The sequence below is a fragment of the Gouania willdenowi genome, chromosome 10 (assembly GCF_900634775.1).
Source record: "Gouania willdenowi chromosome 10, fGouWil2.1, whole genome shotgun sequence".
NCBI lineage: Eukaryota > Metazoa > Chordata > Actinopteri > Blenniiformes > Gobiesocidae > Gouania > Gouania willdenowi.
The window spans coordinates 1,360,732-1,432,820 of NC_041053.1; the positions used below are offsets into that span (position 1 = coordinate 1,360,732).

The following is a 72,089-nucleotide window of genomic DNA, read 5'->3' on the forward strand; positions in this document are numbered from 1 at the left end:
TTAGTTTATGTGAACGCCCTTATAGTCTCTAGGCAACATGTACTAATACAACACACACACAACACAAGTAATGACCTGAAATACACACTAGCATCATAAAACATAATCATACATTTATGTTGTGTTTGCTTTTTAAATATTTATAGAAATGTATCATTTTCAGTGTAAAAGTATAAAACAACAAATAATTTCACACATCTTACATATTGTAACGTATGTTTTAATTAGAGATGGGACTTGATTAAAAGAATGTATTTACCTGTAATTAATTCCAGACTTTGTAATTAATTAATCTAAATTAATGTTTGACACAAGGAGCAACGTTTTCTAGTTTAAATGTATTTTGGTTTAATCATTGAAAACAACAGTGTTTATTATTTCCATCACTGAGTGCAAACATAATGTGTAATATGAATAAATATTATGATTGCATTGTTCACAAAGCATTAACTTACATTTTTAAATTACAGTATATTCATGTTTTTTTAGGATTTATAGTAAACTTTTTAAAACAAATGTGTTTTTGTATTAAAATAAAAACATCGCTTAGTCCAGAACATTCCAGAGAAATATAAACTGAACAGTATAAAATATTTATAATATCTGTGGATATCATGAAATAAACAGAACAACTGATGAAGATGATGAATTTATTCTGAAATAGTTTTTCTACATAACAGTTGATAAGTTGGGTCAGACGATGCTATCTGTAGCAGCGCTTCTAGCCCCGCCCACATCCTCTACCACAGAGTGGTCGACTGTCACTACAATCATTTATCACTGACTTTGTTCATTTGTCACTCATGGATTTATTATTGGTTCTGAACCCTGTCTGAGTGTCAGTGTGGATTGGAGACACTGTCTGCTCCACTAGGACCATTGTCCCTGCTAGCTGCTACATATTAGCATTAAGGTGATAGCTGCTACATATTAGCATTGAGGTGCTAGCTGCTACATGTTAGCATTGAGGTGCTTGCTGCTACATGTTAGCATTGAGGTGTTAGCTGCTACATCTTAGCATTGAGGTGTTAGCTGCTACATGTTAGCATTGAGGTGCTAGCTGCTACATGTTAGCATTGAGGTAATAGCTGCTGCATGTTAGCAATGAGGTGCTAGCTGCTACATGTTAGCATTGATGTGCTAGCTGCTGCATGTTAGCATTGAGATGCTAGCTGGTACATATTAGCATTGAGGTAATAGCTGTTACATGTTAGCATTGATGTGCTAGCTGTTACAAGTTAGCATTGAGGTGCTATTTGTTATATGTTAGCATTGAGGTGCTAGCTGCTACATGTTAGCATTGAGGTGTTAGCTGCTACATGTTAGCATTGAGTTAATAGCTGCTGCAACATAGCATTGAGGTGCTAGCTGTTACATGTTAGCATTGATGTGCTAGCTGTGATATGTTAATATTGAGATGATAGCTGCTACATGCTAGCATTGAGATGTTGAAGTGTTGAATCTTAGCATTGAGGTGCTAGCTGCTACATCTAAGCATTGAGGTGATAGCTGCTACATCTTAGCATTGAGGTATTAGCTGCTACATATTTAGCATGGAGGTGTTACCTGCTACATTTTTAGCATTGAGATGCTTGCTGGTACATGTTAGCACTGAGGTGCTAGCTGCTACATGTTTAGCATTGTGGTGCTAGCTGCTACATGTTTAGCATTGAAGTGCCAGCTGCTACATGTTAAGCATTTAGGAGCTAGTTGTTATTAACATTGAGGTGCGAGCTGCTACATGTTTAACATTGTAGTGCTAGCTGCTACATATTATGCATTGTGGTGTTAGCTGTTACATGGTTAGCAGTGAGGTGCTAGCTGCAACATGTTAAACATTTTGGTGCGAGCTGCTCCGTTTTAACATTGTGGTGCTATATGCTACATGTTTAGTATTGAGATGTTAGCTGCTCCATGTTAAACATTTTGGTGCTAGCTGCTACATGTTAAGTATTGCGGTGCTATAACTGCTACATATTTAGCAGTGAGGTGCTAGCTGTTCCATTTTAAGCATTGTGGTGCTAGCTGCTACATGTTTAACATTGAGGTGTTAGCTGCTATATGTTTAGCTTTGTGGTGCTAGCTGCTACATATTTAGCATTGAGGTGCTAGCTGCTCCATTTTAAGCATTGTGGTGCTAGCTGCTACATGTTTAGGAAATAATAAACACTGACGGGTTGAGTCATGAAACAAAATTAATTTAAATTGACAAACATTGCTTCTTGTGTCATATATTGAGGCCATTATTAATATAGATTAATTAATTACAGTCTTTAATTAATTAGATTTTTTTTTTAATCGAGTCCCACCACTACTTTTAATGTATTGGTAATTTTTGGTTTTGTCTTTTCTATATATTTTATGTCTTAAATATGGCTACAAGTCTGAAATAAAGTCCACTTATCTATAGGATCTGATTCAGAAATCATTTATTTTATTTTGATAAGGCAGTGCCTTGTTGTGTGGTCATATTTTACATTTTAAAGGTGACTCAGCGAAACTGATTCATAAAATCTATTTTTGTCCATCTTTTGCTTATTTTCACATCACTTTGATATTTCTGGTTGTATCCCACACCTTTACTTCTCCAACTAAATTAGTAATGAGAATACAAAGTTAGATATAAGTTGATTGATGTGTACACATCCGTTTCCACTCATTACCTGTGTGTCCTTCACACCTGTCGGAATGTGAATGTGTGTAAATGATCTTCTGCTCTTTATTTGATCTACTTTGTAACTTTTTAACTTAATGAAGCTAGCGCTAGCATGGTAGCGTGAGAAAGGTTGCAGCTATTTAGCAGAGGATCAATACCACATTCGGCAGGTCATAGAGTTTCACCTCATCTTTACTGTTTTTAACCAGATTAGCATCAAAGATATTGTTATTGTTTATAACTGCAGATGGGTTGGATACGTGTAAGTAGTGAAATGGATGGATTGACCTTTAAGTGTGTTTACTGGTTAAGAATGGTTATATGTTAAATCTGTTTAAACATTATAGATTCATCTATCAGTGGTGTTTCAGGATTCATATTAAACAATATAAAACAACTGCAAAATAAAACTCAAAAGTTCACAAAATCAAATCCAGTAAAAAAAGTTTCAAAAACTCAAAGGGGTGAAATGACATTTGTCTATCTTGGTTGCCGTAGCAACATACATGCTGCAGTGTTAACAGATGGATGCTCTGTCAACTCATAAGTAGGTTGTGTGTAACAATGAAACGGTGATCAAACACCACGGTCAGTGTTTGTAAACGTACCAACGTGTCCGTGGAACGTCCATATTCCAACACATGTGACACTAAAGCTTGTTCTAAGCAGAGGTTGAGACGGAGCATGGAGTGAAAACATTGATGTGTTCACTCTCAGGTGCTGCTCAAAGCTACACAACAGTTAGAGCCACGCCATTGAGACCATGATTGGGAAATGAAAAGCTACGTCAAACACAACACCAGCCATATTTGAATCACACACAGGCCCAAACATTGTTGCAGTACTGAAGGAGGAGCTAATGAATGGAAAGACCCTCAGACTAAACATTTACACACTTTATGTTACACAAATAATAAACACTGTTACATTTGTTTTCATTCTTTAATAGTGAAGCTAAACACTCCCAATAGTCAAATTATTTTTCATCAAACATTTGTTACATATTTGTTATTCTTTATTGGACTTTTTTGTTCATCTTTAGTGTCGTATCATATCATGACTTGACTATTACAGCCTTAGTCATCACTATATATTCCTAACATGATCATTACTTCTCGTGCTCACACATTGGTCCTGATTTAACGTTTCTCTTTGTTTTCAGGACCGTCCAGGGTCAGTCCTGAAATATCACTCTAAACTTACTACAGGACCATCCTTTGATGTCAATGCAGAGTCTATTTGTGGCCATACCAGCCTGTCATTGCCCGATCCCGTTAGATCTTGGAAGCTAAGCAGGTCTGTAGGTTAGTAGTTGGATGGGAGACCACTGAGAATTCCAGGTGCCACAGTGGGGTGGCAGTCGCTGCAGTGGTATCTGTCATTGTGTCCTTGGGCAAGGCACTTCACCTACAGTATGAACGTAGTGTGTGAGTGAGTGTTGGTCGGAGGGTCCGATGGCGCACTATGGCAGCCTCGCTTCCGTCAGTCTGCCCCAGGGCAGCTGTGGCTACAACAGTAGTTTGCCACCACTAAGTGTGGAGTGAAAGAATAATGCCTTAATTCTGTAAAGCGTCTTTGAGTGTCTATGATAAAGTGCTATATAAAATTGATGCATTATTATTATTGAAAGAGTTTTTTTTTTATTGGAGCATTAGAACAGTAACAGACACAGCTAGTGTTTGATTTGGGAATAGTAGCTGTTACTGTGGATATGTTGATGGTTTTTCTCTGAGTTAAGTCGTCATAGATGGATAAAGAGTTTGAAACATAAAGTAAAGGTGAGATCATGATGACTGTAATGAGATAGATGAAAGATTCAACAGTTAAAATAAATAAGAAGATTAAATCAGCAGTAAAATCATGATAAATCTCCCTCTCAGTCATACGCAGTAGAGAAAAAGAGCCTTTAACTTGGATTTAAAGATGTTTTAAAAATCTGACTTTAGCTTTGCTGCTGTTTGTTCCACTTTGTTTTAAAATAGGGCTCGAGACTGTGACCAATCTGGTCACATATGTGTGAGTGTGTGTGTATGGTTACGTTATTTTATACAGAGTGACTGAGCGCTTCATCACGTCCCAGAGTCTCTCTCTCTCTCTGCGCTGCAGGTGAGCAGATGGTGTACGCTAACACATCTTTGCTGCAGGTAATGCAACAGTGAATGTACAGAGTATAAACATCAATGTGCTCCTTTGGAGTGTGTGTGATCTATGAACACAGCCAGACATAACACTCACCAGAATCATCATGGAGGGACCAGAACTGATGGACTATGATACCAGGACAGATATTCAGCTGTGGTTCTCCCAGAGCAGGGGTCTGCAATCTGTGGTTCTGGGGCCTAATGTGGTCCTTTGACTCTTATACAATGGCTCCCTATAGCTTTAAAAAACTATTGAAATAGAGTTATTTTTTACAGAAGCTATTAATGATTAAAGACAATCAAGACATAACAATTTGTTAACCTAAAAATAAATCACATTGTACAATGACTCAGCACATTCCTGCTTCACCTCCTACAACATCTACAGACCATCAACTTTCCTGCACCCGTGACTAACCTTAAGTTTTAAATCCCTGGTAAAATACAGACATGCAAACACCAAAGGTGTTAAAAAGGTGACAAAAAAATGCCCATCGTACGGGATCCTCTCCCAGATTTTAACACAAATTAAGCAATCTTTAACTCTGAAGAGTACACTAAGGCAAAATACACTATTTTCTTCCTACAAAAAACAAAACAAAACATGTATTCACACCATTTAAGTTGTGGATTGTGAAAAAAAAATTTAAATATATATCTTTAGCCCGCGGGACTTTATAACGGTAGGGGATCTCAAACTGTCGCACTCATACCAGAATTCCCCCTCTACCTTGTCACCGAAGCTGGCTGCCTGTCCTCTATTATTGTTATCTAATAAAGAAAAGGACTAAGTGTACTTCCTCCTATTGGAAGTCAATCCTATTTTTGGTCTCTGAGAAGTCTCGCCTTAGTTTGTGGGATTGATATTAAGACCTATCTAATATAGGTCAAAGCTGGAAACAACTCTTTTTCACAACAGCATGAGTTAGCTCACCCTGGGCACCCCTATGAAGAGGATACCAAGGGCAGGCTCACTTACCAGAGGCCTAGACGTGTGTCCTCCAACCAGGTGTTGTTTCAGATGTGGGTTTTTTCAGGCGGTTGATATAATCAAGTAGGCTTCTTAATAGTTAATGAATTTTTATTAAAGGTTTACAAAAAAAAAGTCAATCAAAAAAGTTTCATAGTATCATAGTCTTAAACTATCAGCCGATAGAGAAAGAAGGGGGTTTCATGAACAACTAGAATGTCCGTGTAAGAGAAGCCCCAGAACACAATATATCAGTGGTATATATAGCCTGAAGCATGGCATGATATGTCATAATACATGATCTGACCACCTAAGCGAATAGAAATGATGATCACGCAGATGTCGTGGCCCAGCTGGCATAACAGGTGCTTTCCAAAGGGTGGTTTCCAAGCGGGGTGTTGCATTTGTGGTTAACACTTGATACATAACAAGGCGTTGTCTTCCTGTTAAGTAAAGTGTGACTTCTAACACCTTAAAGTAATACATCTAACACCTTCTGTTGATAAAAGGTGCTATATTGTGGTTATCACTTAATATTTACTTTGCAGCTGTGTCTTTACAAAAAAGCTGATAACAGGTGTGACATGCCAGAACAGGCAAATAGCTGTAATGATTAAATAAGCATTTCTTTGCAGAATAATGAATGAATGATTAATACACATCATACAACAATATATAAATGAAGAATTGTGATAAAGTAAAAGAATAAAACATGTGTACAGTTATTTGTTACTTCACACCAGTGCTGCTGAGCTACTGGTTTTAAAGTCATTTAAACAGTTTCCATCATGTGTCTAGTTTCTGAACAAACTTCTCAGAGCAGCTTTCTTTGTTGATCCATGAGATTTTTACCAGACACTTTTTCTTTCTCCACTGCTTTTACTTTGTTCTCAGCCTCACTTTCATCATAGGTTCTTTTTCTTACTATGAGTTTTATATTGATAAGAGCTTTGAGATGACCTTGTTGTATTCTGAGCTACTGTATATAAATAAAGTTGAATTGAAATAACTGGCAAACATTAACAGAGCTTACAGAGGCCACTATTACCGTATTTTTCGGACCATAAGGCGCACCGGATTATAAGGCGCACTATCAATGAATGGGTCTGACTGGGCCTATTTTCATACATAAGGCGCACTGGACTATAAGGCGCACCGGTTTGTTAATATTATTATTATTAAGACGCATTAAGCAAAACAAAATAGTCTGATAAGTCAAAATGTATTCAACTCATTAACAATAACTCAAAATTGTTCAGGTTTAAAACATAAAATATAGAACATGACTCACTTTTTCAGTTCAGTATGTTGAAGCACAGTACAGGTACATATCACTCCACGAGGCTCCTGACTACGGTAGCCCTGAAGAGCCAAAAATCCATCAAGCAGTGCAGCTTCATAGTTTACCAAAGTTGTACTAAAACATTTTGACATATTCATTTCATACATAAGGCGCACTGTCGATTTTTGTGAAAATTAAAGGATTTAAGTGCGCCTTATAGTCCGAAAAATACGGTAAATCAATTTTTATCTATTTTTTTCCAGAAAATATTGGTTTTCAACTCCTATGAATCAGAATCAGAATCATCTTTATTCGCCAAGTGTATGTTGTACACACGAGGAATTTGACTTGGTCAACTGTGCTCTCTCCAATAGTGAAAACATTCAATAATAAACAATCAACTAGAAAAGATGATAAGTATAAACATAAGTATAAATATAAACAGTAGTTAGACTAGAATGTGCAAACTCGATAAAATAACAAGATAATAATAATAATAATAATAATAATAATAATAATAATAATAATAATAATAATAATAATAATAATAATAATAATAATAAAAATAATAATAATAATAGTATAAAAAATAAATAAATAAAAAATAAAAATAAAAAATAAGATAAAAAGGAGGAAAAAATAGAAAAGAAAGATAATAATAAAATATAATAATAATAAAAGGAAAATAGTGCAGTAGAGCATTGATACGTAGTGCAGGAGAACATTTAAATTAAAGGTATGTACATGAACATTCTCAGTGTCAAATTGATCCAGGGTTGTTATTTTTGGTTCCAGGGTTTTTTCACAGAACCAGGTCTGACACTCTTTGACTGTTTAGTGTTGATCACAGTGACAGCCTGGGGGAAGAAACTGTTTTTATGGCGGGAAGTTTTGGCGTACAGTGATCTGTAGCGTCTGCCTGAAGGGAGGAGTTTAAACAGATTGTGTGCAGGGTGAGAGGGGTCTGTAGTGATGTTACCTGCCCGTTTTCTGACCCTGGACAGGTATAAGTCTTGGATGGAGGGCAGATCGACACCAATGATCTTTTCTACAGTCCTGATTATCCTTTGTAGTCTGTGTCTGTCTAGTTTGGTTGTAGATCCAAACCAGACAGTGATGGAGGTGCACAGAACAGACTAAATGATGGAGGTGTAGAACATGGTCAGCAGCTCCTGGGGCAGGTTGAACTTCCTCAGCTGATGCAGGAAGTACATCCTCTGCTGTGCCTTTTTCCTGGTTGAGTCTATGTGGGAGGTCCACTTCAGGTCCTGTGAGATTGTGGATCCCAAGAACCTGAAGGAAACCACGGTAGCCAATTCCCTATTTAAAATGGTAAGGGGGGTGAGTGGGGGGGGATTTCTCCTGAAGTCCACTGTCATTGCCACGGTCTTGAACGGGTTCAGTTCCAGATGGTTCTGACTGCACCAAAGAGCCAGCTGTTCCACCTCCCGTCTGAAGGCAGACTCGTCCCCGTCCCGGATGAGACCGATGACGGTGTTGTCATCTGCAAACTTCAGGAGTTTCACAGAGGGGTCCCCTGAGGTGCAGTCATTGGTGTAGAGGGAGAATAGCAGTGGGGAGAGAACACACCCCTGGGGGGCGCCAGTGCTGAGTGACCGGGTGCCAGATGTGATGCTTCCCAGCCTTACTTGCTGCTTCCTGTCAGTCAGGAAGTTGGTGATCCACTGACAGGTGGAGGCCGGCACTGTGAGCTGGGTGAGTTTCTGGTGAAGGATGTCCGGGATGATGGTGTTGAACGCAGAGCTGAAATCCACAAACAGGATCCTAGCGTAGGTCCCTGGGGAGTCGAGGTGATGCAGGATGTAGTTCAGTCCCATGTTGACTCCATCCTCGACAGACCTGTTTGCCCGATAGGCAAACTGCAGAGGGTCCAGCAGGGGTCCTGTGATCTTCTTCAGGTGGCTCAGAACCAGCCTCTCAAAGGACTTCATGACTACAGACATCAGAGCAATGGGTCGATAGTCATTGAGTCCTGTGATGGCAGGTTTCTTGGGGACTGGGATGATGCTGGAACTTTTGAAGCAGGAAGGTACTTCACACAGCTCCAGTGATGTGTTGAAGATCCGTGTGAAGATGGGGGCCAGCTGCTCAGCACAGGCTTTCAGGCAGGAAGGAGACACTCCGTCTGGTCCTGGAGCCTTTTTGATCTTTTGTTTTTTGAAAATCTGGCACACATCTCTTTCATTGATCTTCAGGGCAGGTGGGGGGACAGAGGGTGAGGTAGGGGGGGGAGTAGGGGGAGCAGGAAGGGCAGAGTCCAGGTGATGGGCTGATGCTAATGAGCTGGGGGGGTGGGTGTGAAAACCTGCAGTAGAAGCTGTTCAGGTCTCTAGCTAGTCTTTTGTTACCAGTAGGGTGGGGGGAGGGTTTCCTGTAGTTGGTAACTTCATGCAGGCTTTTCAACACTGCAGAAGGATCTTTGTTTGAGAAGCTTTGTTTTAGCTTCTCAGTGTAGCACCTCTTGGCTACTTTGATCTCCCTGGATAGTGTGTACTTGGCCTGCCTGAACAGGTCCCTGTCCCCACTCCTGTAGGCTTCCTCCTTAGCCTGACGTAGCATCCTAAGTTGAGGTGTGAACCAGGGTTTGTTGTTGTTGTATGTGCAGAAAGTCTTGGTCTGCACACACATGTCCTCACAGAAGCTGATGCAAGATGTCACAGTGTCAGTCAGTTCATCTAGGTTGTCTGATGCAGCTTCAAAAACACTCTTATCAGTGCAGTCAAAGCAGTCCTGTAACTCCTGCTTTGACTCCTCTGTCCATTTCTTTACAGTCCTTACTACAGGTTTAGCAGATTTAAACTTCTGCCTGTAGGTCGGGATGAGGTGAATCAGACAGTGATCGGAGAGCCCCAAAGCTGCACGGGGAACAGAGTGATATGAATCCCTTATTGCAGTGTAGCAGTGATCCAGTGTGTTAGCACCCCTGGTGGGACACTTTATGTGCTGTCTGTATTTTGGGAGTTCGTGGGTTAGATTTGCTCTGTTAAAATCCCAGAGAATGATTAGCAAAGAGTCGGGATGTTTTTTCTCCACATCTGCTATCTGGTCAGCCAGGTGCTGTAACGCCTCTGTTACGCAAGCCTGAGGTGAGATGTAAACACCGACCATAACAAACGAGGAGAACTCCCGTGGAGAATAGAACGGTTTACAGTTTATAAAAAAACTCTCCAGATTAGGGCTACACGTCTGTTTCAACACTGTGACATCTGTACACCAACCTTGGTTAATGTAAAAGCATATTCCGCCTCCCCTTGTCTTCCCACAGAGCTCTTTTACGCGGTCCGCTCTGAGGAGCTGAAAGTCCGGTAGATGTAAAGAGCTGTCCAGGATGAGTTCACTGAACCAGGTTTCAGTAAAACACAGGGCGGCGGATCTGCAAAAGTCCGAGTTTCTGGTGTTTAGAAGCAGCAGTTCATCCATTTTATTTGCCAGTGAGCGGACATTCGCCAGGTGAATGGATGGAAGCGCAGTGCGTAATCCCCGCTGCCTCAGTTTAACAAGCGCGCCTGCTCGTTTACCCCGTCTGCGTCTGCGGCGTCTTCTGCAAATTCCATAGAGAGCTGCTGCTCCACCGGTGAGAATCTCCGCATAACTTTCTGGTTCAATGAGAACCGGTGAAAAAAGATCAGCAGAGGACTGTCCTACTTGTAATAGTTCTTCTCTGGTGAAAGAGACCAGAGAAGGGGAGCAATAAACTACAAAAATAAAGAAAAACACAACAACTACGAGAGAGCGCAGTACCGAGGCGACCATCCGCGGCGCCATCTTGGTGCATGAGTAAACAAAAAGCATAATAAATAAAGAAAATCATAATTAAACAAAAACAAATGTCAAAATAAAAGTGTAAATTAAAACCATGTGTAAGCTCTAATTGAAAGGTAGCTATAGATTGTACTGACATGGATTATTCTTACTGCTCCTTTTTAATTATTAATAATCATATGTCATATAAAGATGGATGAATGAGAACAGCATTATTGTCACCATATTTCCCCTCAGGGATCAATGGTTTACTGAATCTGATCAGGTTTAATAAGTTTAGATCAACTTAATTTAAATGAACTTAATTTAAATGATCCTGATGATATTATTCCAGATGTTTAGACAAATATAGACACAAACTGGTCCGTATTTGAACCATCAACTAAAACTAGTTTAACAGCTCTGATATACATCATGTATGAATACAGAAGCTATAGAATGTATATCCTGTATAGAAAGTGAACAAAGGGAAACTTCTTCCTGCTTCCTTTCCAACTGATCATTGTATTGATCTTTTCTTTCAGACCACACCTTCAAAGATCAACAACTTCCTGAACTGTTGGTGTCCATTTTCCAGCTGACAGCAGGTTTATGTTGGAATCCTGTGCAGCCTGATCTCTGGGTTCTTCAGTCCAACACTGGAACCAGAAGGTGTCGTCACCATCCGTGTGTCACTGGGATCTGAAGATGATTCCTGCTCCATGTCTCCATCCACACAGATGTGAGTGGAGAACAGATGAAGTTCAGAAGGTCTTCCCACACTCATCACATCTGAAAACATTCTTCTCATGAACTCGTTGGTGGCGATTAAGGTCATATTTACTCTTGTAAGATTTTCCACATGTGTCACATTTATGAGGTCTTTCTGATGAGTGGCTGATTTGGTGACATTTTAACTGTTGATATGTTGTAAAAACTTTGTCACACTGGTCACAGGGACACACTTCATGTCCAGTGTGAGATCTCAGGTGGATGATGAGATTATGTTTCTGTTTATATATTTTCCCACAGTGGTCACAGCGATACAACTCTGATCTGGAGTGAGTCAGCATGTGAGTCGTTAAATGTGATCTTAGTGTAAAAGTCTTTCCACACTGTTCACATCTGTGAGCTTATTTATTTATTTATTTATTCAGTTCATTTCCGACATGGTCGCATTCACAGAAATTCATTTGACATTCAGAGCAAAATCACATCCTTTTTCATGCCGGAAAGGGCGACGGAAAAAAGCATTATGCTTATCCAGATCCGTCCCCTAATTTGAACACAGATAATTTTACATCCAACCTCGTTTCTTCCCTTTTTTTTTTTTTTTTTTTTGTGATGTGTTCTCGTCTGCAGTCATTGTTCCTGTTGTTACTCCTCCTCACAGTCTTTTTCTTCCGTATTTCCTCGGGCTTTCTTTTCCAGTCGTTGTTTACGTTCCCCCAACTCTCCAAACGTAAAGTTCGTTCAATGAAGAGTTGACTTGAGATCTGTATGTGTGTAAAAATGTACTCCTCGTTTTGTCCTTAAATTGTTTCAGATTATCTGACTGTTGTGTCTCTTCGTCAAGGCTGTTCCAGAGGTTCATGGCTCTATGCACAGTACTATGTTTGCCAACGTTTGATATGACCCTGTTTGGTCTAAACACATTATTATGTCTGAATTCATAGGGATTTTGATTGTATGTGAAACGTTTTTGTATTCGATGTGGTAGTTTTTTTGATGCAGCCCTAAATGCGTGTATTTGTGTGTTGTAGTGTATTATTTCTTGCAGTTTTAGGTATTTTGACTTCTCAAATAATTTGTTTGTGTGTGTTGTATGGTACTTTATGTAAAATTCTTATAGCTTTTTTTTGTTGTTTAAATAGTGGTTCAAGATACGTTTTGTAGTTATTTCCCCATATTTCGGAGCAGTAGTTTAATTGCGATGCTATGAGTGAAGAATAGATTGTTTTAAGTGATTTGGTGTGTAGGATTTGTTGAAGCTTCCATAGGATGTAACTGCTTTTGGCCACTTTGTTTTTAACTATTTGTATATGTTTTTTCCAGGTCAGCTTGTCGTCCATCCACACTCCTAGTACCCTATATTCTTTTACTTGTTCTATTATTTCCATGTTTAGTTTCAGTCTTATATCCACCATTTTATTTCTCTTTTCGAAATTAATGAATTTTGTTTTACTGACGTTTAGGGCTAATTTGTTTACATCTAACCAAGTTTGAATTTTTAATAGTTCCTCATTTGTTGACTCTATTAGAGTGTTAATGTCTTTGCCTGTGCATAGAATGGTTGTGTCATCTTCAAACAACGTTAGTTTGAGGCAATTTGAGACTTTGAAAATGTCGTTTATGTATAGAATGAACAGTTTTGGCCCTAAAATTGAACCCTGTGGAACACCACATTGTATAGTTTGGCATTTTGATATGTGTTCTTCAAAGTCAACATATTGTTTCCTATTTGTCATATAGCCTTTAATCCATTTTAAGGCGTTGTACTTTATTCCGTAATTTTGAAGTTTTTGTTCTAGAATATCATGATTAATTGTGTCAAAGGCTTTTTTTAGGTCCAGAAAAATTCCGAATACAAATAGTTTTTTTTCTAATGCTTCTCTTATATTCTCCGTGATGTCAATTATAGCCATTGCTGTTGAACGTCCTTTTCTAAATCCATATTGTCCTTCATGTAGTATATTATTGTCTTCTATAAATTTGTCGAGTCTGTTCATGAACAGTTTTTCCAGAATTTTTGATAATTGTGGTAATATTGATATAGGTCGATAATTAGTAAAATTCCATTTTTCTCCACCCTTGTAAATCGGTTTGATTTTTGCAATTTTCATCTTTTCTGGGAAAACACCATTCTTGAATGATAGATTACTTATATGTGTTAGTGGCGGGGTTATTTCAGCTGTTATGGTTTTTATTAGACTCATAGTTAGATTATTAACGTCTCTTGTCTGCACATTCTGTCGAAGGTTAACACTACAAGAAGTGCAATCTTTTAACAGCAATGCATATTTTGTTATTGCAATTAAATAAATTTATTTATTTCATTGGATAATTGTGACCATCACCAGCCCTCCCTAGGGAAGGGTAAGAAATACTTTATTAAAGGGAGGATGTAAAAAAAGAGAGGGCAGTGTTACACCAAGGTGAGGGGTTGGAGAGGGGTGGGGAAGTTAACAGGGAAGAGGAATACAAGATAGGAAATGGAATGGGTGGGGAGTAGTCGATAGATTTCAAGTGATGCGATGTGAAATTGTGGTTGTGTATATTGTGCTTATTGTTGAGTTATCAAGCCAGTTTGGTGACCAGTGTGCGGCTTAGGAATAATGGTGGTGGCTGTGAGCAGAGGAAGAAGTGAGTGGAAATTCCATAGAACAGGTATTTGGGAACAACGTGTCTGTGGTTGAGCCCAGTATGAGTGTTATCCCACAGCCCAAGGCCAGTGCATCCATGACAAATGTATTTCCAAGAACCGCCACTGCAAAACCCACGAGCCGCCCCCGGGCCCCGGAAGCAGCCAGGCCAGCAGCAAGAGCGGGCAACCCGGGGGCCCCCGAGGGAAAAAAAAAAAAAAAAAAAAAAAAAAAGATTATTAACGTCTCTGGATTTTTTTGAGGTACAGGTAGTGATTATTCTCTCCACCTCTGCTTCTGTTACTTATTCAAGTACAAGGTACTTATCAATGTCTTTCTTCTCATTGTCATAATGGTTCCATTTAAGTGTTGGGTGTTTATTTATTCCTTTCTCTGTGTTTTTTCCAGAATTTATGAAAAAACTGTTGAGTTCTTGTGCTATTATGTTTTTATTGTATTCTTTTACATTGTTTATTATAAAATGGTCTGCATTTTTTTCTTTGCATTTGCGCATGGTTATATTGTTTATTATTTCCCACAACTTTTTGTTTTTGTTTTTATTCTCTTTTAATTGTTTTTCATAATATTCTCTTTTTTTTTCTCTTAGTAAATTATTAACTTTGTTTCTGTATTTTTTGTAACGTAGTTCTGCTTTTAATGTTTTTTCTGTTATATATTTTTTATATAATATGTTTTTCTTTTTGCATACGTTGGCTATTTTTTTATTAATCCATGGTACATTGTTTATTTTACTTGTGGTTGTTATGTGTTTCAAAGGGCAGCATTTATCGTATATTGTCGTTATTGTGTCTGTAAATGTGTCATATGCTACGTTCACGTCTTCTTCCTTGAAGACACTCTCCCACGTCTCTCTTTTCATCTGTTGTTTAAAGTTTTCTAATTGTTTTTCTCCTTCCAGTCTCCTGTATGTCTGTGTGTTATGATTTTCACGGTTCTTCTTCTCTTTTGCGTTTAGTATCATAAATATTGGTAAATGATCAGAGATGTCATTTATTAATATACCACTCTTTACATCTGTGTTTTGTATGTTTGTGAAGATGTTATCTATCAGTGTTGAGCTGTGTTTATTAATTCTGTTTGGTTGCGTTATGGGAGGTTTTAATCCATTTGTGTACATGTAATTAGTAAAGTCTTCAATGTGTGTATTTTTTAAAGGATTTAAAATGTTTATATTGAAGTCTCCACATATCAGTAATCTCTTATTTTTAATTTCTTCTATCATTTTAGTTAATTTCTCATTAAATATGTCTATTTTACAGTCAGGTGCACAACAACAGATTATTATCTTACGTCCCTCTGGACTTGTAATTTTCACTGTTATACATTCCATTACTTCTTCCACAGTTAAACTCAAAGACTCCATAATCTCCATCTCAATATTTTCTTTTATGAATAGTGCTACACCTCCTCCTGGCTTATATAATCTGTTCTCATAGACAAATTTATATCCTTTTATCATAAAATCCATGCCTTTTTTTTCTGTCATCCAAGTTTCTGATAGTGCTATTATATCAAACCTATACAAAGTAGAGATGTAATCCTTAATGTCTTCAAAATTTGCATACATACTGCGACAATTACAGTGAACAAGTGACAGACCTTTTTCCTTCTTATTTTCCACTTTGAAGTCATTCTCTGTGTAGTAATGGCAGTTCGTGTATTGTTTCCAATGTGAAAAGTTATTTGGGTCCACTTCATCTACTTGATTAATCTCCCGTTGTTGATGTTGATGATGTTGTGGATGATTTTTAGTGGTTCTGTCCATATCCATGATTTTTATCAGTGTTCTTGGCTTTTAGGTACCTCATTCGTATTTTTCCAGGTCTTCCATCCTTTGGAGTAGAACGGGTTTTCCATTTTCTCCTCCTAGGGGTGTAATGTAAATCCTGCAGCCTCTGGTCCAAGTTTTCACAATTTTCCCTCCTTTCTTCAGTTGGCGTGCTTTCCATGCGATACTTGCATTCTGCTTCGTCAGGTTCTCGTTCATAAACACCATCGTTCCCGCCAGTTTTCTTCCTTGTTTCATTATTTCAGCTTTATATTTCACGTTGGTGAATGTAATTTTCACATCTCTGGTGTCTTTGCGTTTTGGCAGCAGCTGGCAGTAGTTGATGTTGTCTGGGTTCACTTCAATACCTTTTGAGTCCAGGTAATCAATCACCTGTTCTTCAATCGATTTTTCGTCTTCGATGGTCGGATCCTCTGCTTTTCTTGTTGCACTGGCGTAGCTCCTTGGCCTTATCTTTAGGCCCGTGATGATGACATCCTTTTCTCTTTCTTTTCTTTCCAAATCTTCAACCCTCGCATCCAGCGTTTTTATCTTTTCAACATTCTTTGCATTTTCTTCTTTCAGTACCTTGACATCATTCTCCAGTATTTTCAATGATTTCTCCAAGGCATTCGTCATGTTCTCCATCTTCATCTCAATCTTCGTAGATATTTCCTCTCCTAAGGACGTGAAATCCTGTCTCATGTCCTTAATCATGTCCTTAATCATTTCTTTAAGCTCTTCTTTGAGGAGCTTAAAGTTCTCTTCCATTTTTGGTGGCATTTTCTGGGCCCAGTTTTCTCTCTCTTCAGATGCAGCTGGTCGCTGCATCTGAAGATGCACGATGAAAGAGGACATGTTGACTGAGGGTTCCAGAATGCCTAAAAGTCTTTCCACATTCATCACACGTGTGAGGTTTCTCTCCAGTGTGAATAAGCTGATGGTGTTTCAGGTGTCGCTTTAAAGCAAAAGCTTTTCCACACTCGTCACATTCAAACTTCTTAACTCCAGTATGAATGATTTTGTGACTTATTAAGGCAGAACTATTAGTAAAAGCCTTCCCACATTGGTCACAGCTGAATGGCTTTGATCCAGAATGGATTCTTTGATGTATAGTGAGGGTTGATTTCCAGATAAAAGCCTTTCGACACTGGCCACAGCTGAATGGCTTTGATCCAGAATGGATTCTTTGATGTCTAGTGAGGGATGATTTACAGGTAAAAGCCTTTCGACACTGGTCACAGCTGAATGGCTTTGATCCAGAATGGATTCTTTGATGTATAGTGAGGGTTGATTTACAGGTAAAAACCTTTCGACACTGGTCACAGCTGAATGGCTTTGATCCAGAATGGATTCTTTGATGTATAGTGAGGGCTGACTTAAAGGTAAAAGCCTTTCCACACTGGTCACAGCTGAATGGCTTTGATCCAGAATGGATTCTTTGATGTACAGTGAGGTTTGCTTTCAAGGTGAAAGCCTTTCCACACTGATCACAGCTGAATGGCTTTGATCCAGAATGGATTCTTTGATGTACAGTGAGGTGTGATTTCCTGGTAAAAGCCTTTCCACACTGGTCACATGTATGTTTAGCTTTAACTGTGGCTGAAGTTTTTCTCTTAGATTTGTTTTTTTGTTGTGGCTGAGCTTTGTTGTCCTGAGAACGTTGAGGTGTCACTTTGTTCTGGCTTCCAGAGTCCTGTAGAACAGTTAGAGATTAAACACAGAGAAGGAACCAAACAAACATTTGTTTCTAAATGTGTTCCTAGAAAGAACAGTGGCTGTTAAAGATGGATCAGACATAGCATTAGGCTTCAGTAGGAGATCAACTTCAATAGAACATCCACATGGACTTCAGGAACCAAAGTTTACCAGCAGAACATTGACCAAAGCATCACTGCCTCCACAGCTCAGTAGCAGGGATGGACATTAGCACTCTGATCAAATGAAGGGATTTGAAGCTTATTTACATCTTATTAAATAATGAGGAGAAAATATGAGGAGAAGCTCAGATTGGTTTGTTGAAAAGGATCAAACAGACAAGTTGTGCTTTAAATGGTAACCTGTCTAACTGATGACCTCCTGATTGTGTTGCTAGTTGCTACTTGTAACTGTAGCTGTTCCTTTGATGTCCAAATAAACACCACAGTGGGAAGTCTTTTCACAATAAGAGTCAGACTAGTGTTCTGTATAAGATAAGCTCAGTTAAAGGCAGTAACAGACGCTAACGCTGCTAAAAAGTCAGATCAATGATGTCACACAGTGAGAACACGTTGATCTGGGGCCTTATTTATAAACACTGCGTACGTACAAAATAAAGCATACGCCACATATAAGCAACATTTGGGACTTATTAAAAAAATACCTGGCGAGATAATGTGCGCACTAGGGCTGAACGATTAATTGCATTTGCAATATTATCGCAATATCATAAAATTAATTTTTTTAATCTCAAAGGCTGTATTTTCTTTCTGGACCTGTTCTGTTCAGAGAGTTTAAGACGTGCAGTCCACATGAAACATGAAGTTAGATATATTGAAGAGGTAAAGTCACAGATTTGTTTGCTTTATTGTTGTAATCTGTGCTTTAAAATTTACATTTTATATTTATTTAAATAGATCTGAAATAGTTTATTATGAAACTGATTTATTGCTCGTGTTCATTGAAAAATACATGACAAGAGGCCCTTGAAAATATAATCGTATTAAATCGCAATAATAATCATTATCAGATTATTTTCCAAAATCGTTCAGCCCTAGTGTGCACCTCCACATCAGCTCTGACTCTGCCGTACGCACAAAATCATGAGAAACGGGAAACTCCGCCCCCAACAGGTAAGGATGAAATTAAAGACAACTCTGTGAAATAGATACTGTATGTGTGAAATAATCCAACATTGCACATTTCACAACACATTTCATATATTAAGGATATATTTACAAAAATAAAGGAAGAAAAAAGTATACTGACGTCCCAGAGAGTGAGTGACATACATGCCTACAAATACAGTTTTACATTAATAATATTAACATTAATCAAAATCACATGATCATTGTGCAACACTGCTGATCAATTGGCTGCAACACCTGTAGCTTTTATTAAAAGGAGCGCACTCACAATGCGTAAAGACGCACATTGGCTTATCAGGCACTGCTGGAGGACAAGGTGCACGTGAAACTCTGGAGGGAGAGGATCTACAGAGACCAGCAAGACCTATAGGCAGGACCCCCCGTGAAGATGAGGTGCTGTGGTGGGAGGGAGGACGAGGTGCTGCGGTGCCCCCGGTCTCTCTCACCCCAGCACCACCAACCAGTAAACACTGTGGGACTAGGCCTGGGCCGATAATCAATAAATCAATTAACCGGAAGGTAAATGAAAATAGACTCACTAAGTTTGCCAGCCTCGGTATATTGCCTTATGCATGCGTATTTGGTGACGCGCCTGTCGGCTGCAGAGGCTAGCGTTAGCAACAAATATTAAACAGCAGATAACTCAGTCAGTTCTAATAATTTCTCAGTGAACCAGCAGCGTAATTACTCTAAAATAGTATTTCACCTCCAGATTTTGGTAAATTAAACCGTTATAGTCCGGTAGATGTGGTAACTCTGGACCTACTACGTAGCTTTGGATTGCTACGCCGGCTACACACAGTGGCCTGTGGAGCAGCAGAGCCACATAACAGTGGTGTGAGCCTGACTTTTTATAGGCACTGTATGGGCGGAGCCTGACCTTTTATAGGCACCGTATGGGCGGAGTCTCACCTTTTTTTTTAGACATCGTATGGGCGGAGCCTGACCTTTTATAGGCACCGCATGGGCGGAGCCTGACTTTTTATCGCCACCGTATTATAGGCAGAGTATGGGCGGAACCTGACCGTATTATAGGCACCGTATGGGCGGAGCCTGACCTTTTATAGACACCTATGTGTGTAAAAGCTGACATTTCCTATCAGGGCTCATCATGTGACGGCTGATCTGTTGTTGTACTTCCTGTCTGTCATTGAGCAGTTGAAGGTCACATGTTCCACCAGAAGTCCAGCTGATGTTCAGCTTTAAAGGTGTCCTTCACTGGTTCAACACTGGTTTTGCTGAAAGACTTTAATTCACTCATTTCTCACCTTTTCTGAGGAGTCCATGTTTGCTGTCACGGCTGAGTGGTTCCACAATCCTCCTTCAGATGCCTCCATTCACCTACAACATCAGCATGGAATCATCTCCACCTGAAGGATGGAAGAGACAGAATGAACATAAAGGATCTAGAAATATTCATCCATCCTTTGCACTGTTATCACTTTGAAATGGACTAAAAGGATCAGTTTGTTCAGAGATCACATGATGTGGAGGAAAATGCTTTGATTTTGTGGCTGAAGAATTTAAATTCCCATGAATTTGTAAATGAAGGTCTTTAGTGGAAACAGTTTGACTTTGAGTTAAATAAATGTTAAATAAATGTTAGCATAAAACTAACGTCACTATTCATCCATCCTAACATGTAAAACACAATATGTTTTATATTTTACGTGTTCACAGACAAAGCTGGTCCCATTAGACTAATGTAAATATTATGATTATTACACCAGAATATGCCATTAGTAATGCTCTCAGTAATTAATGATTAAATCATCATTTGATCTACTTTAATTATAGGAAATTTCAGAGTTATTTATCAACCATAACTTTATATAACTCATTACCAGATATCAACCCCGTGAACTGCCACCTTAATGTGGTGGGGTTGTTTGAGTGCCCGAATGATCCAAGGAGCTATGTTGTCTGGGGCATTATTCCCCTGGTAGGGTCTCCCATGTCAAACAGGTCCTTGGTGATGGGTCAGACTAAGCGCAGTTCAGAAGACCCTTTATGGACAGTATAAAAACAAGGACCGTGACGTCGACTTTGTAGTTGTATCCTCTGATCTCCGCCCGCGTGTCTCGGACACTCTGGTGAAGAGAGGGGCTGTCAACCAACCACCACCTGGTGGTGAGCTGGATCCGCTGGCAAGGGAGGAAGCTGGTCAGACCTGGCAGGCCCAAACGTGTGGTGAGGGTCTGTTGGGGATGTCTGGTGGATCCCTCTGTCAGTGGGGTCTTTAGCTCCCACCTCCGGATGAGCTTCTCCCAGATCCCGAGGGAGGTGGGAGGCATGGAGTCTGAGGGGACCATGTTCTCCTCCTCCATTGTCGATGTGGCCGTTTGCAGCTATGGCAGTAAAGTCTCTGGTGTTTACAATGCAGGGGGGAGCTGCTGACCTCAACTGGGGATGTTGTTGGGCAGTGGAAGGAATACTTCAAGGGTCTCCTCAATCCCACTGCCACGTTTTCCAATGAGGAAGCAGAGTCTGGGGACTCAGAGGCAGACTCGCCCATCACCCGGACTGAAGTCACCTAGGTGGTTGGAAATCTCCTTGGGGGCAGGGCTCCGGGGTGGATGAGATTCGTCCAGAGTACCTTATGTCTCTGGATGTTGTAGGACTGTCTTTATGACACATCTCTGCAACATCGCATGGCAGTTGGGGACAGTGCCTCTGGATTGGCAGACCGGGGTGGTGGTCCCTCTCTTTAAGAAGGGAGATCAGAGGGTGTGCTCCAACTACAGAGGGATCACACTCCTCAGCCTCCCTGGCAAGGTCTACTCCAGGGTGCTGGAGAGGAGGATCCGGCTGAAAGTCGAAGCTCGGATTCAGGAGGAACAATGCGGTTTTCGTCCGGGTCGCGGCACACTGGACTAGCTCTATATCCTTCATCGGGTGCTCGAGGGTTCGTGGGAGTTCGTCCAACCAGTCCACATGTGCTTTGTGGACCTGGAGAAGGCGTTCGACCGTGTCGCACGTGGTGCTTTTATGGACAGAATTTTTAAGTGCAGCCAGGTACCGGAGGGAGTCCGATTTGGGAACCTCAGGATTTCATCTCTGCTGTTTGCAGATGTTATTCTGTTGGCTTCATCAAATCGGGACCTTCAGCGTGTACTGGGGCGGTTTGCAGCAGAGTGTGAAGCGGCCGGGATGAGGATCAGCACCTCCAAATCGGAGGCCATGGTTCTCCACTGGAAAAAGGTCGCTTCCCCTCTCTGGGTCGGTGGAGAGTCCTTGCCTCAAGTGGAGGAGTTCAAGTATCTCGGGGTCTTGTTCACGAGTGATGGTAGGATGGAGCGTGAGACAGACAAATCGGTGCGGCGTCAGCAGTGATGCGGTCGCTGAATCGGACTGTTGTGGTGAAGAGGGAGCTGAGCCGGGGGGCAAAGCTCTCAATTTACTAATCGATCTACGTTCCTACCCTCACCTATGGTCATGAGATTTGGGTAATGACCGAAAGGACAAGATCGCGGATACCTCCTCCAGCCGTCCCCCCAGAACGGCTGGAGGAGGTGTGCGTGGATCGGGAGGTCTGGGCATCTCTGCTGAGACTGCTGCCTCCGCGACCCGGCCCCGGAAAAAAGTGGAAGAAAATGGATGGATGGATTATCAGATATAAAATAAACTACATTCTGCAGCAATAAAAACACTATTGTAATTATTTTTGCTGTTTATTTATTTTTTTTAGAAAATAGTTGCATTATAAATGGAAATAAATACAGTAACACTAATGCAGTGACCATAATGCACAAACATGTTCCATAAAATATCAGCCCATAAGCTCTATTAGTCAGCAGATATTGTAGCTTTTTTTAATGTGTAAACACAGGGCTCGAGACTGCGACCAAATTGGTCGCGTGTCCGTGTATATTTTCAGCTCTCTCTCCCTCTCTTGCAGGTAATGCAACAGTGAATGAACCGAGTATAAACACCAATGTGCTCCTTTGGAGTCCGTGAACAGAGCCAGACATAATGAGTCCTTCACTGAGAGAGCGCTCACATTGAGAGCAGCAGTAAAAATGAAGAACGTGCTGAGCTCAGCATATAGAGCATACACGCTCATCAGAATCATCATGGAGGGACCAGAACTGATGACTATGATACCAGGACAGATGTTCAGCTGTGGTTCTCCCAGAGTAGTGGTCTGGGAGAACCTGCGGCTCTGGAGCCCAGTGATGTTGCTTGGTACGTGTCCTGCGTCCCTTACGCATAAAATTCTGAAAGGATGCAGTAAATCCACTATCCATGCGTCCCCATGAAAAACGACACATTGTAAACAACTTATGATTAAAATCACAGTAACTATTAAAAGAAACCTTGCCGTCAGCGGACTCCTTTACGCATTAACTCAGCGCAGACATGATCGCCTTGTGTACATGCTAGTTTAGCCGCTACAACAACAATCAACCAGTTAACTAGCTGCCTACAATACACCACAAACAAATCTGCATCATTTTATTTTTCTCAACAGACTTTGCACTGTTAGTTAAGTAAAATTTTTGTGCTATGTTTCAATTTAAGTTACAAGTTTACAATTTAACTTTTGACTGTCATGATGATGAGAATGTTTTGTTTGTGTTAAAATCAGCTCTTTTATTCATAATTAGTTTTTGTGCAACAGACACCAATTTTGTTTTCATTTGAGATGCATTTGTTTAATTTCAGATACATTTTGAACATACATGAATATATCTGCTAATTATAACCATATCATACCACCATTAAGAGAGATTCACACTACAATTTAAGAAATAGAAGAATATAAGAAATAGAAAGAAATATTTTTTTTATTGGGGACCCACTGAATTTCTCATGGACCCACTCATATCACCATCTGTGGGTCCCGGGACTCACTACATTGTAAACCTATCAACATCACTGGGGGCCTAATGTGGCTCTTTGACTCTTATGCAATGGCTCCTAATACCTCTTGGGCTGCGGTGAGTGTGTGTGTGCCCCCCCCCCACTCTCTCCCCCCTCACTGTGCGAGGCACCGTGTTAATAATCTACCGGTTGCAATATGTTCAATAAAATATTAATTTACGTTGGGTTTGCTTCGGGCTTGGGCCTACAATTTAAGTTAATGGGTCAGGGTCGGGTCGCTTTATGCCCACGGGCCCGGGTGAGGAGACTGTGCACGCTCACAACTTGGCTGCAGACATAATGAGCTGTGTGTACACTCACATTGAGAGCAGCAGTAAAAAGGAAAAATGTGCTGAGCTCAGCGATAGAGCGTACACACTCATCAGAATCATCATGGAGGGACCAGAACTGATGGACTATGAACGCAGTTAAATGTATGTGTAATAAACGCAACAATAAACAGGTCAGTGTTCCTAATGAAGGAGAACTAGAAAGTTGGACTCTGGATTTGTCATAGACACATTTTTTATCAACAGCCAACAGAGAAGAGATAAAACTGTAAAACCAGTAAAACATGAACTAAATCAAAGTTGCTGCAGTTTACAGTGTAGTTACAGTATGAGAGGAAACAATATAGTGGATGTGAATTTGTTTTTACACATTATGACGTTTTGGTGATGTATTTACTTAAAATATAATCTGAAGTGTTTAATTTTGAAAAGTAACCCTATATTTTATTGCAGAGCACGTGCTTAATTTCCTGTTTAGCTTCATTTGCTCTGTGCTGATTGATGCGTCGTGCTCCGATGTCCACCAGAAATAGAAGCCCTGTGTATATCTGGTGGAGGGAACCGGACTACCACATCTGGGAAGGGGCTGACACGCATCGCACCCGGTGGAAATTAACACAGAATAAAGTGGAAACCTATCAGCTCCGGTGACGCAGAGGTGACGTAACGCAGCTGTAGGAACCCTGGTCGATGATCAAAAGGCGGTAAAAACACTGTCGCACATTTGGAATTTTATTACACTTTTATGACTCAAAAACAGACAATGGAAAAATGGACCAAGGAGCATTTCTTCAAATCCCAGCCCTTCTTCTTACAGACTCTTTGCTGACACCCATCCTCCCCAAAGAACAGACATTCAACAGAGATAACAGGGATGTAACCTGACACCCTACACCAGAGACATCCTTTTCAACATGAAGATTAAAAAGGAAGAAATAAAAATAAACCTATACACCATCTGATGCTTTAAAGGCAGAACTGTGATTTAAACGAATTTCAGACATGGGACCTCGATTTTAACCATTTGTCTACAGGAAAGAGACTCATCGTGTGCCTCCATCTGACATATTTAAGCACTAATGCAATCACATTTCAAGGGTTTATAACTTCATATTCCATGATCATTGATCAAAGTGTATTTGTCCTCCTTTGTTATGCTTAAAGCTAGAAATCATTCAAATCAGTCATTTAAGGGATAATCAATTGAAAGTCATTTTTCAAGGGTTCATGCAATTGGCACACACCCATGCTCCATTTTAGACCTAACATGGTAACACCCTATCTAGTTTTATGACTTTAAGAAGCACATGTGGGACAGCCCCACCATCTTGTCTTCTTTACAGGAAAGTTAAGCCTCCCGCTTCTTTCTGCCAACCAATCAGGTTTCACTCATTCCCACACTGCAGATGTGTTTTGACCAATCAGATAACCTCTTGACATGTTTATAAAAGGCCTTGCTCCCTCTCATCACTCTCTTACGTCTCTTGCTCTTACCTCTCTTGCTCAGTTCCAGCGCTCTCACCTCAGTCTAGTCCTCTTTGCATCTGACTTAACAGTTAGAAGTTTTTCAGTTTAGTGATGCAGAATTTTTGAGATATTGATTGAACTTTTCTCCAGTCAGGAAGTGGCTACTTGCCACTTCCACAATGACTAACTTTAAGTTTTATCTCCATTTTTGAAATTAACCAAGCAGTTTTTCATTTTTGGAGCAAATCAATTTTTATAGCCTCCCATGAGTAAGCTTTAACGAACTCTAGCATCTTTGATTTGAGAACATGTTAAACTACCCATCGACATCCAGGAGTGGTGCCGTGTAGGAGAACCAGAACCCCAGCCAGGCCGATAGTATCCCGCGGGCCCGTACAGTGAATGAGCGGAAAACGTCTTCGGAAAAATGCAGGAAAAGCTTTTTCCCCACACACTGCTGGTTACGCAGAAGGAGCTGTCATCATCACGCCTGTTCGAAGGAGGGTAAAACTGCACGCACACACAATTCTGGCAGAAAGGTGGTTTATAACTTAACAAAATCTCTCAATCGAAAATTCTAGATTCATAGTCCATTATTTTCATTTTGGTGAAGTTTTATTAATTTCATTACTTTAACTTTCCATTTTCCTTCTTCCTCCTCAGAGCGTTAGAAAATACCTATAAATCCCAAATTCACACAAACATCTAAAACACTCAGAATGTGTATATACCATACATCCGTGTTAAAATGTACATTTTGTGTGATACCAATGAGTCAAAATAACTGTGAATAATTGTGAAACTGCCTAATTTATCATCATGTTAATAGCCTGTAAAATAAACATGTACATATTGTAAACGCTGTGTTTTTATTGACATTTAAAATTTTATTAAACCTCTTTTGACGTCAAGAACCCACTACAAAAACAGGGAACTGTAACAATTAATTAAAATAAAGTGATCTAGGACACTTAAAACTCAATTCTAGATGGCACCTCTGGCAACGAACATATTAAAAATTAATAAATAATAATTTTGAATATTAAGCACTCTTTGTTCCCCTACACAGCAGAGCCGCATCCAGTGGAAATTGGGGGTTTTGCAATGGCTCCCTATAGCTTTAAAAACTATTGAAATAAAGTTATTTTTTTACAGAGGTTATTAATGATTAATGACAAATAAAATCATGATATAACAATTTGTGAACCTACAATAAATCACGTTGTACAATGACTCAGCACATTCCTACTTCACCTCCTGCAACATCTACAGACCATCAACTTTCCTCCACCTGTGACTAACCTTAAGTTTTAAATCCCTGGTAAGAAACTAAACCAACAAAAACACTATTTCTGGAAGAAAATAGAGATTTTAATTGTGTGGGAACAGATTCATTTAACCACCAATGTACAGGTTAAATATGTATGTTTTATGTGTGGTAAGAAATGAGTAATTAGCATGTGTTGATCCCATGATCATGTGTTATCACATTCAAGTTACTTTTTGTAGCCTTTCATATACATTAACTAAAAAAAAAACCATCTTTATACAACATTGTGTTCATATAAACTGAGATGTGTAAGAATTTGAAGATAGTTTTATTTCAATTTCATGTCAATTTATTTTATTTTATTTTAAACTGTTAAGTTTCCATTTACAGGATCAATATAAATCCAATCAAACAATATTCTATATATTTTAACTGTATATAATATAATACACTGTATTGTCTTCATAGAGAAGGTATTTATGGCTCCAGGAGGACTTTAATCCAGGTGAGATGAGGTTAAATGGTTCCTTGTAGAGTAAAGGTTACAGACCCCTGACCAGGGGAAGAGGGATAGGAGACCCCACTATCAGAGCTGGACCCTCTGAATTTAATTCATGGGGTGAAACAATGCAGATGATAAAAAAACAGAAGACATGAAACCTGTTGTGATGTGCTGTTATTTAAAAAAAAAAATTGTTACGTCTTCTTTTAAAATGATATAAAATAAATGACCTGTTATTTCAGCCACTGATTGTTGCAGAAAAACTTAATATTGTCACTAAAACCTGAAAACATTTAGCAAATATCTCAAGTCATTGACAATCTTTACTTCATACAGTATGCCAGTTAAGTCAACTATTCATCAGCATGCATGTCTATGCTGTACACCACTCATAAAAAGGTCACTGGTATGAATCTGAATTGCGTCTTCTAAAACAGGCATAGCAAAAATTAGAAAGGAAGTGGCTCTCACACAAAATGGTGTTTGTTGTAAAAAAAACAAAAAAAATAAATAAATAAATAAAACCAGAATCTTCTTGTCTGAACATCAACTAAATCAAATGAAGTCAATCACTATGAAACTTTTAGCACAAAAATGTAACTTAACTAACACAGTGTAAAGTCTGTTGAGAAAAATAAAATGATCAGATATGTTTGTGGTGTATTGTAAGCAGCTAGTTAACTTGCTAGTTGTTGTTGTAACGGCTAAACCAGGATTCTCAACTGGTGGTGGGTCGCGGACCTGTACTGGGTGAGACGTGGAAAGCTGGCCAAAAAAAAAAAAAATAAAAAATACTCAGTATGTCTGCCAAGTTGGACTTGTCTTTTATTTTGAAAGAAACTTTTCTTTTGACAGGCATGCTGTGAAAAGCATGTTGCACAGCAAAATCAGAATCAGAATCAGCTTTATTGGCCAGGTACAGTTTAGAACAATACGAGGAATTTGACTAGGTAGTTGCAGTGAAAGAAGACACATCATCACACCGGAGCAGCCATTTGCGGCGCCCACATATTTAGGTGAAAAAGGGATCAACAACAGGAGAGGAGGGGTGAGGGGAAATCAACTGCCAGTTTGAAACTGATTTCCCTAAAGAGAAAACAGTGTGAAACCAGGAATAAAACCGCCTCCGCAAACATAAATGTAAGCATGACACAGTCAAAACAACTCGAGACAAGGCACGTGGGAAGAGTTGGGTGGGAGGTTGGCTGGGGGAGGGGGTCAGGTGGGAAGAACAGCAGGATTCCAGCCATTTGGGGACATGGGCGTGCTGCCAATGGGCGCTGCAACCACGCCTCCATGCAGCTGCGGACGGGAGGGGGGGAAAGATGCCGACGAGGCATTTGAAGTTGAAGACCTGTAGCTGCGTTACTGACAACCAGATGACGTGTGGAAAAGTTCAGCATCAACAGTTCCAGGTGGGAATGTAGGGAAGGAGCGGGGGGAGGGAGTGGGGGTAAGAGCCGCCGTCTGCAGAAACTTCCTGGTGATAAGAGATGAGACAACCTTGGCTTTAGCCTTGGCTAGCTGGGGAGCTGAAAGGGAGATAAGCAATGTGATTTGATACAGGCTATGTCAATTTTCAATAGCCTTCTGTCCTGGGTTTCTCTGCTGTAATCCAATGAGTGGCCTCGTTTCCACTTCCAAGCCGGGTCTCCAACTTCTCCCAGTTGTTATCCATAACGCGTAGACGATCCAAAAGCAGCTCTTGCTTGCTTTTGATATCGATCAACACATGAGTCTGAGTGTTCAGAGCCCTGCTACATCCTTCAGAAATCACTGGCAGCTTTTCCAAAACAGTCGCCAGCGTAGTACGGACTTTACGATAGATTAGGAAGCCACCAGCTCCGATCAGCAGCATGCCTACTATCATTATTCCAATCATGTAGATGTCCTCCACGTCTTCCACGGAAAGGATGGACAGACACGCAACTCGCCACTTGTTCCAAGGGTCAAGGGTGTATCCAGCCGCAAACGTCCCGCTTGGACATGCGGGGTCACCACCCCTGGTTCTTTTCGTCGAAAAAATCTGATCGATAGCACTGAGAGACCAACTAATTAATTCCATTATTCCGGTTTTGGATGAGTTGCAGAGAGAGACTGTTGTTAGTTTCACAAGACCTGACAAAGCAGCAGCTAGGAGAGAGATAAGACGGAAGGGAGGGAGAAACAGAGAGTGCGACTGTCCTTGTCGAGAGAAGCAAGAAGAAGAAAAAAATATATAGATTTATGATTTAAAAATAATTCTATATGCATGTTTTCAACAGTTATCTTTGAAAAAAAAAAATTTGGTTGGTTGAATGCAAAACAAAAAAAAAGTGGGTCGCAATTTAATGACCGAGGCAAAATGTGGGTCCCAGGGTGAGACGGGTTAAGAACCCCTGGGCTAAACTAGCATGTACACAAGGGGTTCATGTCTGCGCTTAGTTAATGCGTAAAGGAGTCCGCTGATGGCTACTGTGATTTTAAACATAAGTTGTTGTTTACAATGTATCGTACCTAGCAACATCACTGCTTACTGCTAAGAAGTTTGTATCTTTGACTTAGAGCCCTATAAAATCTGTTTTATATTTTTCCAAATTCTGTTTTCCACTTTAATTTTCTTTAATTACGTTTATTAAGAAATATTTATCATTTTTTAAAGAAAAGATTAGTTTTTAAATCCTGTGAGAAAACAAAATAAATACTAATAAAAAAAATTGATAATTAAACAAATAATGATGTCAAAAATTAAGTATGATACAATTAAAAGGTAGATATAAGTTTTAGTGACATGGATTTTTCTGACGGCTCCTTTTTAATTATTTATGTCATATAAAGATGTATGAGAACAGCATTAATGTCACCATATTTCCTCTCAGGGATCAATAATTTACTGAATCTGAGCAGGTTTAATGATTAAGTTTTGATCAACTTAGTTCAAATTAATCTAATTAAAATTATCCTGTCTTCTGTAGATCTGATGAGATGTTAGAATGTAACATTCTAATAATGTTGCTCCAATGGACTTTTATTTTGTAAACCGGAAGTTCCCACTGAAACTGTTGTACTTGAGGTAGCTTGCTGACTGAATGTGTAGCTATAGACACGAACAAAAGGCTGGAATAAAAAGAACTAAAGGAAAACACGGGCTGAGTCATTCCAGGTTAGCCAGACACAACACTTCGAACACTGAGCAGGTGAAGATGATTAAAGCTGATCACGTTCTCACGGATCACCGCTGCGCTACACGAAAAACGGACGGAGCTTTCAGGGGGAGGGCGGTGCACTTAATAAGCGGTCCCATGGTGCTCTTAGATCTCAGTGCAGCCTTCGATACAGTGAATCATCATCTACTGCTGCAGAGACTGGAAAGTGTTTTTAGGATTAAAGAAACAGCGCTGGGTTGGTTTAAATCCTACGTATCAGACAGAACCCACTTTGTTCATGTTAATAATCTCTCCTCAGCGCACGCCAGAGTTAATCATGGAGTTCCACAAGGTTCAGTTTTAGGACCAATACTCTTTACATTATATATGCTTCCACTAGGTAACATTATCAGAGAACATAATATACATTTCCAGTGCTATGCAGATGATACACAACTTTATCTCTCAATGAAATCAGATGAAACTCATCAGTTATTAAAACTGCAGGCTTGTCTTAATGACATCACATCCTGGATGAGTCATAACTTTCTCCTTCTTACCAGGATAAAACCAGTGATTTTATTTGGTCCAAAACACCTCAGAGATAAATTATCAGAGCAAATAGTGTCTCTAGATGACATTACTGTCACTCAGCACCACAGTAAAAAACTTAGGCGTTATCTTTGATACTGACTAATCTTTTAATTCTCATATTAAACAAATCACAAGGACAGCCTTCTTCTACCTCTGTAATATCTCTAAAATCAGGAATATCTTGATGTGCGTGATGCTGAAAAACTAATCCATGCATTTGTTACATCTAGACTAAATTATTGTAACTCTCTACTGTCAGGATGTCCTAGTAACTCACTAAAAAGTCTCCAGTTAATTCAGAATGCTGCAGCTAGAATACTAACAGGTACTAACAGGAAACAGCATATTGTATTTCTACAGTGTTGACTTCTCTTCATTGGCTTCCTGTAAAATGTAGAATCGAGTTTAAAATTCTCCTGTTAGCATACAAAGCTCTACATGATCAAGCTCCCTATTGTCTGGGCAGATCACATTTAAAAATGTTCTGCTGCAGTTTGTTCCACTTCTTTGCAGCATAACAACTAAAAGCAGCATCACCATGGTTACTGTGAACTCTGGGCTCCACTATCTGACCTGTGTCCATAGATCTCAGAGACCTGCTGGGTTCATACCTGACTAACATCTCACTGATGTATTCTGGACCAAACCCATTCACACATTTATAACCAGCAGCAGAACTTTACAGTCTCCTCTGAGGCTGACTGGGAGCCAGTGTAAAGACTTTAAAACTGGACTAATGTGTTCTGACCTCTTTGTTCTGGTTCAGACCTGAGCTGCAGCGTTCTGAACCAGCTGTAGATGTTTGATGAAGACCATTACAATAGTTCAGTCTGCTGGAGATAAAAGCATGGACCAGTTTCTCCTGATCTTTGAGTCATTAAACCTTTCACTCTGGAGATGTTCTTTAGGTGGTAGAAGATGTTTTAGTGATAGATTTGATCTGATGCTGAATGTCAGATCTGAGTCAATCAGAACACCAAGGTTTTTGACTTGGTTATATTTTGTTCAGCGCTTTGAGATGACTTTGTTGTATTTTGCGCTATATAAATAAAGTTGGTCGCACCCTTTTTTTTTTTGAATGGGGGGTGGGGTGTGGGGGGGTACAGCATAGCCACGCATGCTGATGAATAGTTGACTTAACTGGCGTACTGTAGTTTTGTATGAAGTATAGACTGACAATTACTTGAGATATTTGTGTCATTTGAGTCATTTATTTTATATAAATTTAAAATTAGATGTAACTTTTTTTTTTTTTTTAAATAATAGCAAATCATAACAACAGGTTACATGTATTCTGTTTTTTTATTTTTCAGAAATGCTGTACTTGAATTAAGTTAACAGTAACATAACCAACTTATCATCTGTATTGTTTCACCATGAATTAAATTCAGAGGGTCCAGCTCTGATAGTGGGGTCTCCTAACCCTCTTCCCCTGGTCAGGGGTCTGTAACCTTTACTCTACAAGGAACCATTTAACCTCATCTCACCTGGATTAAAGTCCTCCTGGAGCCATAAATACCTTCTCTATGAAGACAATACAGTGTATTACATTATATACAGTTAAAATATATAGAATAATGTTTGATTTGATTTATATTGATCATGTAAATGGAAACTTAAAAATAGTTTAAAATAAAATAAATTGACATCAAGAAATAAAACAGTATCTTTCAACTTCAAATTCTTACACATCTCAGTTTACATGAACACAATGTTATAAAAAGATTTTTATAGTTAATGTATATGAAAGGCTACAAAAAGTAACATGGATTTGATAACACATGATCATGTGATCAACACATGCTAATTACTCATTTCTTGCCACACATAAAACATACATATTTAACCTGTACATTGGTGGTTAAATGAATCTGTTCCCACACAATTAAAATCTCTATTTTCTTCCAGAAATAGTGTTTTTGTTGGTTTAGTTTCTTACCAGGGATTTAAAACTTAAGGTTAGCCACAGGTGGAGGAAAGTTGATGGTCTGTAGATGTTGCAGGAGGTGAAGTAGGAATGTGCTGAGTCATTGGAACGTGATTTACTTTAGGTTAATAAATTGTTATATCATGATATTTGTCATTAATCATTAATAGCCTCTGTAAAAAATAACTTTTCATTTCACATAATTTTTATTCTATTGAACGTATTGCAGCCGGTAGATTATTAGCGAGGGGGGAGAGAGCTTAAAATGTATTTTAATGATGTGACTCGGGCCGTTATCACAGTTTTATTGGCTTTAATGGAGGTCGTAGTAACACGCCAAAAATAAACGAACAAACACACAAAGAACACACCCACACTACCATGGTAACAGAATTGTTCTCTTTACCCCGCTTACGCCTGCCCTTTCCCCAGCCTCCCAGCCAATCAACACTCAGAACAAATGTAAACAAAAACACACATTGGCAGAGAAAGCTGCACCAAACCATGATGCCTTCATGATCATGGGAAATCTCAGCATCAGTTAACCACTGAATACACAGGGACGTGACGGAGCACTCAGCTGCTCCGTCCAAAATAAGGTCAACCATACGTACTGGCACGGATGCGCCAAACCGTGGAGAGAGATCCGTGCTGATCACAGATCAATGATGATCCGTTGCACCACTACAGCTGATGTGTGTCAACAATGGCAGTGACTCCCAACACGCTCGGCAGCAGAAAAAGTTTGTATTTACATATATGGCAATAAAGAATATATATTCTATATTAAACCGCAGTGTTTGTTATAGTCGGAGAGGGAGGAGCTCACATTCTAGGAGCCATGTATTACGTCTGGGACGTCACCTGCCAACGTGTCCCGTTTAAAGCTGACTTTTTATAAAATGTGGAATAACAATGGAGGAAACAGAACTTTTTACACTTTGTTCCTCTGAATGATGTTTATCACTGTAGATAAACCATTAGAAAGTGATTTATTTCATCATACCTCCACTTTAATGCACTTTAGTTTTTTTTGAAATGCATGTTTTGTTTTATTTGAAGGGATAATATAAATAAAAAACTTTGTTGTGTTTTTTTGAAAAGCAAAGGCTACTGGAATATTTAAAAAATGTCAGAATATTCAATAAACATTTACTTTGTAAAAAACACATCTAAAAAATTATTCTAGGGTATTCATGCACTATTAAAAAAATAGTGAAAATCTTAACAACCGCATTAAATATTTGGTATTATGCCAAGCGCTTATATTTTATTTGGCTTCGGCCACAAATTTTCATTTTGGTGCATCCCTAGTTTTTATGTTGAAGAAATAAATGTTGTAAAAATACAAACCGTATTAAGTAAATAAATTGGTAAATATTTAGATTTTATTATTTACCATTTATTACCATAAAAACACACATTGTAGAGTCTTAAACATTGTAGGTTAATGATAACTATATCTTCAAATACATTGTAGGTTAATGATAACTATATCTTCAAATACTGTCAATTATTACATACACTAGTGGTGAAATAACTGATGCATCCTTTAGTCCATTTGTTTTTCTTTAATCATTATGGTCTGGAATGATGTCATCATAGGGCTGGGAAAAAAATCATTTTTAATCAAATGTGTAAATAAAAACAATTTTTATTTTGCAAATTTGAGTTAAAAATTATATATATATATATATCATAAATCTACAATGTTTCAGACTCTACACTCCCTGGTATCGATGGTCTAGTCCACAACAACAAACAACTTCATCCACAGATCTTCTGTAGCTCTGATGAGATGTTGACAGGAAGGTGGAGAGCGGTGCACCTAATGAGCGCTCCCCGGAACATTTCCCCATAAAAACTCCTCACGGTGACGGCGTTTCATGTTGATTCTGTATATTTCTGTTTTCATTGGTCGAATCCGTGATTCTGTACGTGATTCTGTTAAAGCTGATTTTGTACACATACCATCACAAATACCACGTGACAACAAAGCCTTGCAACCCCTGCTGCCACCCCAATTTGTACACAGCACTATGTAGCCACTGACCAGTAATGCCCCACTGCCACTTCCTGAATGTGGAGCCAACTATGAAGGTAGATATGTTGTAAAATGTGAGAGCTTGTAGAATGTATAAAATATCTACACACGTGAAAGAAATTTAATGTCACAAATGATGGAAAAAATTTAGAGACTGATATTTACACATAAAGTTACAGCTGCAAACTTGTACTCCAACATTTATTCACATGTTTTTTTAATTACTTGCATAAATGATCATTTACAACCACAACTCTCCAGTTATAACTTTTATAATCTACCGCTACACAAACACAAACTACATTTCTCGTGTGAATCTGAGCTGCTTGAGTTTTGCAACACATTTTGCGAGACGTCTGTAGCAAAACATGCTTGAAGAAATGGCCCCTCCCCTCCCCGCTCCTCCGTGTGTGGGATTGACCAATCAGAAGCGAGGATTTGGAGACAGAGGGCTGTGTCTTTTTAGCACAGCAGCCAGTGATATAACTGAAACAAAGTCATTTTTCTTCACTGTAAAGGAAGGATGCTGAGATTTACCTCCACAGATTGTTTAAAAAAGGTTGTTAAAGTCATTTATAGGGTTGGGCACAGAGAACCTGTTCCAAAAAGAAACCGGTTCTTAATGTCCGGTTCCAGAACCATTACGAAGATGTTTGCATTGCATTTTTTTCGATTCCTAAATGCCCACACTAGTTTGTTTCCACGGCTTGCTCTGTTTGTTTACGTGGGGTTTTTATAAGATGCGTTCAGAACGTGACTGCAGTATGTGTGTGTGTGTGCGTGTGTGGCTACGGTTTCAGTTTGGACCGCGGAGCGGAACGAGATATGAACCAATCACCAGTAAAAAATCCCAGTAAAACTCCAGAAAACAGTCACCAGGAAAAAAATAGTTGCTCCCCTGGTAAAGACAGTAGCTCTAACAACTGGTAAAATGATAAACTGGTGATATTACAGCCTGTGCATGCAGTACGGGGATGCATTTACTCCGCCTCTGGGTCCTAGTGCCTGCCGACCGGTGAAGCCTGATCCGTTTACAGAGGTCCGTGTGTGTTTAATAAGTCCATGTGTGTCCGTGTGAAAGTCTGCATGTTCATGCCTCTGTCCATCCACTCTTTTCATTATATCCATGTCTTTGAAGGCTTTTAATACATAGTGTTGGCTGTAGTCCAGGCCGCCATCTTGGATTATGTCGTCACCAGCGCGTCAACGCCGCAAGACGCACAAGCGCAGAACGACCCAATTAACTGTAAAGAGGTCTTATATTAGTGTTTTTTTTGTGGCTTTAGACTTCAATTACATATTTGTATATAATATCTTCCCTACAATATAAACAGGTTCACAAATAAACTTTTTTATAGTTTCTGTTTCCACTGTATCCAGAATAATAATAATCTTTCTTAACAAGAACTGATTGGACTTCCGGTCACGTGTGGGTGAAGATGGCTGTGTGAGAGCTCGGCTCCAGACTGGACTTCCACTTATCCCCCTTTAAATCAGGAGATTTTGTCTTTAAGTGTCTCTCGGCCCATTCCAATGTCAGGGGAAGAGGAAAAGGGCCACAACATGGCTTTGAGGAGCAAGAGAAGAGACACGGATATCGAGGATACGGCTAGCACTGACAAGGCTATGCTAGCAGAAACAGCCTCGCTAGCTTTTATTCGGGACACCATAAACGAGACCATGACCAAAGCAATGTCAGAACTGGAAAACAAGGTTTCTAAACAGCTATCTGAGTTCCAGTTTAAGTTTCAACAGGATGTTAAAAACCAGCTTGGTGAGATGAGAACAGACATTAACCGGAGGAGGCCGCAGGGAAAACAGAGACGGTGTCACGCCGACTGAACGAAGCCGAAGGACGCATTGAAGAGGTGGAATCACTCGGCACGGAGGTCGATGAAGCTCTAAATGAGCTGCGTCTGACTCAGCTCGAATTGAAATCAAAGATAACAGAGCTCGAAGGACACTCCCGCCGTAACAATAGAGAGCACAGACCAAGCCACTCAGGATTTAAGATCCAAAGGATTCACGATACCGCCGGGACCCGAAGGCAATCCAAGAGGAGCGACGAGGCTGAACCCCCGGTGGGAGAAGGTGAAGGACGGGCGGCGCAGAGACGGAGGAGAAAACCGACCCAGGATTAAGGAGAAACTCCGCGGATTCACCCGCCCCACTGAAACAGACCTCGCTGATGTTTATATAACCTCATCTCATCTCTATTAAGGTGGATATTCCGGGGTGACTATCCCTGAGTGGAGCACTATGTGTGTCGGGACGGCAACGGTAGGCTGAACTTATTGAAGCTGACTTTTATTTTGGGTTATAACTACTGGTTGTTGTTTTTATTTTTCCTCTAACCTCTTCAGTGTCTTGAAAGTAAAGCTGTTCTTAGCCACTCACTGCTGTGGGAAATTGTATAAAGACTAGTTTTATTTTATTTGGCACATTACAATTTAATCTAATAATATGAAGACGTAGAGGTCAGTCCACAGCCTGAATGACAGACACGCAGTCAAGTTACCCAAGGGGGCCCCGCCATCTAGTGGCGGGATTATTCCCCCACACAAGAGGTGCAAGGAGCACCTCAATGTTGGAAGACCAAATAATGTTCTATGATGGTTTACTTTGTTTTTTCTGTTCGTTGCTTGTTGTACATAGTTATTGTCCTTTGTTTTTGGGGATCATGAATGCATACATAAGATAACTTTCATTCATAAATGCATAACCAGTGTTGTGCTAGTTACTGAAAAAAAATCAACTAGTTACCGTTACTAGTTAGTTCATTCACAAAGTAACTCAGTTACTATTTTGATTACTTACACCAAAAAGTAATGAGTTACTGGAAAAAGTAACTTTTGAGTTACTTAGAATTAAAGAATGTACAATTTATTTTGGGTCATTTGTGTCCGTATAGCTTCATATCAGTGCTGTAATAATATAATAATCCACTGTTGATCAACTGCTATAAAACAACCATAAATTATGTGCATATGAAGCACAAAACAGCTGCTCCAAAATTAAAACAGTAATTTTTCAGCCTTAGCACAGTAATGTACAGTAAGCTGTGCATATTCCAGGTACACGTTCTGCTGTTGAAAATGCTTAAAAAAATTAAAATGTGGAAAAACTAATTCACAGCATTTTTCTCAGCTACACAATGCTAAACATATCAGGCTAATGAGCTGCTGTTAGCAGTGACTCAGCAGTAGCGACAGGCTTCTTATTCACAACAACATACCGTGCAATAGTTTGGCTGACCTGTCCCTGGATGACAGTCACGGTCCGTTAAAATCCAGTCGCAGCGTTAGCTTAGCTTCACTGATGCATCTTTTGGAGACAAAAATAAAAAATAATTTCCGCTATGAGAACCTCGTCCTGTTCTCGTATTGACTCCCCATGATTGGCTCAGGTGATGTAAACAGAAACACGCTGACGATGCTTCTTCTTCTACTGTTTTACCATGTTTGGCACGGCATCCCGCAAAAACATGTAGCGTCACTGTAAACAGAAAGTATACTGCAGCTAGCAAAGTAATGGACAAACGCACCATATTGTAACGGTAATGGCGTCTAAAGTTAAAAAAGAAAAGGCACAAATTATATTTTTGCAAGAAACTCATTCAACTCATCAAGAACATGAAAAATTAAAGAAAATGGGTTTTAGACACACCTACTACTCATCACATAAAACTGGAGGAAGAAGGGGTGTGGCTATACTATTGCCCAACTCTGTTCAATTTGAGCTTCTGTCAGAGACTAAAGACAGAGAAGGCAGATTTGTTATAGTGAAAGGAAGATTAGAGGACAAGGAGGTGACCTATAGGTCACCTCCTTGTTTAGGTTCTATAAAAAAAATACTGGATTTTATTGAATTTCAAACTGCAAGAGTCATGATTTGTGCAGGAGACTTTAATGCAATTTTAAATCAAAAACTTGATATGTCTAATAGGAAAAGGAGAATCACCTGCACTGAAAGATGGATTAAAAAAAAGAGTCCATGATATAGGTCTCATGGATGTCTGAAGATATTTCCATAATCAATATGGAGAATACACATACTATTCAAGCAGGCATAATGTCTTTTCAAGGATTGATTATGTATTTATGCATGGCTCTGAAAGACATAGAATAAAATAATGTAAAATAGGTCAAAGAGATTTATCAGACCACTCCTCTGTTTACTTAAAATTACATTTTGACAGCAGGCCTAAAACAACAACTTGGAGACTGAACTTAAGTATGCTAAACAATCCTGGGTTCAAGGAAAAATGAAGAGTGACTTAAAAACATATTTAGCAGAGAATGATAATGGAAATGTGAATCCAGTGATATTGTGGGATGTAGCGAAAGCTGTCGTAAATTGTAAAACTATATCAGAATCCTCTTTTCTTAAAAAAGCAAAAGCCAGAAAACTCTTAGAACTGCAAAAACAAGGATCCACCACTACTATTACAGATGAGACCAATAAAACAAGAAATAGACAAGATGTACTGTGAAGAAAGAGAGAAAAAGCTCAGATTTACAAAACAACGATGCTATGAGGCAGGCTCTAAAGCCACGAGGATACTTGCTTAGAGGTTGCGAAAACAACGCTCAGAAAATACAGTTTTATAAAATTAAGGATCCTATTTCCAAAAATACCACATACTGTATAAACTACAAGGAATTAAAAAGGCATTTGAGAAGTTTTACGAAAATCTTTACACTCAATCAACATCATTTGATGTATACAAAGTTAAAAAGTTTCTGGATCAATTAGACCTGCCATGTCTCAGTAAAATTCATATTGATAAGTTAACCAAAGAAATATCAGTTGTTGAAATTAGCAAAGCTGTTTCTGCCCTTAAACCCTGTAAATTTCCAGGGGAATGGTATAAATCACTAAAAGAGGACCTATTACCAATACTGCATAAAAGCTTCAACCATACTTTAAAGGGGGGAATTCTTCCTCCATCTTGGAGGGAGGCTAATATTTCAATTTTACCAAAAGAAGGAAAAGACCTACAAGAATGTGGGGCATAGAGACGATCAGTGTTCTGAACCAGGATTATAAGTTATATGCTGCTATTTTAACTAAAAGAATTGAGGAAATGATGACCATATTAATAGACTAGGACCAAACAGGATTTATCAAAGGCAGGCAGACCCAGGACAATGTCAGAAGAACCCTCCACATCATTGTGGGATGGGATTTTCTTTATAAAGTTATGGAAAAATTTGGCTTTCATGAGAAATTCATAAATAACATTAAAAGTCTATACACACACCCAATAGCCAGGATAAAAGTTAATGGGGACCTGCAACGAGGTTGCCGCCAGGGTTGTCTGTACTTCCGGCAGCTGAGCTGACAGCAGCTAAAGAGCAGAGCGGAGCTCACAGAGGAATTTATTTACTAAACATTAACTTTTTCTTCTGAGAAATGATACGATACCTCAACATCAAACTCTATCATTTACCATATGACTATGGCTCTGAGGTAATCATCTACTGCTTTTTTATTTGCTGGCTCAACTGGAAAGCTAAGTAGCAAGCTAGCTAGCTACAAGTAGCAAGCTAACTAGCAGAAGAATGGCTCTTTCCACAACAGAATACAGCAGTCTCCTCCAAAAGATTACTGAACTGGAGACTACAGTGTGAGGAATACAAGTAAACATTGAGGTTAATGGACACTGTGGATATGATAATGATACGACTGTGCCGCTGTTTCAAAACAGCGGAGTGGATAAAGCTAACTCGCTACCAGCCCGTGCTAACAAAGCTATCAGGCCTAGGGAGGATCCTGTTCCCGTTGATAAGCCAACAGGTGTGAGTCCTCCCTGGAATACTCTGGGAGCTAAGCCTAAGAAAAAGTCATATCCACTTCAAAGGCTAACGGGCCAAGCAAATCGCCCTGATATCAATAATGAGACGGACTGGCCTGCACTGACTTCGCAGACTGCAGCCTCAACATCAACTCCCTTGTCTGCCCAGGCACAAAAGTGGACATCTGCTAAAGGCAGGAGTATCACCAAGTCACAAACCCAGTTTCATGTAGAACTGAGTAATCGATTCGTCCCACTGCTGAATGACCTTGGATCTGGCTCTAATGAGGTCAACACACAACTTTCTGGAACTGCAAAGACTGAAAGTGCTTCAGGAAAACAAAAGCGACATGGTAGGCCAAAGCAACAACCTCACACACTGATAGTGGGAGACGTTTCTGTTAAAGATGCTCAGAAGATGTTTAGCAGCAACGTGAAAGTGATCTGTTTACCTAATGACACAGTATCAGACCTGGCTGACAAAATCTTGCAAATCATTGCAGATTACCCACATTTGAAAAATGTTGTGATTCATTTTGGGTTAAATGATTTAGCCAAGGAGGAGTCTGAGGTGTTAAAGCAGGATTTCACCCATCTGCTAAAAACTGTGAGCTGTATACAGCCTAAAGTGTTCATCAGTGGCCAGATACCTCCAGTCCGCAAAGGAGATCTGAAATTCTCAAGGATTTACTCTTTGAATAAATTTCTGTCTTCGGCTTGTGCTGCCCTTTCACTAAATTTTATAGAAAACTCTCTTATTTTTTGGGAACGTCGTCATCTTTTTAGAGCAGATGGACTGTGTCTAAACAAGGCTGGAGTAAAACTCTTCACATCCAACTTGTTTTACTTCACCAGTCACACTGCTATCAGTTCTGATAAAGACAGAGGACAACATGTACCATCGGAGAACAAAACAACAAGGAAAGAACATGGAGTCGATGAGCTTCCAGCAAGAAATAAAAATCGACAAAATGAAGAGGTCAACCCAACCCCCACATCTCAGGACCCACCTGCTTCACCCCAAAATTCACCTACTTCCACCTCATCCAGCTTCTCTCCTACCCCTGCCTTCTTGGATTTAACTGCCCAGATGAACGAGCTGGTTCTGGCTGGCACAAGACTGACACCCCACCCTTTACCCCACCATGGTCCCATCTTATCTCCTCTAAAGAACCAATCTGCACCACCCATCCCTCCTCAATGATACCAGGCCCAGGATCACTCTTCTCCTCAGGCCAGCTGTGTTCATCTTAGAGCGACACAGGTCTGATGTGTGCTGGGTCCAGACTGCAATAGCTCTATTTTTAGGAACAACCAGAAAAAGTCAGGGCCTTATGGAGTAATGCAGCTTCTTTAATTCCTGTGGTGACAGGTAACACAGGTAAAATTGTGAAATTAAAGAAAAGCAAAAAGGTTTATAGAGATAAAAATGTGACTCCTATAACATGTCATCCAAAAAGTCCACCAGTGTCTCCAGTAAAGTTTTTAAAATTAGCTCTTCTTAATGTTCGATCTCTTGTTAACAAGTCACTAATAATTAATGATATTATTTTGACACATCACTTGGACTTTTTATTTCTTAATGAAACATGGTTGAATGATGGTATCAGTAATACTATTCTCAATGAAAGTTCACCACAAGACTTTATTTATTTAAATAAGTGTCGTACTTGCAGGAAAGGTGGTGGAGTTGCTGCCATTTTTAAATCAATATTTCAGTGCAAAGAAATAATATTTGGGGATTTTATCTCCTTTGAATATATGTCATTCTTACTGAAGGGTGATTCAAGAGTTCTGTTTTTAGTCGTTTATAGACCCCCAAAATATTCTGGAGAATTCATGGATGAGTTTGCTGAACTGCTGTCAGTTGTATGCACTGAATACAACTTTTTAATAATAACAGGTGACTTTAATATTCATGTAGACAATAACATGGACAATACTGCCAAAGAACTGTATGCTTTAATGGATACTTTTGGTCTTACACAACATGTGACTGGTCTGACACACACTCAAGGTCACACTTTGGATCTGGTTATCTCTAAAGGTGTTGATATCTCTGCAGTTGATGTAAGAGACTTAGCTCTATCTGATCATTTCTGTGTCTTTTTTGACCTAGAGACTGTAACATCTGTTCCCCCTAGTTATGTGTGTTTAAAGAAAAGGTACATAAATGACAACACATGCACAGTTTATGGAAGCCATAGCAATGACACCAACATTGAGTGCTGAGACAGTTGATGATCTTCTGGATGAGTATAATAGAAAAGTCTGTAATGTCATAGATGTGGTGGCTCCAATCAAAACTAAGAGAAAACCAAACACACAGAAAACACCTTGGAGGAGGACTGAGATAATGCAGAATTTGAAATCTGACTGTAGAAGAGCTGAGCGTAAATGGAGATCAACAAAACTCCAAAACTCCAAAGCAAGGCAGCAATACTTTTCTGAAATTATTGCCAAATATGTCAACAACTCTTGCACGTTGTTTTCTGTAATTGAAAAGCTCACAACCCCCCAGATCAGATAGCCCCTGAATTACTGTCAGCTGGAAAATGCAATGAATTTGCTGTATATTTCAATGAAAAAATACAATCAATAAGGTCAAACATCAGAACAAACCAGCAAAATAACAAAAAGCTTGAACAGCTTCAACCACTGATGGATGAGTCAACTACAATGTTAGAGTTTATTACAGTGAACCCAAAAACAATAGAGGAGACTGTTCAGCAGCTGAATCCATCAACGTGTTGCCTTGACACAAAACCCTCAAACTTCTTTAAAACTGTTGTAAAGTCAATTGTCACTGATTTGTGTCAGATAATTAACTGATCATTCCAATCAGGCACCGTACCAAAATCCCTGAAAGTAGCTGCTGTGAAACCTCTGTTAAAAAAGAGAACACTGGATGCCTCTATACTGGCTAACTATAGACCAATCAGAACCTTCCATTCATGGCCAAGATCATTGAGAAAGTGGTCTTCAACCAACTGAGTCAATTCTTAACATTCAACAAAATATTTGATAAATTTCAGTCAGGTTTTCGTTCTCATCACAGCACAGAAACTGATCTGATCAAAGTGATCAATGACATAAGGTTGAACACTGATTCAGGAAAAGTATCTGTTCTCATTCTGTTGGATCTAAGTGCTGCATTTGACACTGTAGATCATACAATTTTGTTGCACAGATTGCAAACATGGGTTGGACTAAATGGAAAAGTAATGCAATGGTTTAAGTTCTACTTGGAGGAGCGAAGCTATTTTGTAAGCATTGGAAACTTTGAATCTGACAGATTACCAATGTCCTGTGGGGTTCCTCAGGGATCTGTTCTTGGACCTCTTCTGTTTAGCCTTTATATGCTTCCTTTAGGACAAATTTTACAGAACTGTAAGGTTGATTATCAGGGCTACGCAGATGACACACAACTATATCTATCACTGAACCCAGATGACTATGGTCCCATTGAGGTGTCGTGTGACTGCTTAGAAAAAGTAAACTGCTGGATGAGTGAAAACTTCCTTGACAAGATGGAGGTGAACGTCTTTGGTAACAAGGAAAAAAGGACTGCTGTCAGCAATTATCTTGAGTCTCGATCTTTAAAAGCTAAAGACCAAGTCAAAAACCTTGGTGTTTTGATTGACTCAGATCTTACATTCAGCAGTCAGATCAAATCTATCACAAAAACATCTTCTACCACCTAAAGAACATCTCCAGAGTGAAGGGATTAATGGCTCAGAAAGATCAGGAGAAACTGGTCCATGCTTTTATCTCCAGCAGACTGGACTATTGTAATGGTCTTCTGACAGGAATCCCCCAAAAGAGCATCAAACATCTACAGCTGGTTCAGAACGCTGCAGCTCAGGTCTGAACCAGAACAAAGAGGTCAGAACACATTACTCCAGTTTTAAAGTCTTTACACTGGCTCCCAGTCAGCCTCAGAGGAGACTGTAAAGTTCTGCTGCTGGTGTATAAATGTGTGAATGGGTTTGGTCCAGAATACATCAGTGAGATGTTAGTCAGGTATGAACCCAGCAGGTCTCTCAGATCTATGGACACAGGTCAGATAGTGGAGCCCAGAGTTCACAGTAACCATGGTGATGCTGCTTTTAGTTGTTATGCTGCAAAGAAGTGGAACAAACTGCAGCAGAGCTGAAATCAGCATCACATGTGAACATTTTTAAATCAAAGTTAAAGGCACTTTTTTTCTCTACTGCATATGTTGTCATGTTGTTGATGTCATGATGATTTTACTGATGGTTTTAATTGATTTTACTGATGATTTTAAATGTTCTTATTGATTTTAAACAATTGAATGTTTTATCATGTAAAGCACATTGAGTTGCCTTGAGTATGAAATGCGCTATACAAATAAATTTGCCTTGCCTTGCCTTGCCCAGTTAGCCCTGGACTCTTTAACTTGTTTATTGAACCACTTGCACAAGCTATAAGACAGGATCCAATATTAGAAGGAATTGTGATAAAAGACACAGAAAATAGGATATGTTTGTACGTGGATGATGTTCTTATTAGTCTAAAGAATTCTGCCTCCGGAATCCCTAAATTAATGGATTTGTTGCAGATGTATGGGGCAATGTCTGGCTACACTCTAAATATTAACAAAACACAGGCTTTAGTGTTTAAGTTCACGAGATCAATGGAACTTAAAAATAAATACAAATTTAACTGGGAATCAACAACTATCAATTATTTTAGAATTAAATTAACAAAGGACATATCTCAATTGTATGATAGAAATTATACCCCGATCAAAGTTGATTTTGACAGGTGGGCCCCTCTACTCCTTGATATTGGTAGCAGAATAATGACAGTAAAAATGAACATTTTGCCGAGACTGCTCTATTTGTTTCAGTTTCTGCCCGTGCACATTCCTGATTGACAATTTAGAGAATGGGATGAGGTGATATCTGTTTCATCTGGAATGGAAAACCACCTCGGGTGAGATATAAAACTTTGCAGCTGGTAAAAATCAAAGGAGGGATGGCCTTACCAACCCTTAAAGATTACTATCTAGCAGCACAGATAAGGCCACTGTACGGATATATAAATAAATTAAGAGGCCATTCAACGAATTATGTGAAGAAAAAAATGGGAAAAGCAATTGGGAATTTCCATCAGTCAGGAGGATTGGATGAATATGATCAAGACTCAAATCTCAACTTCAGCTTCACAATGGTGGAGAGATTTCCTGTGGAAAAACCTGATCAGATTCTTTATACTGTAACTCCAAAACAAAAATCTAGACAGCCCAATGCACAATGAAATCAAAATACTTTGTTCTCTGTGCGAATGATGTAAACGATACTGAGGTTGCTTGCGGTGCACAATGTTACTGTTGTTACCGTTCGGGTTGTTGTGTAGTTTTCATCAGTGATATATAACTGCATAATTGTGCGACACTATAATAACAATAAGTTCCCATGTCAGAAAAAAGCGAGGGGCCACGGGCCATTTGTCCCTCAATTTAGGAAAGAATGACCATAAACTCTTGTTCCACAGAACAAAACTGCTCCTGTTTGTTGTCAACTTATTATTCTCTGGAGCAGAACTCTGTTTACAGGAGCTACGCAGCAAAGCCTCCACGGCCGCGGTGTGCACCACTCCTCCCACCCCCAGCTCTCACACACACAGACGCGTGATCGTCACGGCTACCTGAAACTGCCGTGCTGTGATACATCATGAACCACTACTTGGTTAAAACCAGATAAACATCAACAAAGTGAACTAATCCTAGTTCCTCCATCAGATCCACCCTAAGTTCTACAAACACAGGGACAGAGATGAACCTGTAGCAACGATTATGAACTGGAAACTCAACTAAAGATAACTATGCTAAGCTAACCCACCGACACAACAGACTGGGCTAAGAGCTAATGCTAACCACTCCGTATACTGTAAGTAAGGCCTTATAAAATCTGTTTAATTTTTTTCAAAATTCCGTTTTATTTTTTTCCAAATCCGTTTTTTCCACTTTATTTTTTAAATTCCATTTTTTTTTAGAAATATTTTTTCATTTTTTAAAGAATTATTAGTTTTTAACTCCTGTGAGGAGACAAAATAAATATTAATAAATAAAAAATCTTAATTAATTAAACAAAAACGTATGTCAAAAATAAAGTACACACAATTAAAAGGTAGATATAAATTGTAGTGTCATGGATTATTCTGACTTCTCCTTTTTAATTATTTATATGTCATATAAAGATGTATGAGAACAGCATTAATGTCACCTGATTTCCTCTCAGGGATCAATGATTTACTGAATCTGATCAGGTTTATTGATTAAGTTCTGATCAGCTTAGTTTAAATAAACCTAATTTAAATTATCTTCTGTGTAATCTGGAATTTGACGTTGACTAGATGTTGCACTTTGTTACTTTTGTCCCCCATAGTCAGGAATAAAGTAACACCATACAATACACTGAGGATAAAAAACAAAAGAAAACAAAACATCTTTTTTAGGAAAACAACAAAACAAAACAATGTTCTGGCTAATACGCCGTGCACTCTTTAAATAGAAAAAATATTACATTTTTCATTGCTTAATTAAAAAATACAAAAACAATTAAGTATAAACTTTGATTGTTTTCATTATTGTTTCATTAGTTAATTTTGTATTAATTCATTATTTCAACATGTATTTTACTGTAGCTATGATGAGATGTTAGAATGTAACATTCTAACCCTAACCCTGCCTTTCTCTCTCTCATAAAGTCACCATTTATAAATACATAACAATAAAACTGGTGTTTTATTTGATATTTAAAAAATAACATTGTACAAATAACACTGCAAACTTTAACTGGTATTTTATGTGATTTCTCAACAAATCACATAACAATGGTGGAAACATCTTGGTCTCGATGTGTATGATTATACAGTCCATAATTGTCCATGTGGGATTACTGTCCATCAGGAACATCTAGAAGATGATCTACGTGTTCTGGACTGAGATTGATTCACTTTGCTGTCACAATATCTCCAATGGTGGAGAAAACTCTTTCTGCTGCATCACGAGTGCCAGGTAGTGTTTAGCTAATTATGCTAGAAGAGAGAAAGCTGAGTCATGGTTCCTCCACCAATGAAGGGGGTCTTCTAGGAGAGAGAGTGAGTGGATCAGCCTCCAGGAACTTATAACTGCTTTCATCCTGTACTTTGTCTGTTTTTGTTGTTTCTACTTGTATTGTATTACAATAAATAAAAAAAAGAAAAGTGCACTCTGTGGGACGTGACGAGGCGCTCAGCTGCTCCGTCACAAAATAAGGTCATCCTACGCACTCTCACAGATGCGACCAGATGAAATTTTCACACGCACAAACTGAAAAAATACCTGCATATGTAACCAATTTGGTCGCAGTCTCAAGCCCTGAAAATATTTAGTAGAGTTAAACCATTTTTCCAAATAATGACTAAATGTTAGTCATTTTTAGGTCAATGTAAATTAAGTTTACATATAAATCTATTTGTATTTACTAAATATTAATAGGGTCAGTTTATCTATAGATCTATAAACATTGTGTAGTTGTTGTCACAGGTTTTTACGTTGATGAAATAAATGTTGGTAAAATACAAACTGTATTAAGTAAATAAATTGGTAAATATTGAGATGTTATTTACCATTTAATACCATAGAAACACACATTGTAGAGTCTTAAACATCGTAGGTTAATAACTATAACGTCAAATACTGTCAAATATGACATACACTAGTGGTGAAATAACTGATACAACTTTGAGTCCATTTGTTTTTGTTTAATCATTATGGTCTGGAATGATGTCATCAGGATCATTTATATTAAGTTGATCAAAACTTAATCAATAAACCTGATCAGATTCAGTAAACCATTGATCCCAAAGGGACATTAATGCTGCTCTCATCCATCTTTCTATAATATGAGTAATTAAAAAGGATCAGTCACAATAATCCATGTCACTACAACTTAAATATATCTTTTAATTGTAGCTAACTCATTTTAAAATACATTTTTATGTTTAACATTTGTTTAATTATGGTTTTCTTTAGTATTTATTGTGTTTACTCACAGTAGTTAATTAAGACTTTCTGAAGAAAATTGAATAATATTTCTAAAAGAAACAGAATTTAAAAAAATTATGTGAAAAACACAAAATTTGGAAAAAAATAAAATAGATTTTAAAGGCCCTACCTACTTGGAACTCCTTTGCTAAATTGTTCAATAAATTAAAAAAAATTAAAAAAGTCACTTTATCTATAACACCAGCTAGCTAGTAGTGGTGTAACAATACATCAATCCATAATTAATTCATTAACGATCCAATTACATCGATGCACAACAAAAACATTGATAAACATAGTCATCTTTAAGATACGCCTTTATTTTGAAATTCATATAGCTTGTCTGTGCCACCATTTCCTGCGTGGGATGGTGGCATAACTAGGGCCCTATAAAATCTGTTTTATTTTTTTATAAATTCTGTGTTTTCCACTTTTATTTTTTTTATTACATTTTTTTATAGAAATATTAATCATTTTTTTCAGAAAATATTAGTTTTGAACTTCTGTGAGGAAACCAAATAAATACTAATAAATAAATAAACATAATTAAACATAAATACACTTATACAATACAATTAAAAGGTAGATTTAAGTTGTAGTGACATGGATTATTCTGACTGCTAATTTATAAATATTTATGTCATATAAAATGTATGAGAACAGTATTAATGTCACAGTCACCCAATGTCCCCTCAGGGATCAATGATTTACTGAATCTGATCAGGTTTATTGTTTTAATTACAGACATGCAAACACTAACGACATGAAAACCCATTGTAGGGGGGGTCTTTTTATTTTACCACAAATTAAGCAATCTGCAACACTCTAAATAGTATAATAAGGTAAAATACACTAAAAATATTTATTTACACCACTTAAGTTGTGGTTTGTAAAAAATTACTATATATACATATATATATGATATAAAAGTACATAAAATTTGCTAAATCTTAAGTACAATATAAAAAAAAAATATATATTTTTATTGCCATTTCTGAATTTAAAGTAAATTGATTCTGTTGTGACATATTCTCCATATGCACTCAATCACTTAATACATTTGACATAATTGTAGGTGTTTCCTAATTAATACAACATGTACCAAATATTTGGTGCATCTATACAACAGTTTTCATTGACCCTTAAAATATGTTTTTATAAATAGTTATATAACAGTGTGGCATCATTAACATGTCAATGTTAAAATAATAATATTAATAATAACATGACAGTGACACTTCTTCCCATCTGGTTACAGTTTGTTACAGTGAAATCAACTGTTTTTAAATCCATATTTTTGTATTATTAATAACATATTACACCGTAGTAATTTGAATAAAACTACTAGATACTAGATCACTCACAATTCAAAGTCTATTATTTGTTAAATGTTACAGAATGGTGTTTATACTGTTTATTTAATGCCTTAGAAATAAAATGGTCAAATCATATTTCAGTAGTTTTTATGGAGTTAATAAACATGTAATGATTGTGTGAGATATGAATATAATATCACATCATATCAATCACAGGCTTGTGAATCCAATAAAAATCGTATCGTGACAGACTTTGTGATATCAGCAAACATCGTATCGTCATCCAAACATATCGACATCCTATCGTGATGTAGCTGGTGATGTACAGCCCTACTAGCTAGCGGGCTAAAGGCTAACCACGTGGCGGTAGTTTCTAGCTCATATTTAATAGTGAATAATGTGATGATCTGCTCCAGCTGCGTATGATAAACTACAGGAACTTTAGCAATGACTGTATCTTCATCATCACAGAGTCTAAACAATAACAGGATGAACACAGACAGGACGCTAACGTTAGCATGAGAGAAAAGTGCTCTGAAAGCTCCACATCAGCCTCAATGCGCTCTAAAACCGGTGTGAAACCATCAGAGGCTTTCAGTAAAACAATGAAAGGAGTGTTTTTACCTTCAGTCCTGACGGAAGGTGAACTTTGACCGTTAAACGAAAAATCAGGCATTAATAATTAAAATCTAATTTACATATCTAAGCAGCTATAATAATAATAATAATAATAATAATAATAATAATAATAATAAACTGGTCTTATAGCGCTTCTGTTTTGTAATGTTTTCATTTACTTCAAAAAAATTTTAAGATAATTTTAAAAGCTTTAAAATTAGAAGATTATTTTAAAAATCTACGTTCATGTATAAAATGTATCTTCTTCAAAATAAAATAAAAAATTAACAAAATTAAAATCAAACCCAGGTTTCACATTTTCTTTCCCAAAACCACATCACACAGTACAATAAAAATAAACATGTTCCTTGACTTTGAATACAATTATTTACTTGATATACGTAATTCATTGGTTTAAAGTAAATCTCTTTCATTTTTGGTAATAAATAAAATGATAAATATTTTTGTCCTCATTTTGAAAAAATCCTTTTTGAAAAGTTTTAAGAAAATATTTGTATCTTTACTTGAAGTGGAAAACATTCTTTTGAAAATAAAGTCTAAAAAAACATAATAAAACACGTTAAGATGTGTTTTATTATTCCATATGAAATGATAAATATCAATCAATCAATCAATCAATCAATCAATCAATCAATCAATCTTTTATTTGTATAGCGCCAAATCATAACCAATGGTATCTCAAGACACTTTACAGTAGAGCAGTCTTAAGGACGGACTCTTCATTTTATGGATACACACATATGCATATATACGTATATACACATACATATGTATCCCACACCCAACATGAATTCATCATGGCGGCAAGGAAAACCTTCTGTTAAGCAGCAGGAACCTTGTGTGGATCCCATTCCTATGATGAACAGCCATCTGTTACGGCCCTCGCCGTTACTTAGTGTTTAGTTTGTGTTCTTGTTGTTTGTTTGCTGCCTGGGGTGTGTTTCTGTAACAGAGTGGGATGTCCTTTTCAATGGAACAGCTTTGATGATGCTCTCCAGGATTGGCTGCCAGCAGGAGGAGTGGTGGGCAACCCTGATTGGCTGAGGAGGACTCAACTGACAACTGTCAGTCGACGTTCACCAACCTTGGCAGCAGCAGCATCTTTGTTCGTCCAGAAACTCTGTCTCCGAATTCGTTTGTTAAGCTAAGCTTGTTATCTTTATTATATAGTGCACTTTACTTTCCCTTCTTTGATATTCTGAGTTCCTGCTTTTTGTGCAGTTTTTCGTTGTTTGCCATATTCTTGTTTATTGTATGTTTTACCTGCTGGGCAGGACTCTTTTTGTTAAAGAATAAATTTGTGTTAATTGTGGAACCCGTTGTCGGTGGTTTTTGGAGACCGAGTTTTATTTTTCGATTACGTTTTTATGTTGCGTCCTGGAGCTCCTAGACTGGGGCGTAACACCATCCACGTTATGCTGTGTTGGATGTGTGCAGAGGAAAGGGTGGAGACAGAGTTGTTGAGACTCTGTAACTCCACACTGAGGATCCCACGGACCTGCAAGACAAAAGCCAGAAGGAGAACAGGAGCAAACACACAAGGGAAGAAGCAGACATAGAGGGAGTGTTTGAGAGAGGAATGGGACCCTCTCCGGTCCCTCTCTAGCCTAAATGACCTCTCTCTTAACGCCCTCTCCAACCTCTCTCCAACCGAGCATGCCAGACCCCCCCACCAGCAGTCTATGCCTATTGCATCTTAATTATGAGCTATGAGCTGGTTCCTAACTAAAAGCTTTACCAAAGAGGAATGTTTTGAGCCTAACCTTAAAGGTAGAGAGGGTGTCTGCCCCCCGAACCGTGGTTGGTAGATGGTTCCAGAGAAGTGGGGCCTGATAACTGAAAGCTCTTCCTCCTATACTACTTTTAGAGACAAATGGAACAATGAGTAGTCCAGCATTTTGAGAGCGTAGTGTTCTGGGGGGATTGTATGGCACTACAAGCTCCTTGAGATAGACTGGTGCCTGTCCATTTAGGGCTTTATAAGTGAGAAGAAGAATCTTGAATTCTATTCTATATTTTATGGGAAGCCAATGCAGAGAGGCTAATACAGGAGTAATGTGATCTCTTCTCCTAGTTTTAGTCAGTACACGTGCTGCAGCATTTTGAACCAGCTGAAGTGTCTTAAGCGACTTGCTCGGGCAGCCTGCTAAAAGAGAATTACAATAATCCAGTCTAGAGGTAACAAAAGCATGGACTAGTTTTTCGGCGTCGCCCTGAGACAGTATTGATCTGATTTTAGCAATGTTACGGAGATGAAAGAAGGCAGTTCTTGAAGTTTGTTTTATGTGAGAGTTGAAGGATAAGTCCTGATCAAATAGAACCCCAAGGTTTTTAACAGTTGTGCTTTGTGCCAGAGTAATGCCATCTAGGGCAGTTAGGCTAGCATAGGTTTCTCTAAGGTGTCGTGGGCCCAGTACAATGACCTCAGTCTTGTCTGAGTTAAGAAGAAGAAAATTTTGGTCCATCCAGGCCCTAATGTCCTTTAGACAGACCTCAAGTTTAGATAGCTGATTTGTCTCACCTGGCTTCATTGATACATACAGTTGGGTATCATCAGCATAGCAGTGAAAGTTAACAGAGTATTTTCTCATAACATTACCAAGGGGGATCATATAGATACAGAAGAGGATTGGACCTAGCACAGAGCCCTGAGGAACCCCGTAGCTTACTTTAGTGTACACAGAAGACTTATTATTTACGTGTACAAACTGGTACCTATCAGATAGGTAGGACTTAAACCAGTTTAGGGCAGTCCCTGTGATTCCAAGTAATTCCTCTAATCTCTCTAGTAGAATATAGTGATCTATAGTGTCAAAAGCTGCACTAAGATCTAATAAAACCAGCACTGAGAGTCGTCCTTCATCTGAAGCCCAGAGTAGATCATTAGTTACTTTAACTAAAGCAGTCTCTGTGCTGTGTTGAGCTCTAAAACCTGACTGGAAGTCCTCGAACAGGCTGTTGTTTTGAAGGAAGTCACAGAGCTGAGCCGCCACAACTTTCTCAAGAATCTTTGAAATAAAAGGAAGATTAGATATAGGCCTGTAGTTTGCTAAAGTGCTGGAATCAAGAGTAGGTTTTTTGAGAAGGGGTTTGATTACAGCTACTTTAAAGGACTGTGGCACGTAGCCTATTGATAGGGATATATTTATTGTCTCCAACAAAGATGGGCAGACCAGGGGAACAACTTCTTTAAACAGCTTAGTTGGGATCGGATCTGAAAGGCAGGTCGATGGTTTGGAGGATGAAATAATAGAGTTAAGTTCCTGAAGTCCTATATGTGTGAAACAGTTTAGGTTAGGCCTATTTACATTTAATGGTACAGCAGGCCCAGGTGAAGGCAGGGAGTGGCTAATTTTATCTCTAATCTTATGAATTTTATGGTTAAAAAATGTCATAAAGTCCTCACAGCTGAGGGCTAGAGGAATCATGGGCTCAATAGAGCTCTGACTTTGTGTTAGCCTGGCTACAGTGCTGAAAAGGTACCTCGGATTATTTTTATTTTCTTCAATTAGTGAGGAGTAGTATGTAGATCGACTATGTCGTAAGGCTGTCATGTATTTACTATGGCTTTCTTGCCAGAGTATTCGTGACTCCTCTGTTTTATTGGAGCGCCACATTCTCTCTAATTTACGGGTTGTTTGTTTGAGTGTGTGAGTTTCAGAGCTAAACCACGGAGCTTTCCTCTGACGTTTAATAGTTTTTTCCCTCAATGGGGCAATTGAGTCCAAGGTGGATTTTAGTAGACTAGCAGAGCTATCGACAAGCAGATCCAGTTGAGAGGGGTTATAATTAATATCATAGTTATTTATTGGATGGTGCACTGAGTTTAAGGCAGCAGGAATGGCCTCTTTAAATTTAGCCACAGCACTATTGGACAGATTTCTACTCCTAACTATTTTATTGCACAGTGCGAGATCCTCTAGGATAATGTTAAAATATATTAAAAAGTGATCTGATAGCAGAGGATTTTCAGGGTAGACTTTTAGTTCATTAATATCAAGGCCATATGTTAGAACAAGATCAAGAGTATGATTTAAACGATGAGTAGCTTCATTAATAGTTTGAAAAAAGCCAACTGAGTCTATTAGGGACATAAAGGCTGAGCTCAGGCTATCACTATCTTTGTCCACATGGATATTAAAATCTCCTACTATCAGTATTTTATCAGAACTGAGGACTAAGTTTGATATAAACTCAGAGAATTCTGATAGAAATTCAGAATAAGGGCCTGGAGGACGGTAAATTATCGCAAATAAGACTGGTTGGCAGGTTTTTGATTTGGTATGAGATAAATTTAGAACCAGGCTTTCAAAGGAAGTGTAACTGGCCTTTGGTTTAGGATAGATTAGGAGAGAGGAATGATAAATAGCTGCTACACCACCTCCACGGCCTATGTCTCGTGGCATATGAGTATTTAAATGCCTGGGAGGAGTGGCTTCATTTAAACTAACATATTCATCTTGATACAGCCATGTTTCAGTTAAACAGAATAAATCAAAGTTATTTTCTGAGATAAGGTCATTTACTAGTAGAGATTTGGATCTCAGTGATCTAATATTTAATAAAGCACATCTAATGCTTTTATGTTTTGGTGTTTCTAGATTTGAGATTTTAATTTTTTTCAGATTTTTATAATTGATAGCTCTTTTATTTGATTTTATGTTAAAATCATTGTGAAATATGGGTCGGGGGACAGACACCGTCTCCATAAAATAATATTCACCACCATCACAACAGTTGCCATGGCGATGAACACAGCTATCATAATAGCAATGGGAGGGAAACTGTCCTAAGGCAAGCGCAGAGGGGCGTGGAGGACTCCGCCTCTGTAACATGGTCTCATTCATGAGATGTCATAAATGTGCCATGTTTTCTGATAGTAGAGATGCTCCCTCCAAAGTAGGATGGATTCCATCTCTTCCTATCAGGTTCGGTTTTCCCCAGAAGGATCTCCAATTATCAATGAAGCCCACCTCGTTTTCTGGACACCACCTCGATAGCCAGCGGTTAAATGATGACATGCTATAGGCTATACATGTCATCACTGGTCAGATTTGGTAAAGGACCAGAGAAAATTACGGAGTCCGACATTGTTTTAGCATAAGCACAAACTGATTCAATGTTCACTTTGGTTGCTTCCGACTGGCGACGTCGGGAGTCATTAGTGCCGACATGGAGGACTATCCTATCAAACTTACGATTGCTCTTTGCCAGCAACTTTAGATTTGATTCTATGTCGCCCGCTCTGGCCCCTGGGATGCACCTCACAATGCCCGCTGACTTCGCTAGCTTCACGTTTCTCACTATGGAGTCACCAATTATCAGAGTTTGTTCCCCGGTGAGTGTGTTGTCCTCACAGAGGGGGGAGAACCTGTTTGAGACGTGAACATGGTGGTGTCCCGAGCGGCTTTTTGACCTTCGACTATGCTTACCACGGACAGTAACCCACTCATTGCTGGCCGGGGGGGAGGCTAAGCTAGAGCTAGCACGGTCCACACCGGCTAGGTCCTGCTTGCTAGCTTCGGTTTTGGTATCAGGGGTGCGGAACCGCTTCTCCAGATTGTTGATCCTCGCCTCCATATCTAACAGTACGCTACACTTTATGCAACTACCATTGTCCCTAAAGGAGGACGAGGAGTAACTAAACATCTGACACACCGGGCAGGAGAGCGGAGGGGAGGAGAGAGAAGCCATAGGTGCTAAATTTAAGCGAAGCTAAGCTAAGGACAAAAGGAAGTTTAAAGGAGATTACACTGCCTATAAGAGGCGAGATTGCTTTTTACTTAACCTTCGTACGTTTAACTCTACGGTAAAAAATTAAAACAAGTGTTTTCAATGCTAAAATATCAATGACAACAAGTTTGATTAGCGTTAGCAGAACACAGTAGTAGAGCGCTGCAAGCAGCGGTAGAGCGTAAACAGGAAATGATCGATACGTCACCACGTCACATCTCATGTACCAGTCTTTTTACAACAATAATTAGATTTTTTTTTTGTTAACTATATTCTACCAAATATTGAAATTTTTCTTTGTAGCCAGCTATTTAAGATTTATTTTATTTATTTTTTGTAGAACAATTTAAATAATAGAATTTTCCCTGTCTAAAAATATTTTTACTAATAGTGAGTCCCAAATATTTTATCTCATTTTGACTGGAATATTATGAATTAAAGTGTGTGTGTGTTATGATGAATAGTTAAAAATTCGCATTTTTAAATATTTAAATGTAGTCCTGAAGCCTCTGAGAAAATGGACACTGCTTTTAGGGAATTGGGAATTTGGGCAACATTTAAAATATAAAGTTGTGTTATCTGCTAATAATGAGATTATTAAAGGATTAACCACAACATTTAATGAGTTAATATCATCATCATGTTTAAAATATAAAGCTAATAACTCTGCTGCTAGGATAAACAGCAGAGGACTGACTGGGTCTCCCTGGCTTATATTAAATCATTTAATAACACCACATGGAAATAAAACTGCACTCATAATTCCATTATAAAGCATTGCAATAATATTCATACATTTTTTACCAAAATAATGCAGTGATTGCAAAATGAATTGCTGTTGAAGTGTGTCAAAGGAATCCTGGTACTGAAGTTGTATTTCTGTCGTAGAAATTCAATAAAAAAACATTAGAAAGTTCACCAGAGGTTTATTCCATAAAGCAGGTTATGTTCAAACTCTGAGTATGTTCAGCCTCAAATGAGGGAAACTCTGAGTATCTCATTCCTAAAAGTGAGGTATGTTCTTCTCTGAGTATGTTACCATGGCAACATTGTCCATGAACTAAACCTGGTCACTGACAGGTTTTATCAAAGAAACCCTGGGTTTCTACCTGGCTCCGCCCACCTGAACACTTTAATGAACCTTAACACTTTTCTCTGAAACACATTAGTAACATCACACACCACAGACGTGTTCACATCATTACTAATGTTGTGTTGCTTTACGTCATTTTTTTTTTTTTTTGTACAAACTGTAATTTTTTTTTATAACATTGTAGATGTAGATCATTAAGTTATAGACACTGAGAGGTTGATCTACATTAAAACATCTACTGACGTCTGTAGTAAAGTTCACTGAATACAAACCTGTGGATAATATAAAGGAGGAGATGATCATTTAAATTAATCTACTTTTAAGGCTTGATTGTTGTTTTCTATTGTTATACAGTAAAATCTGTAGATCACATGTCTATGGTGGTGCAGTGAACTGTGACGCTACTCTTGGAAACGATGGGTCACGGGTTCACATCCCGCTTCAGTGGTTTTTTAGGACATTTTTTAGGACATTGAGATGACTCTGGTGACAATATTACATTAAAAATCAATATAAATGATTAGATATGAAGCGACAGTCACTGTGTTTATATCCAGTGTAACAGGAGGACTCTCTATGCAGACATCCTATGCTGCTAACACGTCTCCTCAGACACATTTTATTCATATTATTCACCACTCGTCACGTCACTGAAGAGATAAAGTGATGAAGTGACCAAAAAGTGTGACTAATTACAGGTGATTTAAGCCACTATAGTCACTGAAGACTGAACACATCTTTATAACAGGATCATATTCATCAAACACCAGCTTATTTCACCATCAGGGTGAATAAATCACTATTTTCCGGGTGGTTGCCATGGCAGTTTGAGTCATCTTCGATCCATTGATGATGGCTTTTTATGGCACGCGTGCACATCAGTAACCCAAGGTTTTCATACTCAGGGTTGATTAATCCACTTCATACCAGCTGTAATGGAATCAGATACACAGAGTTTCCCATCACTGGATATGTTGACCCAGAGATTATGGATAGACTCAGAGTTTGTTAACCCAGAGTTTATGGATAGACTCAGAGTTTGTTAACCCTCATTTATGGAATATCCCTCTGGTGTGAGTGACCACGGTTAGATTATGTTTATTAATTCAGAATTAAAGTGTTCTGCTTCGTGTTTACATAGAAATAGTCATTCTAATTACAGACTGACATGGAAAACAGGTTTATTCAGCTTTATTTAATTCCACTTAAGGTCTACGTGTTGGGAAGGGTTCTGATTGGACAGGGGGAGAACGTGATGTATCACATCTATGGAGAAAAAACACCAAACCATCCCTTTCTTTTCAGCAACAACATAGAAGACCACATAATAAGAACTGTTTTCACTTTCATTTTAATTGTAGTTTTGAAGCAGCAGCTCACTTTGGTCAGCGGAGCAGGAGAAGAGAGATAGAGCAGTGGAGAAGGAAGGCAGAAGATGGTGCTTTGGTCAATCAAAGCCAGAGGTTAATGTAACAGCTGTTCTACCTCCACTAGGACGTTCAGTGAAAAATGAACTTTATATTCATTAGTGAAGCTCTGGTGTTTCATGTCCAGATGAAGCCTGCTCCGTTTGCTGATGTCCATCTGCGTAATAAGTCTATGTAAATGTCTGCATGTAAATGTCTGCATTTTTATGCCTCCGTCCATCCACTCTTTTCATTATATCTATGTCTTTAAGGTCCTATGCTACTAATCTAGATAAATATATCCTGGATTAATCTCTGCTAGTGGGATCCAACTAAACAAGCATTACCTGTCAGAGAGAAGCTGTCTTATGACTGTTGATAACAACACGCTAATTTAAGCCAAGTGATTTCAGGCTCGATATGTGCGCATTCACATGAAAGGGGTGGAGCTTGCAGCGTCTGACCAATCAGTGGAGAACCTGACAGAGCGAGAGTCTTCACAGGAGGAACATCTTATGATCTTAAATAAATATAATACATTTATATCCATGATGACAGTGAAGAGCAACAGTAGTGCTGTGCACCAGGAGGCGGAGCTTTTATACTCGCTCAGATCTGATCCACTTCATAACTTGGTATAGACCAGTTAGGTGTTGTTTAAGTATAAAATATGAATAATTAAAATCCATAATTCAGACTAAAAACAACTGTTGAATAAAAGAACCCAGGCAGGAAGCTGCTAATACTGTCAATGTGTAAAAGCTTAAGATTATTTATCATAATAATATTATTAATATCATAAATAATGTGACGCTTTTTTGTATTCACAGAGTCAGCTGATGAAGCCTGTGTTTAGATCCATATGAGCGGATGAATGAAGTCATATATTCATTAATTCATTAAATTAATATATGACTTCACCCACACGCATACGGATTGACAGCTGATTATAGATCAGTCCATCAGATATAAATCTATATATTTCCTAAATTATGTCATTGGTAAATGAAAGGATTGCACCAATGTCTAATTATTATCTCTCCTAGGAAAGATAATAATTAGACATCAATGCTGTGTGGATCTGATCTGTCAGATGTCAGATCAGATCCACACAGTGACGTGTTCATACATCACCTTTTATTGGACAGCTCACTTTCTAAGAGAACTGATTGGTCAGGAGGCGGGACTTTATCACTCACACAGATCCTAGCAAGAGCAAAACCTGCTAGCGAGCAGGCTAGTTGTTCAGCATAAGTTTCCATGGTGATTTAGCTCCATAAGATGTTAGCAAGCTTCATAGTCCAGCACCCACTGATTAAATCCTGGAAGTTAGCATGATAAGAGGTAATCTAGCTTCATAACAAACCCCCTTTAGGCTCTTATTAAATAAATAGTTTCAGCTCTAGTCCGAGCGGCCATTTTGGATTATGTCATCACCAGCAGGTCATCTGAACAAATTGAGGATGCACAGAATGACTGGAATTAACTTAAAGCGGAATTAAGTGCCATTCCATTGAGTAGGCCCAGCAATGAACCTTTGAAGGTGAAAGGTCAGTTCAATGGGGTCATGGAATATAAAGGCAGGACAACAGCCCAACCTGTATATGTGGTACAGAGATGAACTACTCCTCTGCTGGGGTTTCCAACAATCTCTGACCTGCAGCTGATGAATTTGATAGACAGTGTTAGAGAAATGGAGGCTGACATGAAAAAGCAATATCCCAAAGTGTTTACAGGACTGGGTTTCCTAAAGGGGCAATAAAAAATTAAACCGCAAAATGATGCTAAACCGTACGCACTGTCGCTACCACGCCGTGTACCTCTGCCATTGAATGACAAAGTTAAGGCGGAGCTCCAAAGAATGGAGGACATGGGGGTAATTATTCCAATAGAAGAAGCCACAGATTGGTGTGCTGAAATGGTTGTAGCTCCAAAGCCAGGGGGAAAAATCAGAATCTGTCCATTATTTATTTATTCAGTTTATTTCCGACATGGTTGCATTCACAGAAGTTTTGTTATTCTTTTTTGTACATGCCGAAAAAGGAGATGAGAGAAGCAGTTTGCTTATCCAAGTCCCGTCCCCTGTTTTGTACACAGAAAATTTACATCAAAGCTTGTCTCTCTGGTCAAATAGTCTTAGGTTGTTCTGAACACAATTTCATTTTTTTTTTTTTCTTTTTTTTTTCCTCCTTTTTTGTCCTTTTTTATGTAGGATTTATTCTCATCTGTAGTCAGTGTTGTCTTTTTTCATTCCTCCTCTCCATCGTTGTTCGTGTTGTCCTTGTTCCCTGCAGATTTCATTCCCCGACTTTGTTTACGTTCCTCCAGTTCAAAAGAAAACTTCATCGTCTTTCGAAGTTCCTTGTTTTGTCTCTGCATCAAGGTTATTCTAGCTGTTAATAGCTATTGATAGTGCTGTGTTTTCCAATGTTAGATTTAACCCTTTCTCGTATAAACACATTACTATGTCTTAGTTTATAAGCAGTAATTTAAATGTGGCCCAATAAGGGAAGAATAGATTATCTTCAGTGTCTTGGTATGTAGTATTTGTTGTAATTTCCATAGGATGTAGTTCTGTTTTCAATGTTTTGTCTTTAAGATGTTTTTTATATAATATATTTTTTTTTTTTTTGCATGTGTTTGCGTATGTTTCTGGGTGGATGTTGTCGTTAGTATTAAATATTGTACGTATTGGTAAATGGTCGGAGATGTCATTTATTAATATTCCATCTATCATTTTGGTTAGGTTCTCATTAATTATGTCTATTTTGCAATCAGGATACAAACAACAGATTAATATGTTCTCTCCCTTTGGTCTCATTATTTTTACTGTTACACATTCTCCATTTCATTGTTATCTTTTATGTATAATGCCTTTTATCATAAAGTTCATACCTTTTTGTTCATTTGGCCAAGTTTCTGACAGTGCCGCATTGAATTCAGTCTCCGAAAAGTAAGCACAGTCTGAGTCTTGTTTCCAGTGTTTATATAGATCTGGGTCCATATCCATGATTACCATCAGTAATGTTGTTGTTTAGGTGGATCCTTCGTATTTTCCCAAGTCTTCCATCGTTTTGATGAGAACTGGTTTTCCGTTCTCTTCTCCCAGTGGTGTGATATAAATCCTGCAGTTTCTAGTCCACGTCTTCAGAATTTTTCGTCCTTTTTTTATTTGGCGTGCCTTCCATGCGATGCTTGCGTTTTGTTTTGTCAGGTGTTCATTCATGAAAACCTTCATTTCTTTCAATTTCTTGCCTTGCTTCAATTCTCCTTTAAATTTCAGATTCGTGAAGGTGATTTTTACAGCTCTTGTGTCATCACGCTTTGGCAAGAGTTGGCTGGAGTTGATGTTGTTAGGGTTCAGGACAATGTCCTTTGACTTCAGGTAATCAATGACCTGTTGTTCAATCGATTTTGTGTCTTCGTCACTCGCTTCCGTTGTCTGGGTGCTATCTTTAGGCCTGTAATGATGACATCTTTCTCTCTTTCCTTTTGTTCCAGCTCTTCAACCCTCGTGTTTAGCAGTTTTATCTCTTCAGCATTCTTTACATTCTGTTGTTCCAGTACCTTTGTTGTGACTTATTTACAGGTCTATATGTTTAACATTGATTGTTAATAACCACATAATTATAAAGGTGTTTTCACGTTATAAGGTACGGTAAGAATGTATTAAGTGACATTTGTTTTATTTTGAAGAGACGGAAGTCTTTTATTTTGAAGGGTGGAAACAGGATATGTTGTGTTACTAATGCCATCTTAACTGGGAGAAAAAAGTGAACCGTCATAGTTTGACTCCAGCTCCTGTGTTTTGTTCAATAAAACCTGAACAACAAAGTTCAACGCACTATCCGAGCCTCTGTCATGATTATGGAAGCTGTATCTTCGCAACAACCTTTACTTCACTTTGAAGGCTTTCCCGTGATTTTTCCAGCGTCTTTTCCAATGACTTTATCTTGGCTGTGACCCGAGCAGATAGATCGTCTTTGATAGACGATAGATGGTCTTTGAGGTTTTGTATCATCTCCTTGACCTCTTCCAAACCCGGATCAGGTTCTGTAGCGACTGCAGACGTTTTTTTAACCATTTTTCTTTTCGTCTTGGGCGCAAGTTTCATTTCTTGGGTTCATCTGTCAGGAGAGACACATTTTGCCTGCAGTCGATGAAACACTGACTAAGCTTGCGAGGGCTACTGTCTTCACAAAGCTGGATGCGACTGCAGGATTCTGGCAGATACCTCTACACCCTGAATCAGTCCCACTAACAACATTTATATCAACTTTTGGGAGGTATTGTGATAAGAGACTGTTGTTTGGGATATCGTCAGCACCTGAACACTTTCAAACGCGGCTGATGCAAATGTTGACAGGACTAGAAGGAACTGTGTGTCATGCTGATGATATTCTTGTTTTTGGAGCAACACGAGAGCAGAATGACCACAGACTGCACAAAGTGTTGGAGCGGCTCCAGGAAGAGGATCTGACGCTCAATAATGATAAGTGCCGATTTGTGGTTAACGAGGTGATGTTCCTGGGCCATGTAGTGAGCGCTCAGGGCATTCAGGCCGATCTAGGTAAAATTAAGGCGATCACTGAGATGCCTATGCCCGAGAATGTGGCAGATGTAAAAAGGCTGGTGGGCATGGTTAAAAACGTGGGAAAGTTCTCTCCATGCATAGAAGAGCTTACACAGCCACTGCGTGACCTGCTTAAGACGGACACTACATGGGTGTGGGGGAGCGCTCAGCAGAAAGCGTTCAACGAGCTGCGGAAGGAACTGAGCTCACCCACGGTTTTGTCACAGTACTGCCTGAACAGGGACACAGTGGTTGCAGCAGATGCTTCTTCCTTTGGGTTGGGAGGAGTTTTGTCACAGAAGCAGCCAAACGTTGAATGGCGGCCTGTCGCCTTTATCTCACGCAGCCTGACGAACACAGAACGCAGATACGCTCAGATTGAAAAGGAAGTTCTTGCGCTGACGTGGGCGTGTGAGCGTTTCCAGTCTTACCTGGTTGGAATGAAATGTGTGGTACAGACTGATCACAAGCCACTCACTTCCCTGCTAGGGAGCAGGGTGCTGGATGACTTACCTCCACTTATACTGAGGTTCAGGTTACGACTGCTTCGTTTCAATTATGAGATTGAGCAAGTGCCTGGAAAGAAGCTGATCACAGCGGATGCATTGTCCAGGGCACCGATCCAGGATGAACCCACACCTGTAGAGATGCAGAGAGAGAAGAACGTGTGTGGATCCGTCAACCTTGTGATGGAGCACTTACCTGTGTAGGAGAAAAGGCTGGCACAGATCAGGGATGCACAGGATACAGATGATGTCTGCATGAGACTGAAGAACATGGTGCAAGCAGGCTGGCCATCGAGCAGAAAATCCCTTCCACTTAATCTTCAGCCGTACTGGCAGTATCACCAGGACCTGCTAGTGGCAGATGGATTGCTTATGAGAGGTGAGAGAATTGTTATACCTGTATCGATACAAGAGAACATGCTTGACAAACTTCATGAAGGTCAGCAGGGCATAACTCAGGGTGTACTCACACTGGCAACCAGGGCCGTTCCTAACCAGCTCTGTGCATGTGTGAAACCATGGGGGGCCATTGTCTGGCCTGCGTTGGTGTGAACTGCACCGCAGGGGGGTTAACAGCCTGATGGTCCTGCTGGAAGAGGTGTTCCAAACACCGTGCCAGAGTGGCACGGTTGGCCGCGCATGCGCACGCACAACTCGACCCGCGCGCAAAATGTGATGACGTTGGTACCGCGCGACGCTTTACGGCACATAAACATCATCATTCCGCAATGATAGCGGTGTCAGAAGTTCTCGTTAGCCGATGAAAAGTTCAGAGTTGGCGTTTCCTGATATATATGAACAACACCACAGAGAACTCATGGAGGAAGAGGACAACATGACCATCAGGACTTCTCTTTGTTCAGCCGACAGCGGGACAGTAACGGAGTGTAGCAGCTCATCATCAGGTCTATCCGGGTATTTCCGAGGGTATAAATATACATATAAACACATATTACTGGTATATTAACCCATATAAACCAGAAAATATAGAAATGGGACATTTTACTGCTGCAAATGTGTAACATATTACTGGTATTTTGTGGACAGGACACATGTGGTTGGTTATTATATAACCCAGAAAAAAATGGAAATGGGACATTGTACTGCTGCTAATGTATAAATAATATAAATATATATATGGTGTTTCAGTGTTCTGGGACACATACTCACAAACTCTGTAGAATGAAAACAAACACAGTGTCTTGGGGAGCAAAGTGTAGTGTATTAATTTATTCATCTAAATGTAACCAAAAACAGAACATCACAAATACAAGCCCAAATAAATGAAATGTCTGAAAGAAAAGGTAATAATTTTCCAAACAAAAATCAATAAGCCAGAAATAAAGTTCAACCTTTTGCAAAATGTAACATGAACCTTAAAAACAAAACATTTAAACATTGGAAGTACAAGGATGGGAATATTATGACAGCAGAACCTGGAACAAGACTGTAAACTATTTATTTATTTTAATCTTATTTTATTTCTCTTCTTAGGTCGTGTCGTGTTAGTGAACATGTGATAATACCAATTATCAGTATGTGGAGTTCCTGTTAGTCCTGCACAACTATAATGAATTGCTCATAAATCTACACGTGTCCTGTTCTCAAAATACCAGTAATATGTTACACATTTGCAGCCGTAAAATGTCCCATTTCTATATTTTTTGGTTTATATGGGTTAATATACCAGTAATGTGTTTATATGCATGTTTATACCCTCAAAATTACCATGGAATTATGGGTTTTACTCGGACCCCTCATCATCACGTCTCTGCAGAAGAAGACCCTCCACTGCACCTCAGCACTTTAACAACTCACTAATTTCATAATTTAAATAAACTATTTCTACCTTTGTTTTTCTGTTTACATGTCGTTTACTTTGTATTTAATAAAATAGTTTCTCTAACAGTTAAATCTACACATTTATACTGTATATAATGCACATACAGGATGATGTGTAACAATAATCAGTAAAATTAGCTGTAAACACATTTTGTAGAACTAAATATAAGGTTATGCTGTGAACAGAAAGAAAGGAAGACGAGCCAGATAATTATAAACTTTAGAATATAATACAATCATAACTTTTAATCATAAATATGACTCTTCTCAAAACAACAAACTTTGATATCTTTGTCACACAATATCTAAGCTTCCAGTGAATAATTTACAAAAAAAAAAAAAAAAAAGTTCACTGATGGTGACACTGAGATCTCAATGTCACCATCAGTGAACTTTTTTTTAATTTGTAAATTATTCACTGGAAGCTTCTCTGGTGGTGTGTGCAGTGGTTATTATTATTATTATTATTATTATTATTATTATTATTATTATTATTATTGTATGAAGCCAACATTACTGCAGCTCTGCACATCATTGTTGTCCTGTTAAAGTATTTTTATACAAAGACTTAAAAACAATCTGAAATTAATGATGACTCAAGTAAATCACCTTTATTATACATTATAACAATCTGTTCCTTAAGTCTCTAAATTATTGAAACAATTAAAAACATCTCCTAAAAAATAAAATTACAGAAAATTAAATAATCATTTAATATACATTTCAATAAATAAGTGCATCCCATTCTGTCTGTTGTCTGTAGAAGTGATGGGTCTAAACCTGATGATGGAAACTAGGATCAGCTCATGGTTTTAATGTCCAGGGAGGGGCGTGGCCACTCTGTATGGACTTAAAGAAAAAGAAATAAAAGAAGAGTTTGATAATGTCATGTTCATCAAAAGGAAAACTGAAAGTGATGGAGATAAATATGATCAGATGGACACAGACACACACACACACACACAAAGTTTAAACAAACACACAAATACTCTGTCCTAAACTGTCTCACACATTAAAAGCATCTATTTACACTTATATTAATGTACACAAAGACTAGCTCCACAAAATCAGGACGACATTTATTGATCCAGAAATTAAACTGATCTTACCTTTATAGGCTCAGTTTCCTCCTTTGTTTTTAAATCCATTTGAACCTCCATTCATGGTGGTTTTTATCATCAGAGAGTCTTTCATTTTTAATAAATCCACCATTATTTGGTCTGTTTTAATCTCTTTCTTTCTCACTCACTTGGTTCTCTCTGTTCCTTGTGTCGATTTCGTCAAAACAAAGCGGCATCTTTAATGTTTCCGTTACGTGTGAGTAAAATTACCACAATGTACTGGCTGTAAAGAGCAACTTATTATCTTTCATAAACTGGTGGAATTTCTCCGATAGAGCAAATATGAGCAGAGTTACGGTCATTTAAATTAACGTGATGCGTTCAGGGGCCCTGGGAAACCCAGTCTGTGAAAAGAGCACGTGTCTGGGTAAATCTTGGTTTATAGTTACCCTACGCAACAGAAAATATGAAATTAACAGAATGTACTGTCAACAACAAACCCAGAGTCGCTTAATGGTGACGTAACGCCATACGTGTGTCATAAATTAACGTGATGATGTGTTTCTCTGTGGGAACCGAGTTGAGCTGGTGATCACGTCCGTTCTACCGTGTCAGAAAAGGGACAGGGAGGGGGGGATTCCTGCTGTGATCTTGGAACGGCCAGTTGCCAGTGTGAGTACACCCTCAGTGTGTAGCCAGAGCACAGCAGTCTATATGGTGACCAGATCTGACCAGACTAATTAAACAGAAAGTGGAGAAATGTGAGATTTGTGCACGTGAGGCTGTCCAGGCACCTGAACCGCTGATGACGACACCGGTGCCGGACAGGCCATGGCAGCGTGTAGCGGCAGACCTTTTTCAGTGGAACAATGCCATGTACCTTGTGGTTATTGACTATTTCTCACGCTATATAGAGGTAGCCAACCTCACATCCACTACAACTGCTCATGTGACAGCTAAAATGAAGTCGATTTTTGCACGTTTTGGGGTTCCAGAGAGTGTCGTCACGGATAACGATCCCCAGTTCTCGGCTGCAGAGTTTACAGACTTTGCTCGGGATTACGATTTCACTCACATCACCAGCAGTCCGCGCTATACTCAAAGTAATGGGGAGGCCGAGAGGGCAGTCAGAACAGTGAAATCTCTCCTAAAAAAAGGGGAGGATCCACACAAGGCCCTCATGGCTTACAGGGAAACACCACTTTCACATGGCTCATCCCCTGCTCAGCTGCTGATGGGACGAAATATCAGAACGCCTCTTCCCGTCAGTCAGGACAAGCTGAGACCAGGTTCGCCTGACTTCCAAGCTTTCCAACAGAAGGATGGAAGTAGCGTACAATCTACAGCAGTAAATACTGTGGGATGTACATGTTTAGATGTGAGTTTACAGCAGTGTTTCCAACTCTTTGACTCATGAAGAACATTTAAGTTTGTTAATACACTTGTTAAACTGAGCTACTGTGTTGTGTTGTTGATTTCTGTGTGATTTAAGGTGTATAGTGACATATTTCTGGGTTTCTATTAAGGTATAGTAATAATATTGTCTGTTTAAATTATATAAATATAATTTAATACATTGATGTTATAACTTACCTGAGTTCCCTGGTAGCCTCATATGCTATGTTCAGGAGAGTGAGAATCATACTTAGCCCTAGATAGTTATTTTACAATGGGATGTCTCTTTCACCACTAATTTAAAAAGATAGGAGCTTTAATATTCTGGTGAATATAGTGTCTTCTATTTGGTGGGCCGTGGTGAAAGGGTTACATTTTTGGGCCCAAAAACCATAAAGAAATCCTTCCAGTATTCCGCCTTCTCTAGCTGCACTGCAACGATAGACAACCAGGTAACTGCACACACCCGTCGAGCGAAAAAACGGCATCCTTCGTCCACACCTCGACACGGCGGATGGATCAGCAGTCCTCGCCCCTCGTCCAATGGCAGCGTGGCGATGTAGCTGCTCAAGCTAGCTCCTCTGTCAGCTGAGTGCTCACACACCGTCAGCAGCAAACCAGTCCAAAACACACGCAAATCCCAGTGTGGTAGACGACAACAGTCCACAATCCAGCCTCGGAAGGAAATCCAGGACAACCAAGGCAAACGTGTGCTTGCTCTCACAAACTCGTTGCAGTTCTCTTGCGCACCGTTCTTCTTCGTTTGTTTTTTTTCTTTTTACCCCCGACTTCTTCTACTTCGACTACTCTTTTTCCTGTCACTATGCAGTGTCACAAACTATGTGAATATAAAGTGTCCAGAGTAGTTTTAAAGCCTTTCCAAAGTTATTTAAACATGAAATGTACATATTTTAACAAGAACTTATTAATGCAGTTTAATAATATTATTTATTGTGAACTTATTAAAGTTCCCTTAGTTTTAACCATGTTTATATGACACTGATATAATCAGGCATTTAATACGAAAACTCCAAATATATGTATATATATATATATATAAATATATATATATGTATATATATATATATATATATAGTTCTCACACTGTAAAACTCTTAAAGCTGGGGAACTCAAATTATTTTCTTTCATCAAAAAAAATAAATTCTTATTAGCATCATATAATATATAGTGAAAGTAATCATTTCTGAAAAGAATCATACGTCTGCGTGCTGTCCGTGCCTTATAATTAATTATTTTAGTTAATCAAACCCTGGAAGACAAAGTCTTGGCGCCCCCCCCCTCCAGCTCCAATCACAGGATTTAGAGAAAGGAGGGGTGAGCAGAGCCCACAAAGGAGCCTCCTCATTGGCTGCCTCAATATATAGTGAAGCTCGTGCACGGTGCAAACTTGTTTTCAGTCTTGGACAAACTTTGAATGTGGCTGTTTTCCTTCTAGACAGGTCATCTAATGTTCCATTTTCCTATATTTTGTGTGCATTCTTTTGCTGACAGAAAAACATAATTAAGTGTTTTTCTACCTTCAGTGCACAGACCAGCCTCATAAAACTAAAAACATCTTCTAATCCATTCTCTCAGATACTAAACGTCTTATATTGTAAACACATAAACGTGCATTTCCTTTTAATTTAACCACTCCTGTGATTCCATAGTGTCAGGGATAGAGAAACACTAACAGGTCAATAACACTGTCCATGTGACTGGTTGTGTTCCTGATTGCATATTTATTATTTACTATTAACATTTATTATTCCCTACTGACCACAAACACATCTTTGGCTTTCATTTACTTTTTGCAAAGCTTGAGCTGAATGTTTATTCCAAACACTGAGAACACTTACACAAAGGTGGAATATGGAGAAAGAACTTAACCAACTGTTGGAAACAAGCACCTCTGTTTATTTATTAAATACATACGACCAGTGACGTGCCGTGACCACTAGGGTTGGGTAGGCACGTTGCAAATCGAATCCACCAATGACATTTTCATATGTTTCTGCTGGCAAGTATTAATTCAATTCAAATCAATTTTATTTGTATAAAGCAATTTCCAACAAAGTCATCTCAATGCGCTTATCAAAATATAAAATTCATAATAAGAAAGAAAAAACCCAATAAGATCCACATGAACAAGTATTTATCATCTAACAAAATCGACATCATAAACACCATTAAACAAACATAAACAATTATTTAATATAGCCTCCATACTCTCCAACAAGATATATCTCATGACACGGCAGCACATCTGTTGTTTGTGTTGGAAACACAGAAACATGGAGAAAATGACAACAACAACAACTCAGAACATCCTCAGTGAGGAGCATCCACAAAGTCAATCCTTCCTTTTGTTCCATTCACTGTAGAAAATACCAACAATGTTCTGACCTTCCCTTTGCTGAAGGCCTGGTAGCTCAGGTGTTGGTCTCCATCTTTTAAAAGCTGTTGTTTTTCCTCAAAACAAAGTTTCTCTATCATCCACACTGTAGTGTTATCCTGCCCACTAGCTAGAAAACGTAGCAGCAGCAGTCACGTGGCATCTATTCACTAATGTACTGTGAACTTATGTATAGCATTTAGCATAGCGTGGTTACGTCCAAAGGCAGATCTCTACGCTGTAGAGACATGATAGACATGATTAAAAAGACTTGATAGACTTGATTGAAATATCTTGCCCCCCATTTATTTAAAAGTTGGATTCATCTGAATCTATAAAAACAGCTAAGGACTTTAAAACATGTTAAAAGTACTGTATTATTATTATTATTATTATTATTATTATTATTTGTGTGATTTAATTATTTTCTAGCAGGTCTGGGTATATTTTACATAGTGGCAGTACCTGGCCAGTAGGGGGAGCTGTGGGCATTCGGTGTCAATAGCGGATGTCAGTTACCAATAGAGTAAGACATAAACAGTGCTAGTGACACGGAGCAACACAGACATGAAAAATGATATGTTTTGTGACTATTTCCACAGGAATAAAAATTAATATGCAACACCAATGATCGACCACAGCGTTATTCTTATAAGTGTAACATATTTTGGCGAGCCAGCCAGGAGAGGGCGTAGGTGGACCACAAAACCATCAACCCCCCTCCGTTACCCAAGGGACGAACTTTCATCAATCTTAAAAAAAAAAAAAAAAAAAAAGGAGGAAATTCAGCTACTGCGAGCGCAGCTTTATGGTAGCTGACGGAGTAACCTATCATGGATGTCTGCAGGTCGGCCTGGAAGGTAGAGAGCCCGGCAGTGTGCCCCGGGGGGTGCTCATCAGTAAAGCAGAAGAGGCAGTGGATGAGATTGAGATCGATCATAGCGATGGAAAAGTTAAAGAAATTATGGATGATGTTTTGAGAGGAATAGAGAAACAAGACAAAGAACCTGAGGCTGTTTCAACAAGAAAAATGGGGGAGAAGACCTCCTTTCCACGTCACCCTCTCTTTAAGAACCCAGAACCTCAACTCCAAGGTACAGCATACACACCACCCGAGGTCACACTGAGGAGAGAGTTTCGGATCTGCGGACAAGTAGGAGAAAGCTGGCAAAAGGATAAGTTGTCATACCTCAGCCTCGTCAGACAGATTGAGGTCGGAGCAGAAAAAGGTCATACAGAGACTGAGATAACAGAAGCGGTGATTAGGGCTGTGAGCCCAGGTCTGCCATTGAGATACATGTTAGAGATAAAGTGTGGTTTGACCCTCTCAGGGCTTCTGACAATCCTCAGAGGTCACTATAAAGTTGATAAGCTCTACAGACCTTTA

The 72,089-nt window shown here is 38.8% G+C and overlaps 1 long non-coding RNA gene across 1 annotated transcript; it reads right to left on the reverse strand.

The window, feature by feature from the left end:
* Positions 1 to 17,597: 17,597 nt before the first annotated feature.
* LOC114470856 (uncharacterized) lies at positions 17,598 to 50,723 on the reverse strand. Its single transcript, XR_003674917.1, has 3 exons — positions 50,684 to 50,723; positions 20,077 to 20,178; positions 17,598 to 17,658 (listed from the first exon to the last, which is right to left on the reverse strand). It is a non-coding gene; the product is annotated as an uncharacterized LOC114470856 (long non-coding RNA).
* Positions 50,724 to 72,089: the final 21,366 nt, after the last annotated feature.